This window comes from Melanostigma gelatinosum, assembly GCF_949748355.1.
Source record: "Melanostigma gelatinosum genome assembly, chromosome: 3".
Lineage (NCBI taxonomy): Eukaryota > Metazoa > Chordata > Actinopteri > Perciformes > Zoarcidae > Melanostigma > Melanostigma gelatinosum.
The window spans coordinates 3693999-3766087 of NC_136636.1; the positions used below are offsets into that span (position 1 = coordinate 3693999).

Below are 72089 nucleotides of genomic sequence, written 5' to 3' on the forward strand. Positions count from 1 at the left end.
TTATGCATCTGATCATTTTAGCAGCCTGTTCTGTTGGAGAATGTCCCGCTGATGCTCCGCTGTAGCTTCACGCATCACTAGGTCTGTTTCAATCTGTCAGTTTTGATGCACATTTTCAGTTTGCACACAATAAATACATTTTAAAAAGCCGAAAATGAGTCGGAAAAAAACCTCGCGAGCTTTTAAAGATTCTTTTTTTGGCCTTTCTGCTTTATCTTATAGTGAGAGAGACAGACAGGAAATGCAAAGTGCAATGGAAGCAAATTAAGAAAATGAAATGACGTGACTTCAACATCAACAAAAATAGCAAAACAGTCTCATCGTTTCGCACAGATCTGATCCTCATATGGATCAACGTATACTCATACAAAGATTCTATATTTTGCAAAAAGTCCAGCAACACATGTCAATATCCGCTCGTTACACGACGATGATCTTTTCTAAATAAACTTCACAGGAGACAACGTAGCCATTATGAAGCCTCGCGTTCGGTGAATTTGTCGTCGCCATCTTGGCTTTTTTGCAACCGATGAACGAAAGTTACCATATTTACAATGCGGAGAAGCGATGTAGAGATGCCGTACACCAGCCTGTCAATCACAGTAAGCCCCGCCCTAAAGCTTCCCCTGCTTTATGGTCTGTGTGACTCTAAATGGACCATAATGTACTAAATGAACATCATGCTGTATTGAAGAAGACTTGAAACTAGAGATTGAGACATAAACTCATGTTTACAATGTTTACTGAGGGAATAAATCAAGAGAGAAGTAGAGTCATTGTCTCATAGACTTCTACAGACACTTCCGCATTGGCTTCACTTGGCAGAACCGGAGGGGCCCGATTAGTGTGATTCTAATTAACTCGTCTTTTTACGCGCTCTTCTTCTGCAGCGGTATAACGCTTTGCTGTCTGTTGAATTGGCGCCGCCTGCTGCTTATCTCGATGAACCGGCTCCTCGCACAGCCGTCGTAAATGGAAACAAGCATTCATTCGCAATTTTATGTTGCAGATATTGTTGAAATTGGATTGACATTGGATGGAAACCCACTCACAGTGTATTCACTTGAGGTTAGTAAGAATAGACTGTGGATTTTGTCCTCCATCACTTACAATAGAAGCACTTCAGTAAAAGGTTATTCTTATGACCAGTATGAACAGGAGGAATGATTACATCAAGAGTTTTCACGCTCACAACATCCTGAATTACTGCCCTTTACTCGTCCACAAAGTATAAATCAGATGTTTGATCTCTGCCTTGACTTCACATCAAAGGAAACCTTCAGCGAGTCCGCTTCTTAGTTTTTCTCTCTGGATAAAGGCAGGAAATATGTCCGACATCAGCTGAAGCCAATAAAGAACAAGAACACCAAGGCGCACGCACGCACGCACGCACGCACACACACACACACACACACACACACACACACACACACACACACACACACCACCCGCAGTATGAAGGGAACACACTGTAGTCTTTTGGATGCTCGTCTCCTTTCGCCATATTTGGCAACCTGTTGCTGCCACACACACACTCACACACACACACACACACTCACACACACTCACACACACACTCACACACACACACACACACTCACACACACTCACACACACACACACTCACACACACACACACACACACACACACACTCCCCCGCCGTTCCCTCTCTATGATCGTGACTGAACCCAAGAACCTGACGAACCTCCTCCTCCTCCTCCTCCTCCTCCTCCTCTTTCAGGTTCACTGGATGATCTTCTGGGAATCAAAAGCAGCAACACTTCTTCTGGACAGCTGGTTGGCGGGAGTTTTTTTTTCACTTCGGGCAACGTGACGCAGTGTTCGCGAGGTGTCACTGAGTCACTCCATATCCGTCAGGTTGAATTTCAACTACGTTGTATCTACTTTAAAACAAAAGACAAGCGCAAACATCTTCAAATGTGACTTTTATAAATTCTGGAGGAGCCAAAATGTTTAAATAGGATTCTACATTCCCAGTCCCAGTGCTCCGGGGTTCACTCCCGACCATGTGCTTCAGCAGAGATGGCGCCAACGCCGCCGGTTGGCTGCTGCAGCCGGCTCGGCCCCCCCCCACCACCACGTGCATATCCTCGCTCGAAAGCGCTCGGCCCGCTCCGAGAATAAATGTGTTACTCGGTCATCACCGCGGGGACTCGATCTGTGTAATGCAGCTGAGCGGGTCGGGCCGCTTAAATCCTACACTCGCTCTATTTCAGGCAGCGATGCCTCGTTGGCTGCAGCTCGACACCCAGAACAATATTGGTCAGAGTTCATCACAGGTTTAACACCTGAGCCTGCTCTCCAGATACCCGTCCAGATGACCCCCTTCACCTTTCTGCAGAAGAGAGCTTCACTGGTAACTCACAAATAGCCGTCTCAGCTTTACTTTCAACTACTCATAACTTCAGTTCCAGTTACCAACTTACATGTTCAAAAAGACGAATGAGGCCATCTGTAATCGTGATGCAATGAATCCAGATACTTTTGACTTCAGCTAGCACAGTTGAAGAGGCTTATAAGAACAATTTAACAAGATAAAACAATACAAAATTCATTATTTGGGATTTGGCAAAACAAAAGGAGTTCTACGTCAAATAAATTCGGTTATCAGAGTCGATACCTGAAATTCATAGAACGGCAGTTACGTGATGTAACTCCTGTTCTCTCATTGAGACTGAACGAGCCGTTTGCTTCTACTTCATCATTCTCATGTGCTCTGATTAATGACTGCGAAGCAAACACGCAATGTGACGATTGATTCATCAACGGCGTCCTCACTAATTTAACTTCTCTGTGTGTGGATCCTCCGATTCAGCCCCGAAGGAATCACGTTATATCTCATAAAAAACTGGATTATTTCTCCGCTGTGACATCAGAGTTGCCGAACACGGTTTGGATTTGATTCCACGCTATTTACTGCGTGAAACCACGGAGGCTGTAAACTGAAAAGAAAAAGATGAGCGAAGCAGAGCTGAAGAGGCTCTTTGACTGTTAAGAGTTTACAGAAATGTTAAACTCACATCTGCATCTAAGTCTGATGATGAAATATGGACTGACTGCTCCCTGCTGCTGGAGGCGGCCTTATACAGAGCTCTTTACACACACACACACACACACACACAGCTGACGTGGCATCCAAACAGCACGTGGACTGATGCGTGGAAAGAGAGGGAAAAAACCTCAAGAGCTCTTCAGTTGGAGGGATTTAAAGTTCCGTCTCTCACACACACAATTTTGAAATGTCAGAGGCTCGTTTCATTTTTATTTCCGTGGTTGATTTCAACATAAATTGCTCCAAATGAGAGATGTAGTATATTTCAATATAAGCAAATTACAAAGAGTTTTTTTTGTACCGTGCAAATATTAAAAAGAGAGAAAACAAATTTGGTCAAAATCAAAACGACTGATTGTGGAGAACTCTAGAAAAAGGATATGATTTCAACACACGCAGAGATCAGCCATTAAAAGCAGCAGTTTGCCACAAGGTGCCACACCCGAGTGAACACCCCTCTCTCACTAGAGACCTACGGTGGCCTTCAGGGCTCATTCTTAGCTCGCTACTACAATTCTTAGTTTCATGTGATGATACACCAATGAATGCTTCATTATCTCCATTTCTACCAACAGACCTCCTGAATCCCTCACACCGGCCCGTGACAACTTAAAACGTTCCTGAGAGCTGGATTCTTCTTACAACTGGATTCAAGGTTAGGTTCGAGGAGATACGGTGCCAGGAAATGACACGAGGTAGCCACTGAACAGCATCTAAATGTCGTTTCCTTGCAGACACTTTGAAGCGTTCTTCTTGAGAGCGTGGATTCGGTTGTTGACGTAGGACTTGAGGGCCAACCAGTTTCTGTTCCAGAGGACCTCCGCCTCCAGCCTCAGGCACATGTCGCAGTCACTTTCCCCCGGAACGCGACCCGACGTGATGAAGGACATCATGTGCTTCTCCACAGCAAGGACCTCCTCTTTCTGCCACGGTATCCTGCACGCACGGTGACCTGCACAACAATAAACACAAGTTACATTACACTGATTGACGTGGTCGTTCCCCGTTAGAGTACAAGAAGCACGATGCCCGAGTTACACATGTCCGGATGTCCTTTAAGGCTTCTAAAGTCTAACTTGTATGAAATATTGAAGCCAATCAAAGTCATTGCAACATAATATTATATATAATAAATCTACATAACATGACTCATAAAGAATACAGGCAATGATATAACAAGAAAAAATTATTAAAGCAATCAACCTGCACATACAGTAATGAAGTCTGATATCAAATAAGGAACATTTTCATCAAAACGTCTCTAACGTTTTATTGCAGACGTGGTCTCACTCTGACTATCTGATAAGAAGAAGAAGAAGAAGAAGAAGAAGAAGAAGAAGAAAACAACAACTGTATTCGTATTAATCACACCACAGGAAGCTAGAGATGTCTCGTATAACTTATATTTACCCCGTGAGTCGAACTCAGCCTTCTTGCCTTCGTCCATCTGCACAATCTCTGTGAGTTTAGAAGTGAGGAGAATGACGGTTAGTAAAACATTAATTTGACTCCAACATGCTCTCATAATGAAGCGGGACGAGCACACGAGATGTAAGAACTGTTCACATCAGATGAGCTATTCTTGAAGTTACTACGCACCATTGGGGTCAATGCTGATGTCCTCCAGGCTCTTGCCTTTGTATTCTGCGTGGCGGCCCCGGTCCAGATCCATGAGGGCGTTGCAGATTTTAGCGAGTTGCAGGGTTCCCGCAGAAGTTCTGTAGAACGGCTGGTGCACTCTCACGCCGGGTCAGAGTAAACTGGCCAACTGACCCAGCTCCGCGCTGCCGAGGTTCAGAACCAGAGACAGGGTTCCCACCCGTCTGCGCAGTTTGGCGCAGCTTAAACCGACGGGATTTTTTGCGCCGCAGTCCCTGGCGTAGTTTCGAACGGTATCGGCCCCCCGGTAGCAGCTCAACGCAAACGGCCTCCCAAAAAAGTACATGTTTCCCAGAGGAACGTTGCACGCCTTCCCGTTGCTCACCAGCAGATCCATCGCTGGTTGCATCGTTGGGGTCAGAAGCACGGCGAGTGTTCTTCCCCGTTTCCCTCTCATCTCTACTCGTCTGGTGTTCTGACAGAGCTTCTTCTCGCTGTGCGACAGCGCCGCGTCCACCTGAGGTTCTGGGGACACGTATGCCGAGAGCAGACACTTCCCTTGTTCTTCGTTGGTTGAACAGAGAGACTTGCGTTAAGGTGACCTTTGCCAGCTGCGACCACGCCCGGGTGATGGGCCTCATGTACAGGTCCGCCTGAAGGCGCTGCCGCTGCACGTCCAAATAACAATGGAGACGCTGGACGTCTTGTGTGAATGCGAGCAGCAGAGGGCCGGTGTCCTTGGTCTGCCTGATTGCGGCCGACGCCACTTCGCACCATCTGTTGTCGTACACTTTCGTTTCACTTTCGTTTCACTGTCGAAGCCCGCCAGGTATTTCACCGCTTGCACGACCTGCATGAAATTCGCCGGTGTGATGTGGTCTCTGATGGTCCTCATGGAGGTCTTCCTCAAGCGGATCAGAAGCCGCCCCAGCTCTCTCATTCTGTGACGAACGTATCCCCTTTTGCCGTCCTTAAATTTAAGCCGGTGGTAAAGATCCTCTCCGTACTCCATAATGCAGGCGTCAGTGTGCAGTGCATGATAAGTTGCATCTTGAACAGTGTTTTCACGAACAGCTTTCCAAATTCTTCATTTGATATGCTGTGCGCAAAGTTGCCTCTACTGATCAACTGCTCCAGACACATCTGTCTTTCTTTGGAGCCCTTTGGGAAGGAAAAGGCCTGCGCAACCTCCGGCTCGTTGTGATGAGTCTGCTCCAAATGCCGTGCCATTTCTCCAACGCCTACCTGACAGAACAAACAGTGTTGCTTTGGCTCGCACATGATGGTTGTACAAAGGGAGCCAGCAGCCTCTCCAGCTTCTGTGAGTGGGGAAGACACGCTGTCAGGAAGCTGCTTCAGAGAGCCATTGTTCAGGCATTGGAGCGTGTCCTTCGTCGGGCTGAGGGGCTCCTCGTCTTCGCTCGTGTCTGTACCGTCAGGATCGTCCTCACTGGTATACCGATCATAATCGTCTCCGCTGTTGTACGCCTCAAAAAGCTCAACGGAGTCAGAATCAATCTCTGACTGAAGACTCTGTAAACGTAAATGAAATTACACTTCACACACGATTAGGGTTGGGTACCAAAACTCTGTGCCAATATGGCACCGGTTCCTCTACGACCGGTATCTACGGGACCGAAACGCAACGCAGATTTCGGTGCCTGAGCCGATTGAAATACTTTTTTTTTTACACTACTCTGATGACTCCGTCCTGGCAGTCTCGGTCCTCCGCTCCGCACTCATAGTATTATTACAACCAGACGAGCAGTGCGCGCTTAGAAACAAACCCCTCCATCATTCTGGCGAAGCTTCGGCCATGATTTATAAAAAATAACAAAACGAGATCTGTGCTGGCGCTCATAAGCTCAACAACACAGGCGTGCTAAACTTTCTTCTTCTTCTTTGAGGTGTAGTGGCGGTTGGCAAACGATGAATTGGCGCATTAGCGCCACCAACTGGTAAAATAAAATAAGTCAGGATATGTGATATTTTGCCAGAGGGGGCAAATATGCTCATATTTCTACAAAATAATTGCTGAAGTTTGAAGCTGTAGTGTGTGTACAGAGTGTGTGTGTGTTTTGTATTTATTTTTATTTATTTAAGTACCGGTATACTGTAAACTGTTAACAGTTAACATGTTGTTCATAGTTTGAAGTTAAAAAGTTTCAAGCTGTAGTTTGAAGCCAAATGTTTTGTATTTATTTATAGTAAACTTCAAACACTTAATATATTGTTCAATTTGAAGAGAAAAGTATCGGTTTAGGCACCGGTATCGTACGACACCCATCCCTACACACGATGCAGACTATCAATTCAGAACATGTCAAGCACATGCATCAATATTTCTCTACACGGTGAGTGTTGCTTACCGGCATGTTTTTGGTCCTCGTCTGCCTTGAGAGGGAGTCTTGTTCCTCTTGGTCGACGCTAACCTCAAGAGTCAGAACTCAGAGTCCGAGTCTAGAGTGTCCAAAAGAAATGGAGAGAATTTGCATTTGCCCGGAGTACGAAAACAGGTTGAGATGGGAAAAAGAAGACAAAGCTCAAAGAAGATATTTAACGATTATGCTTTTATTGGAGGAAGGTGTTGTGGTCCATCTGAGCCCTAAAGAATTTAAAGACATTTAAAGATATAATATCGGTGCGATAACAGAACATTTAAACAGCCTTTACTTCAGCGTCCTGGTGAGAAAGTAATTGTACTCCGGTCATGTTTAAATGATCAGAGAGTCATATCAATAGCTTTCATGGTTAATAATACTAACAATACGAAAGAAGGTTTCAACGTTTTGAGTGTTGTACATTAATCAGGCTCACACAAAGGCAACCTCCAAAAAAATGACATCACAAAACGAGATTGTGCTTTAACTTATATAAATGTATATAAATGTCTTACCAATTATTCAAACAGGAAAAGCTTCAAAAGCAACGTATGAACACAGGACTCTAACCCAGACATGCGTACCTTCATCTGATAGGATGATCTCTGAGGAGCCTCCTGTGTTGTTCTAGAGCTCCCGGGGATGGTGGTCTGAGGTCCAGCCTGTAGAAGGAGTTCAACGTCATATTTAATAAGCTGGTCAGCAGTAAACAACCATGAGCTGATACAATAGGCAAAAAGATGAATTTGTGTTTCTGGTCTGATGTACACATGCATACAGTACCAGTAGATTTATCACATGAAATACATCTATGTTCACTACATGTACCGTCTATAAAACTGACTCAACTGACCAACCTTTTTCCTCCAGGGACAGTCCGTTCCTCCGTAGTCATACGTGATCTCTTCTCCGGCGCTGATGTCCTTCAGAGCAAAGAGAAAGAGGCGTGGCTTTCCCTCCGTTACGACCTTCTTTATCTTGCAGTTCGGATGGTAGTGGTCATCGTTGACTAGTCTCCCAAGACTGCCATCTTCCTGCGCTGCATCAACACTTCAAAATGACAACAAATCAAGATTTGTAAACATAAATAGCCGGACTAACATGTGCAACTCAGGCTACATTATTGATGGTTATAGCTACTAACTCCGTTTTAAGTGACTGCTTTGATATCACACACTTTATTTGGGATATGTAAATAGTAAAAGTGTAAATGTCCTTACCACCATGCTCTCTCTCTGCAGTAGAAATCAAACATGAAGACCGTACATCTACTGTGATATATCGATCTCCTCCTCTGGGATTCTTCAAAACTTATCAATCTCCCTCTGTACTCCACTACAAAGTCTCCTTTTAGGAAAGGAGCCTTGGCAAACACACCTCGACCTAGTACACACACACACACACACACATAGACACACTTATACATTTATCATCCCTTGAAGCTGCACGTAGGAACTGTTATTTTCATAACACATCCAATTACTACATTAATAAAATGGTGAAAACCTCTAAAAAGTCAATTTAGTTTGGCTAGTAAGTGTCGACTGAATACAAACGCCCCCATACCTTTGTAAGAGTTGATGTATTTTATTTCCAGTTCTGCCGTCTTGTCGAGGGCCCTGACAGAATGATCTATCGCATCCCATACAGGAGGCTGTCTGAATCTGCTGGCAGCCATCATTAGTCCTGTGATCACACAGAAAGCAAAATAAGATAATCATTTATTCGTCCCGCAGCAAGGACATTTACAGGATGACAGCAGCATAGTAGATAGTGCAAACAAGAGACATAGTAAAACAAGAGCAAAACAAGTATTATAAATAAGTAATGAGACTGTAAAGAATACTGAATTAGTAAAAAAAAAAAAAACCCAATAACTAAAATATTGTGTATATATATATATATATATATATATATATATATATATATATATATATATATATATATATAGACAGAATAATTGTTAGTTAATGTAATCACATATCATTTTATACATTACAAATGATAACGGGTTTAATGCTCAATACATCTGAGCACTAATAAGTGGTCAATCTATCTATTCAAAAGGGTATAATCCACGTACTGACTGGCAACCCAGTTTATTTACACAATAGTTAAAAAATGGTGGACTCGCTCGGCCACGTGCTTAATAAAATGGCCGTCGTCCGTCTCCCACTTTTACTTTTCACCATTAACTTTATATGCACAAAACTCACCAACATGCTCGTTGTTTTCAACAGATAAACCCTCCCTCGAGTCACATTCTTCAAACTGTTGTTTTTGTGTTTTATTGAGATAAATAAATGTAAAAACGATTTGTTAAACCAGGAAGTTGCTGCTGAACAACAAGACTAGCCGACTGGCCACTAGCTTAGTGAGCTAACGCGACCTAGCATAACAGAAATAAATCGTAGTGTATTGCAGTAACTACTTACCTTTTTATCAACACCAGTCTTGTTGCCGTTTGCAGAGACCAAGACGCAGACGTCGAGTGCTTCTTTTACAATGAACTGTTTTACTTTCGCCGTCTGTTGAGTCAAGGAGCGCTTGTTTAGAAGAGTGGGCACGTCCTGCATGCGTTCTTATACAGTTATACCTGTAGGACTTTCTGACCCCGCCAACTGGGCGTGTCAACGTGTAACTATCCAGCCAACCCAATCCGTCCGTTTCTCACAACATTAATATTTATTCACAAATAAGAGACACTTATCAATTTATTTTCTAAATATAGATTACCAATATATCCTTTAACACAGCGGTTCCCAAACTTTTTAGGCCGCGCACCCCATTCTACATCCCGACCGGGTACGCGCACCCCCCCACCCCACCCCCCATTAATACAAATTTTTTTTAAAGCAACAGAGCCTATTTATAGCCGCATAAAAATCGGACTAATGAGAGAACAGTTTGCTCGCGCGTGGCGTTTGTTTACAAGATGTAGTCCGCTGTTAAATGTTGCAGTGTGAACACAAACTGCAACATTGTATCATATTCATCCCTGACTCTGAACAAAGCAAAGGAACTACAGGTGTGAAAACGCCCTGAAACACTGCAACAAAGTTTCAATAACTTTCAGTGACACAAGGCGTCACTTTTAAAGAGCAATCAGGATGCGAGGACACACGCACAGGCTCAGAGGCAGATTATCACATTTAATTTACAATTAACCATAGCGGTTACATTCATCTGAATCAAATTACAATACAGTTACACATCACGATTGTACGTTTTTAATTTTAAATCTTACAAAGGGAATTTTTATAATTCATGTTTTTATTTTGTGAAAAATCCCACTTTTTAAATTCAAATTACATTTTTTTTAAAATATTTAATATTATTACACCATCAGACCGCCATTACACTTTTCCTCTCGCGCACCCCCTAGAGGCAGCTCGAGCACCCCCAATATAAGCACATTGTGCAACACTACAATTATTCTGTCTGTATATATAATATTTTAGTTATTGTGAATTGTTTTTACTTTTTCACTGATTTAATATTCTTTTCTCTTTTATTACTTATTTACTTTTTTATAATACTTGTTTTGATCTTGTTTTTTTACTATGTCTCTTGTTTGCACTATCCACGATACTGCTGTAATCCTGTAAATTTCCCCACTGCGGGACTAATAAAGGATTATTTTATCTTATCTTATTTTATGTGGCTGGCTATGTTTCCGGCGATATCACCACCATGATCTGGGTTTTTGTAATTGTTTTTATGCCGGAGAAAGCGAGTTGGCGATCTACAGAGAGATTTGTTTTTAGCGATGCTAGCTATCCAGGCAAAAACTATCCAGGCAAAAACAAGACGGCAGTCGTTCAGTGCTTTGGCCCCAAAAACCCAGGATCACAGGACTTAATGACTACAGGCGGGCAACAAAGATTATGTCTCATGCGATTGTGTTTATTGTTATGCACCAATCACCGAGCCGAATTCCTTGTGTAACGCACTTTGCAATAAATAGTTCTGATTTCCTGAGATCCATGTAAAAATTCAGGTGAGCACACAACAAACAAAATAGTAGCTGCCCACCTCCACACACACATTTGGGGTTCAATTATACTCATAGATGTACTTTAAGCTCGCTCATGTCAAGTAAGTGAAAACAACTGGACGTGATCATGAGTGGGAAGCCAGTGAGGGATAATGTCCTCGTGACTCTCCCCTGGTAAGGAGTGATGTATCCTTTCGGGCAGCGCTACTGTTTTTACATATAATAAATAGGTGTGTAATATTTTCTCTTTTAAATAGCTTAATCAATTACATTCTTTAAAAAAAACAGATTGAGTGATCATTTTAACACTTTGTTCACTGGACTGATTTCAAGAAACTGTGGTTCATGTCACCAGAGTCAGTCAGAGGAAGCAGATTTCACGCCTCTTACATCTTCATTCATGCTTGTCATTATTTTCTCAAAGTTTAATTAACGTGGCGCTCAGTGAGTTTCCTGTTCTGACCAACACACACACACACACACACACACACACACACACACACACACACACACAGCTCCTGTGCCATTAATTAACACTCTAAATACACGCCTCTGTGTTTGTTGGTGAAGTTCATTATAATTAGTGCCTCATAAAAACGTCCACATCCTCAAACATGATACAAGCTGCCGCGAATGAGTAGGCCAAAGGTCAGAGGAGGGAAGAGGAAACGTTCATTCATAAAAGATACAACAATGTAGATGATAAAGAATGCACTGTTCTATGGTAGTTATGAACCCAGCTCCAGTTTATAGATATAAAAACTTGATTTAAAGAGTAAATCATAAGCATAGCTCACAAACACATCTTTGAAATACCACCTAACACTGAAGTAGATCAGATGAACGTTTCTCGAGATATGTGAAGGAAATACAAAAAGAGAGAGGTTTCTTACTGTATAATTATACATTAATGTGACTTTCCACAGCACTGGCACACTGTAAAAGGTGCTGGTACAAGATGGTAAAGTAAAAGAGGGACAATATGTCAGCATCTCAGCTTTGACACCATTTCGGTTGATTTTGATGGACAGTCAGGCCTGTGGCCAGAGACAAATGTTTAACTGAAGAACAGCAGCCGTGTCGGTTGTAAAGACGTTTTTTTTCAACTTCCTGCTTTCCAGATTCGTAGCTTCCATCTATTATTAAATGCTTATTTAATCCGTCTGTATCGTCATCTGTCTCTGCTTCTTCTTTTCTTTCTCTCGGCCTACGATGACTCTGTGACAGTCTTTCTTTGGCTCGACTCCCTCAGATGCTTCAATAAAGGAAGTATTCAAAGTCAAATACCAGCTAAATATGTCACAGTAACTTGTTATAAATGTGTTCAATTTGTATGGTTTGGCTCTAGGCCAAACCGTAGAAGCAATAACCCCATACAGCTGGGATTGCCTGTCTGCACACGGAGATGTCTGAGAAGGGCGGCTAGCAGCTAACTGTGCTAACAGCTAACGGTGCTAGCAGCTAACGGTGCTAACAGCGTCAGAAACAGCAACAACGGCAACAAACGGCACATGTTGGAGAGGACGGGTCGTAGGTGGATGGAGCTTCAGTGATTCCATTCGTGAGCGCATCAGGTGGTCCATGGGTTTGGGGTGTTGGTTGTTGTTTGGACATGGTTGGTGAAGTAGTAACCTTAACCCGGTTTCAGCTATATGTAGCCTATACAACATGTTTCATTTTTATTTGCTGATTAGACTGAATCAGCACTGAATCAATTTTATTTCTTAGTTTATTTTGAATGTATCGACTGTCTCACTGAGCTTTCTGTTGTTGTTATTATTGTCTTGATTTTGCTGCTTTGTCTGTCAAAGCACTTTGTAAACTGTTTTTAAAGGTGCTATAAATAAAGTTATTATTATTATTATTATTATCAACAGACTAGCTTACAGAAGGATGTTCGAATGCAGAAGTAATTTAACTAGAATGACTCTTTTGTTCAGAAAGAGGTGAAAAGTGACTCGGAGTTTGTGTTTGAGACTTTTCAGGAAACACCCTGATGTGCGACAGGGCACAGATTGAAGAAAAAAAGCATCTGTCAGCAGTCTGACCACAGCCGGGCAGACACTTATTGTATTTAAAGGGTATTGAATGAAGAACTTTGTGAAATGATTTAGATTTGTTTGGTTTTGGAAAAGCCTGAACTTCCCTCCTCAGAGCTGACTCACTGCACTGACTCGTCTGCTGCCTTCAGTTCCTCCAAAAACAAAACAACAAATGAACCGGAGGAATTCAAGAGTCAGGGGTGACTCTCAATTCCTCATCTGTAAATATAAATCAGCTCGCGGTGACATTATGAAGCTCAGACTCAGCGTTTAGAGTAAAGAGCCGTGTGTTTTTATTTGGCTCATTGAAGTATTTCAAAAGTAAACCAGGGATTGTAAACAAAAAAGTCACATGACTGAGAAGGCAGCTGATTACCTGGACAGCTACTGGAGAAAGCTTCCACCATTGCTGAACTCAACTGAAGACGGTGTTGCAGAAGTCTGTACGATAATAAAAAAAAATGCTGCATAAACAGTGAGACGATGTCAGCTTCACAGGGCCTCTATTACTAACAGCGTAACACACCAATGCACATTTTCAATTTGCGGGAGGAAAGTCAGATCATTTCTTCAGTTAAAGTCTAAAAAAGTGCTCACAACTGCATTAACTTGCTATGAAGTACTTGACTGCCTGGAAGGAAACCAACCTCAGGATTTATTGATGTTTACAACACTTTGCCAAACCACCACCATCCATTCAGTTTGAAACATTTCTACTGACTCATCCGCTGTGACTCTATGAGCGTACAGCAACAACCTCAGTGTGAGTCGCTGTGGATCAGAAGCAACCAAAAAAAATGATGGTGGATTATCATTTATTTTTGGTTCATGTTTGATATTTTCCATTTTTCTGCTTCAGACGACACAATGAGTCAAACCCAGCCGCCCGTTCTCTGAGGGAAGTACCGTCATGTCTAAAACTGTCTGCATCTGGTCGGCAGAGGAAGTCAGTACAGGAAGTGAACCGCTGGATCACCGCTGCTCCAAAATCCCTCCAGAACACTCCGGTACACCCTCACGAGTGTCTGAATAATCTTGGGATCAATTATGTTAACCTGTGGTTCCCAAACATTTCCAACAACTCAATGGATGCATCTTGTTAAGTAACACACGGATACTTGGAAATCATTGTGGTTTTAGTTGCTATGACTGAAGTCTTAAACATGGAGAGATATACATTAGTGATTCCCTTGCTGACGTTTAGAATGAATGTGAACAAGACTTGCTCTTTTGACAGAGCGAGAATAGCATTTTTTTGCTTTGTGCTAAGCTAAACTGAAGACATCCTCGACCTCTGTGCTGAATGCACAGAGAAGAAACATATTCATAGAGCTGACAACCTGCTGCACCTGCCCAGATGTCGCCATGTTGAGAGCCTTTGCGAGTCAATCAGACTGCTCCTAATCTGGTACATGTTGCACTTTTAGGGAGAAACTGCAACATAATTCTTTGCACTGGGCACATAATCCCAAATATTGTGTTGGTGTTTCGTGTTAGAGCAGACATTTATTTTCCAATGATACACATATTGTGTTGAAAAGCCACGTTTGCTGCTCAAAACTAGCTTTTATGCATCTTCCTCAAATTTGAGCTGTGGCTCTTCCGTAACTTTCAACCAATACATGTTGGTGGAAACGCTTTACTTTGGCTGTCTCGTAATCTTAAAGTATGTTCTCAGTTTTTGTTCATCTGTAGGTTGGTTAGAGTGTAAAAAGTCACATAAATAAACAGTATTACATGGAGCATGGTCTCCCAATGCTTCTTCAACCCTGCATTCTGGGAATTTCTTTGAAAGCTCAACCTCCAGTACACTGGAATGATTTTCTTACTGGGGTCAGACGAGAAAACCTCCCTGTAAGCACAACTTGTTTTCCCCTCCCCTTACATACAACTGTTCAATAACATCTAAATCACGACATTTAAATCTGTAGTTAGAAGCTGCTTCACACTGAAATATCATCATTTAAATTCCAGAGAAACAACCGTTATCTGCGTCCTGGACGTCCAGAGAATGTCCACTTTTAAACCAATGGGAGCACTTTTTACCTTTTTCTTTTTGTCTAGACGTCTTTGAAGCTTCAAATCACCAAATTGGTGGTTATTTTTGGGCAGTTCACCACCTACTAAACCAGTGAGGGACACGCCCAGAGTTTAGACAGAAGATAGAAGAGAAGATGAGGAGAAACTAACTGCCGGCAGACGAGGAGGGAGATAAGGACGTGTTTTATATCTGAGTAATGAAGCCAGTCACTGTTTAACTTTCATTCTGATTCACAAACCAACACATCTAGTCAACAGAACCACTGACTACGCCTTTTCCCTTTGTCACGTTTAGCCAGTGTGTGTGTGTGAGTGTGTGTGTGAGTGTGTGTGTGAGTGTGTGTGTGTGTGTGTGAGTGAGGGGTCCACTGTGTGTGTAGATCCCAAAGCTAACATCCGTAGCTGGTAGATCCCAGCTGACAGAGCAGCGGCTCGCACTGATGGCATCATAATCCAGAGACAGGAAGTCGGATAAGTGTGTGAATACATCGCCAACACACACGCACACATAGCTGACATAGAGGGGCCCATTAAACCTCAGGGGGTCATAGGTTTGAATGGGCCGATCCAAGTATGACTTACAATACTTACAAGTTACAGTAAGTGGAGATGGTGATGTTATGTTGGCCACACCACAACGGAAAATAACTTTCATTCAAGATGTCAGACCAACCTCCCTGTGAGTCGGCTGATGAAGACAGATGGTGCACAAAGGCATCGGGGGAAGTCGGAGGGCTCAGAAGCTGGAGTTGTTCCACGGTAACGTTGGATCTTATCTCATTTGTTTATGCACTTGTTCCAGTAAGTACGCCAGGGGGATGCTCCCAGTACGGGGAAATTACTGCAGTCTCACCAAACGATGGCAAAAAAAGTAAAAGAAATGCGTATTTTTCAGCATCATAACTCAGTAGTTTATGTATTAAGAATGTTTAGAGGATATTAGTGACTATTGGGAATGACTTTTTTTACTAAATATCTGATGTGTGTTTATGATCTCGTTGAATGTTGCACAACTTTCTGTGTAGCCGTCCGAGCAGCGAATGAGAACGTTGCAGCTTTGGGAGTTAGTATTTGGCAAATTGAGAATGGGAGGACAGAGTGTGCTCAGTTTTCATTTGGGACATCAGCGATCTCACAGTTCAACTGTTCAAATGACAGGATCATCTCAAATTGTAATGTTCAAACCACGAGCTTTCCCCCCTGATCGGTCATCATAACACCTGTGTTCAACAGCAACACCTGTCATGGAGCACATATGATGTGTTCAAGTGATCATTTTTCTGAGAAATTTGGTTTTTAATGGAGATGCGAAGTCCCTCCCCTTGTGGTCGACCACCACAGGACCTTATTTTGGCCACAGTAGTCCTCTGCATGTGTGAATCTGTCTTTTTATTGAAAAAGTTCTGCAAATAGATGAGAGAGATTCGTTGTGAACCATTTGCAGGCAAAAACTCAAGTGTGTGTTCATCAATGTGCTGTGTTTTGCTGCCATGTGGGCTAATAACATAGCACGCCAGCTAGCTTCTGCTTCCTGTGATCACACGAGGAACTTCGCTCTGGTGTCGATCAACAACACCATCAGCTCCTATAAACGTAACGTGTTGAAGATCAGAAGAAATCACACTTAAACTTCACTTTTACAAGCAAACCGTTTTCTTCCATCATCGAGTCTGAACCCTGCAGACAGAAAACTGGCAGAGAAGTTTGTTTTTTCTAACCATCTCACTTCAAACAGCTGACCGCGACACACGACTGCCATTAACACAACCACCAAACACCCTGACACACACACACACACACACACACACACACACACACACACACACACACACACACAGAGAAACTGAGTCTGACCCTCATCAGTCTGCGGTGTAACTGCAATTGTGTACTTGTGAGGTCCAGATGTTTTCAAGAATTTCAGTGGAACATTTCTGATTTCTGATAATGTTTAGCTACGGTTACAGTACAAATCTGTGTCTGTGTGGCGTCACAGCCAAAGTGTGTGTGTGTGTGTGTGGGGGGGGGGATTAAAAGGGAGGTTCCTGTTATGATACTGTCATCCCAGTTCTGTTGCCGTCCAGTTGTGTAATTCCCACCCAAACAAATAATAAATCAGAAGAGAGTTTCTGTGGAAACACATTTACAGTATGTGGTAGTCGACCTCTGCATGTTGAACTAAAGCCAGAATAAAAGTCAGAACCTCAATACTTTATTTTTGGGTCCTGACTGAAAAGTGCTGCAAGCTGCCATTGAATGTCCTTCTTTGATCACATAGTTCCTGTTTCCAGTAAAACGTGACATTTTGTTCAGATGTTTATGTTTCGACATTTGAGAACTTTGGTTTCTTTTATGCAGAAGATATAAAAGAAGTTCGGCATCAAGAAATTGTTATTTTTGGTGTTGGATGTTGAAGTTCATGCATCGCGTTGGCACCAGCAGGTAAAGCGAGACTCCACCACGTCACCTGGATCTTGATCTGTGGTTCCCAACCGTCTCGGCTTGAGGCCCTTCAAATTTGGGGAAACACGTTTTGTTGCTGGTTGTCAGATGAGAGGCTCGATACCACCCTCATGTGTGTGTGCGATGAACATGCAGCATGGTTAGCTTAGCATAAAGACTGGAGAAAGCTAACCGGGGTCTGTCCAAAAGCAACAACATACCAGCGCCTCTGAAGCTCTGAAGCTCAGAAGTGGAGCGTGTGAGAGGAAGTGAGGTCTGGTTCATGCACCTGCAGCTGCTCATCCTCCTGATTGCCTTACAGGTGATCAGGTGGGCGGAGCTCTAACAGCAGTGAAACTGTGAGCACCTGAGACCTGCTGATCAGACTCCATCAGGGCTTCTGCCTCCTCGGCTCTCCCAGTGTGCTGTGGTTTGGTTTCTTCGTCATCTTGCACCACATTCCTCATCAACCAGCTTCACTCATGACCACATCCCATCTCTTCTGTGCAACTTAATTTGATTTGTTCGTGAAGTACTTATAATAGTACTTATAATAGGATGTTTTGTTCTCGTCTGTTAAATTATTTGCAACTATCAGGACATGTAATAGTGAGATCAATGTGCTACGCTGCATGTTGACAGACGTCACAAAATGTAAGTATGAGCTTCAAGGATTTTCAAACTTTAGGAATTTCACCTTGAGACATTATGCTTCAAACTATATACAAAGCAAACCTCAACTCAAAGTCTTCACTTGAACCACGAGCCAAAGTCTAAACCTTGCACCCTCTAAATAAACCCCTCGAACCCCCACCTTCAATCATCACCAAAAACCCACCAACCCGACACTCCAAGTTCAGAAAATAGACCCTTAAAACCCGACCAAACTACAAATTGAACCTAAACAACCACACAACAAATACAGAAACTCTTCTTCTTCTTCTACATTTTGAGTTTTTTCTCTCCTCGTGTTCTCCACCTCCTCCTCCCAGAGCCGGCCCTGATACTGCTCAGCTTCCTGTCTTTGAGATTAAACTCAATCAGGTCACACAAGATTGTATTTCTCATAATTATGTTGTAGGTTACTTCCAAGCTTCCCTAATGAATTTAAGGTGGGAGTAAATTACTTTATCTCTAATCAAATTAGCGAATGTTCCGATCGCCTGAAGTAAGCTAGCACTCTGCTCCAAGTTCCAACGGTTCGTATGACGCCTTACGAAAAAGCCACTCCTCGTGTTTCGTGTTTTCCTACGAATGCAGTCTTTTCAAACTAAACTCCTTCACAGGAAGCTCCTCAGTCCGGTTGACTGATGTAGGTCATACAGAGGCACCAGTATTAAACGGATATTGTTTCATAACCAGTTAGAAAGTTCCTCACAGTAACTTTAAGTAAAATATGTAGATACTGCCTCCAAAACTATGTGAATGTGTGAAGCAAACCTCAGCAAGTCAGATAAACCTGATGATGTCTTTCTGCTCCTGAGGACTTTAAATGTACATGCGATGGATATTAATATGATTCAGAGCCGAACGCACCACGCAGATAATTATGTTTCCAGTATCAAGAGAGAGAGAGAGACTGAGACTCAAGCCGGCTGTAATTGTATTCAGATGTTCTGTGTGTGGGGTACCATGGTTTGAATAGTAAGAACTAGGACAGTTTGAGGAACGCGGTCGCCATCTAGTGGATCAAATATAATATTTAAGAAAAGCAAGTTATAGCATTTAATAGACTCCCAATTAGTTTGATTTAAACAGATTCAGATGTTTGCAGAGATGTCCGAGGTCGGCCATGAGCCACACATGACTTCTGAGGTTCATTATCTTTATATATCTATAAATATGTACATATTAATATATATGCATATAAACATATATTATTTCTCTACTACGCATGTACATCTACTACATTCCTGTTTACATTACAGTTGATACATTTTGAATTTACTGTCCATCCGTCAACCACAAATATGTGTAATTCCATTTCATATATTTCAACTATTTTGTTTTTGAGCAGGTACTAGATCTTAAATATTGCACCTTTTAAATTGTAAAGCCATTAAATGTGAGATTGAATATAAATAACAAAACCAAAGTAAAGACATTCAGACAGGTGTCGCTGGTGTATTCAACATTTATTTTCTGTCATTTTAAAAACGGTTTGAGGACAATCAAAATATAAATACGTTTCTCACACACACACACACACACACACACACACACACACACACACACACACACACACACACACACACACACACACACACACACACACACACACACACACACACACACACACACACACACACACACACACACACACACACACACACGTTTCAAACGGTGCAACAACTCTCCTTCACGATCAAACCTCATCATCCAGATTTCAAAAGCGACTTAAAACACAGAGAGGAAACATTTCATCCTGGAGTTCATCAAAGAGTCTCTTTATGATATTCTTCATGCGACTTTCCGCAGTCACACGCGCTTCACTCCTGCTGTTACACGTTGTCTGTCAACGTAGTGAATCTGGAGAAGAAGTTGTGTTTCGTGTCGACGGAGTGGTTTAAATCTGAAGGTCCGGCTGTCTGAAGTGATAAGACGTATTCGAAAATAAAATGTGCATCTCTACTGGAACAAAGTCCTCCAGCAGGCGGGAAGTGATTTATTCTATGGTTCTAGTTTGTTCTGGTTCTAGTTTGTTCTGGTTCTAGTCTGGTTAGTGACGGACAGAAAGAGAAGATCTCCACCAAACAGGTGGCGAGTTTTAGTACAACTTGTTTGAAGAAGCTCGTCATTTCACCGCCCCAAACTCTGATTTATTTTAATTAGACAGTGAAGAAGTTGTTGCCTTTAATTTGCGGTTTAATTTATGTGTAAAAGCATGAACGATATTTAACACCTTCATGGTGTTGCATTCAAGAACACTGAAACATATGAGAGATGTGAGTAACACAGTAAGCAGACATGGACGTCCTGTAGAGGACGACGGTCCTTCAGCTTCTTTAACAAGTTCAAAGACATTATGATCGACACGAAAACTGACCGACAGTAAACATCTGGAAGTGGTGAAAAAAACAGATCATCTTAAAACAGACTTGTAAGAAGTGTGCAGACGCTCGTGATCGTCGTGGATAGCCAATCGGAGTGGAGCGACATCGAATGAATCAACGACTATCTCGATAATTAACTTTTTCATTCTCTCGTTTCAACTCGAAGAAATTGTTGCCATTTGTACGTTCTCCTGGGTGAAAGTAGTGTGTTTGTTTCTGGCTTGTTATGCTCGTTATTTCACCTCCTAACTTTAAATAACTGTCACTCGCCGTACTCCGCCTCTCGCTCCACGCTTCGCTCGCCGTACTCCGCCTCTCGCTCCGCGCTTCGCTCGCCGTACTCCGTCTCTCGCTCCGCGCTTCGCTCGTCGTACTCCGTCTCTCGCTCTGCGCTTCGCTCGTCGTACTCCGTCTCTCGCTCTGCGCTTCGCTCGCCGTACTCCGTCTCTCGCTCCGCGCTTCGCTCGCCGTACTCCGTCTCTCGCTCCGCGCTTCGCTCGCCGTACTCCGTCTCTCGCTCCGCGCTTCGCTCGCCGTACTCCGTCTCTCGCTCCGCGCTTCGCTCGCCGTACTCCGTCTCTCGCTCCGCGCTTCGCTCGCCGTACTCCGTCTCTCGCTCCGCGCTTCGCTCGCCGTACTCCGTCTCTCGCTCCGCGCTTCGCTCGCCGTACTCCGTCTCTCGCTCCGCGCTTCGCTCGCCGTACTCCGTCTCTCGCTCCGCGCTTCGCTCGCCGTACTCCGTCTCTCGCTCCGCGCTTCGCTCGCCGTACTCCGTCTCTCGCTCCGCGCTTCGCTCGCCGTACTCCGTCTCTCGCTCCGCGCTTCGCTCGCCGTACTCAGTCTCTCGCTCCGCTCGCCGTACTCAGTCTCTCGCTCGCCGTACTCCGTCTCTCGCTCGCCGTACTCCGTCTCTCGCTCTGCGCTTCGCTCGCCGTACTCCGTCTCTCGCTCTGCGCTTCGCTCGCCGTACTCCGTCTCTCGCTCTGCGCTTCGCTCGCCTTACTCCGTCTCTCGCTCTGCGCTTCGCTCGCCGTACTCCGTCTCTCGCTCTGCGCTTCGCTCGCCGTACTCCGTCTCTCGCTCTGCGCTTCGCTCGCTGTACTCAGTCACTTGCTCGTTCCAGCAACTTTCTTAAATGTCGCTGATTTTGAAATCATTGTAAACTGAAGATCTTTGGAATTTTTTCGTCTGTTGGTCGGACAAAACAAGAAGGTGTCTCTGAAGTTTGAGTGTAGCAACATGATGGAGAAAAAGAGCATCACGGTAAATTACTGTTTGTTACAGTTTACGTCTGAAGTTGCTTTTCTTAACATATAGAAATAAAAATGACTGATTTCAGTTAACGCACCGAAAAATGCAAAACCACCAGTGTGGTCTTTTCAGGAACACAAGAGCCCCAAACCTTTTAACCGACAATATCACCACACTGAGAATAAACACAGAGAGGCGAACGTCAACATGTGGGTCTCATCTGGCGGCTCGACACGCGAGTCAGGAATAAAGTGAGAATAAAACAGACGTTTACGTCTTCTCGTGGTCTGGAGCTTCCTGTCAGACCGGTCGTTAAACCTCAGCTTTCAGATGAGGAAAACACTTTTTTTGAAAGATCGTCATCTGAAAGCAACTGGTTACGTTATGACCCATAAACATTCCCAACTCCCACAGACCAAATCAAAACATATATTAAACAGAACAGAGAAACGTATGGCAGTCTAACAGGGCAAATGGTTTCTGTCCCATGGAATGAAAGAAAGGACAGACGGATAGAAGCAGCCTTTTTACAGATTTCACAAAAAAACAACACTTTTAACACTTTGACTCAGTGCTGCGCTCGACGTGGTGGATTCACAGTGTTTAGCTGTTTCCTTCCGTTCTCTGAGGCAGTGGCGGATGGGTCTGTACAATATTTACACTCCTGAATACAAAACAAAAAGAGGTACAAATCATAAAGAGAGTTCATCTTCAAATCGCTGCACGAGTGAACAAAAAACTAAATTAGGAAATAGGATAATTTAGTCAATCAAGGAGGTAAGATCCCCTAAAACAGAGCCTGGGTTAAAGGACTAAACGGCGCAGGTGAGGACGGACGCGGACGAGAGGGCGGTCTGACACTTCTGTTGTTGAAATCACAGGAAGCTACTGTGATTTGTGTAGATGTAGATGTATGACACTGTGGTGGACACACATTGGCCCGGCTCCAGATCTCACACAGACGTGGCTTGCCGGTCAGCCAATCAGAGCTTTGCTCGTCACGACTAAGAACGTGGACGTCGTGTTCCTAGGTCTCAAAATCACAGCGGGATAAAATTGGCACAAAAACAGAGTTTGTTGTGAAATGGACGTGAATTCAAATCAAGATAAATGACGCTTTAACTTCTCCGATCAACCGCTGCCACGGCCTCTTTGTTACCCGAACACGTTGTAATATGGACGTTATTTTTTATATCTGGTGGAAGAGCCTCGCATGAAGGAGACCGTCCTCCATCAGACAGCATCTCTGCTTTTCTGACTACTTATCACATCCTGCTCACGGTGGCTGTGACGTAAAAGAGGACTGACATCGGTTGTTCAAAATGAAAACCCCGGTTGAAGTATTTGTTGAACAGAAAGTCTTTAAGGGAACACGTCACCCACAGTGTTTCAACCGCTCACAACATGAGCACCGGATGATTCTGTTCTCACGGTCACAGGAAGCAGAGAGGAAGAGCTGTTTCTTCTTCTGCTGCAGCTTTCACATCGCTCTTGGCTTTGAACCGGTGTTTATCTGATTGGAATCTTAATTCAAGGATTGCGTATTTAAATGTTTAAACATTGACTTCTCGAAAGAAACAGACACAATGAGTGTGTGTGTGTGAGTGTAGACGGTGATCTTCTGTATTTTTCTGCTTTGTCAACAAATCCCATGAAAAGACGAGAGCCAACACCGACGCCATAGTCGGCCCCGGCTCTCTGTTCCTGCTGAAGGCTGATCTTAACCACTCAAACAGGAATAAATGGTGCATTTGTTGGGGACTATTTTCAGCGGCGGATTAATCCACGTGTGGTGCTCTAGTGAGCGGCAGCAGGACGGTGTGTGTGTGTGTGTGTGTGAGAGCGATCGAGTCAGAATAAACTACAGTGTGTGTTCACAATGAAGGAAAGTGTCCCCAGTGCAACAGTGAGACTCATCGTGTGTTTTTAATATGTTTTTGGACGACAATGGTGCGCTATGACACAGAGGAATAAGATATGTGGATACAAAGACAAGTTAGCAGGATAAGTTGTTGCTGGTTTTGCTTACTTCATGGGATTTGTTGACAATAAAAAGTATAAAATATGACAACTTATCCCTAAAGGCGTCTCCATATATTTGTTGTATTGAGAGATCTTTGCCTGTCTGTGATTCTGCTTAAAAGAAATGTTCGCGCAAACCAGGTTGTATGATTTTGGGTGACGTGTTCCATTGAAGTCTGATCTTCGCCCCTCTGGATCCTCTAACGGACATTCAGTGTGGCGGCGGTCGTTAAACAGGAAGTGAGGGAAGGAGGTTTCCTCCTTTCCCCACCGAGGCGCTTCTGGAGGCAGACGAAGCGTCGTCGTCGTCGTCCTCCTCCTCTCTGATTCTGAACCCGTCGGCATCGAAATTAAACAGCGGAGAGCGAAAAAAAAAGTCCCACAAGTTCCTCTCCAGTGCTTTAGAACCTCTCTGTGTTCCGTCACTCCATCTGACAGAAGACAGAAAGACAAACTGCTTCTCTCTCCGTCTGTCTGTCTGTCCCTCTTCTGTCCATTTTGCACCGTGGAGGCCGGCGGGGGGGGGGGGGGGGGGGGGGGGGGGGGGGCGTTAGGATGCCTTGCCCAACTCTATCTTCTTCTGGATGACCCGAGCCGAGTGGTAGATGAGCGAGTCGATCAGACCGGCCACTGCAGGAGAAGGAGAGTCCGATTTAATCCGCTGCATTTACATTTCGACTCGCTCTCACGCGTCGTTAGTCTGCGGTACGTTATGATGTCACACGGACGCACTGACCTGTAAACACGCCTCCAATGATGGCACAAACTCCCGTTAAGAAGTGTGTGAATGATCTGAACAGAACGAGAGAGAAGATGCATTGAGTAAGAACATTTAAAGAACAATTGTACTTTTATTGCCATGAATGTGCATCCTCCGGACAGATTGGTAATTCAAATTTAGCTGTTAAATCTTGTCATTAATGTCACTTAAACCTATTTCCCCTTTAAAAAGGCAGATTGCAGCTCAAGCGAGGACACTTTGTTGTTCTGATCTTAACTTTCTCCGACTAGTTTTGGTACGGTGGGCTCAAACCAGCGAGCCACGTCTGATTCAACTAGCGCTCCCAACGTCAGATAACTGTGTGGCTGAGCAGCGTAAACGCGATGAATGTGTGTAGTGTAATGTGTGTAACTGAGCGTGTGTTTCATGTAAATAGTAAAAGAGTGTAATTAAAGCCCCCCCATGAACACCATGCAAGGCAACGTGTCCTGCAGCCATACGTTCTACATTGAAGTCCTGTTTTCAGAGATCCATAAAGGGAAATCTGTCATTTTAACAGCGTCAGAGTGAATAAAATGATGAAATGTTGTGTTCACAAACAGCAACCGACAAATGTTCCTCATTGTGCCTTTAAAAGTGCCTCTTTAATACCGTTGTTTTATCGATTCATTCAGTCTCTGGTTGGTCCCAAATCTTGACTAAAGCCATATGAATCAGACACTGAGTGAATTATTCGTTTTCAACTGGTTGAATGGAAAAAATATTGAATGAAAAATGTCTTGAATCATTTCAAACACTTTCCCAAAATAACGTAATCTCAAACTCAGATCATGACTGTAGGTTTTTTCTCTCTTCTCATATGTTGCGTCAACGGAAGTCTTCACGGTGGTCTAACGGACCGCAGCTCCTGTGGTGTCCTACCTGTGCTTCTCTGTGAATTTAACCATCATGGGCGACAGCTCGTATAAAACAAACACGCCCGGCAGGCCCTGGTCTCCTATCAGCCCGTTGGCCACTTTCTCGTGTCTGGTGACGGAGAACTGGTTCGTTTTTACCACCTGCAGAAATAAAGAGACAACAAAACAGGTTAGATTCAGCCTGTTGCAGCTCTCAGGTAAACATTAGATTAGATGGGGTGAGACAACTTAAAGTAAAGTCTCATGATGAAAAGAAAAGGATTGAACAGCACCAAGCGTTCATAAAACGATTAAACGCAACACTTCCTTCTAAATGAGTCACTTTAACATTTCGGAGTGACATGAAAGAGGACATTTAAAGATTAGCTCACCTCTCCATCAGTTTTCACGTAGATGGTGGGAACAATCTTCACAAAATACTGGTACATCATTGATGCTGTGGGAAGAGAAAGGAAGCCCTTGTTAAAACTCAAATACATGTTTTGGGGTTTGGGTTTTAGTTTGTTTTTATTATTATTTTTTAGACGATGATATTTCTACTAAGTAACATTTTGAATTCAGGACTTTTACTTGTAATGAAGTAACTTTATTCTATAAGACACCACTGGAGACTCTTGAACTGATTACATAATTAAAATCGAAATAAAATCGAAATAACAGCATTACTAAAATGCATTAGCATTACTAAAACTAAACACTGTGTGGCGGTGTTTGTTTTTCTCATGTTTCTCCTCCAGGCTCATTCCTCCTCTTTATCCTCCATCTTTCTCTCCTTCCGGTTATGGAGTTCTGCTAGAAAGACATTTAAACGCAGCTGAGCTCTACAACTACGAGAATCCTCCAAATTAAGAACCATAATAAACCGAACTTATTTTAAAACACACACTTCAAGGTAAGGTCGTATTTACAGAATGCGTTGATCCAAAATAAACCGTTTTGTCGGTGAAAACGTGCCGTGTTTATGTGTCAAGGCCACAGGTTTAACGTTCCATAGCGTTAGCGTGTCATCTAGCATGCTAAGCTAGCACGTCAGTTAGCATGCTAAGCTAGCACAACAAACGTATCTGGTGCATTTTACAGAATTATTAACGAATGCGGTATTGTATAGTTACCGTGTAAAAACTACAGTGACGCAAATGGCTGGGTTATTTTTTCTTACACAGCTGTGCTAGCTAACATTAGCCCAGCTCGCTCCCGTTAGCCTGGCTCACTGGCCAATGCAATAAGAGCGATTAACCTAAAATCACAGATTTAGCAACACAACTTAATAATTAACCAGGAGCTTAACTACCACATGTTTTTAGTTCGTGGTTAGTGTAGATTACCAGCTTAGTAACCACTAAATGGACTACAGCGACAGGTTAAGTTCGTATAATAAATGACTAGTAGCACGCTAGATACAAAGGTCAAATGTCCGACTTGTTGTCCGTCCCGTGAAGCAACATTACTAAGAGTCAGCTGCTATCTTCTAGTGATGAAGCTCCAGCATGAATAATGTAATCAAGGGTCTGGGCGTTTCTTCTACACATGTTTTAGTAATAGTCACATTGGTCTTGCTCAGCAACCTTCAGACCTGTTCAGTATTTTAGTTCCTGATACAGATCAGAACTGTGTCTCACTTCCTGTCTATCTCATCTCTATTTATTCTTCCTCTCCTGTTCCAGATGCCCGTGGCTGTAGGTCCATACGGACAGACCCAGCCCAGCTGTTTTGACCGGGTCAAGATGGGCTTCATGATGGGGTTTGCAGTGGGGATGGCTGCTGGCGCCATGTTCGGCACCTTCTCCTGTCTCAGGTGAGTCTGCACCCAAAATATTCTGCTTTTATAGGAACAGTAACTGCACATGTGGCGAGATTGAGAATATGGACCTGGTTTCGTTTTCTTTCCCTGGTTTTAAAAACTGAGCCAATCAGAGCTTTGTAGGCTGAATATTGACGTGAAACAAAATGGCTAACATGTTCAGTCGACACTAAACTAAAACTGTCTCCTCTGCCTCAAGGGTCGGCATGCGCGGCAGGGAGCTGATGGGAGGAGTGGGGAAGACCATGATGCAGAGCGGCGGGACGTTCGGCACCTTCATGTCCATCGGGATGGGCATCCGCTGCTGAGGACGAGGAGGGACGACCTCCTGCTCACAGTCACTCGGCTATGAGTCTTTTCCAGTAACTACAGCCGTCTGTCCGCTCGACGCAGTCACGCTCTCAACCCGCCGGCTAGTTTTGTCAATAAATGTTCACATTCGTCAAAATGGTTTTCAGAGTGGATGTGTTACTTTGTGATGTCGCCAGAGTTTCTCTGCTTAGTTAGTAATTCTACAGGAGAACATCGGTCTCTTACGATGCAGCTTCTCTCCGATTTTGAAGTTGGTGCAAAACGCAGCGATAGAAAGAATCTAAGGGTCTGACAAGAAAAACCTCAAGTTTAGTCCAAATGTAGGAAACTGGAGTTAAACCAGAAGAAGGGTGATTGTCACATCTCTTCCATTTGGGTTAAATTCAGTGTTTCAGTCATTTTCAGGATCGGGTGCAAATGTGCTTTTATTATTATGGACGCTGTTATAAAACTTGTTATCGATGCACAGTAGTTGGGGAAAATGTACACATTTTGTACACATTTTGGGTACTGTCCACGCAGATGAAGAAATCTACCTCAAATTACATCCTCTGCTTTGAAAAATTCGACGAAGCACCGACGTTATAAAGTTCAGATTCAGTGGAATGAGGCATTATTTTTTTAAAGAACTCATTTAGTTTGAACACTGAACTTTGGTGCTACACTGCAGCTTATTTCACTTTGTATAGAAAACATTTCGACGGTGACCGACCTTGTGGCGCCGTGACGTCCGTCTCGTCCAGAGGGTTCACGATGCCGGGGTAATCTTTACCGAACGACAGGTGTTTTATCAGATGGGTCATGTTTATCTGCAGGACGACGGACAAGAGGGGTACACTTCAACTCTTCATAGCAGTTAGCATCAAGTAAACTCTTTATATTGTATTATCTGACAGTCAACTTTCTAAACTGTAATGTACCAAATAATATTTAAACAAGCAAAGAAAATACACACATTTGTTACAACATAAGTTTTAGAAACTGAAACTAGCATCAGTAGAAACACTTACGTTGTCTAAGCCGAAACTCTGCAGGTCGTGAACTGCAAACACACAGAAAACATTTCACATCACTTCACGTGTTGATTCCAGAAGCTTTAAAACACATTTAGTAAAGGAACGGGAGGGAGTGTGTCTGAAGCTACAGATCTGTCAGAAATGTGAGTTGTTGATCAGTTTGTGGTTGATTATTGCCCATTGATTCAGGTCATGTGCAGATGACAGTCACAAACGCACACGTTCATGTCGGTGTTAGTCGCCGCATGTCACGTCTGAGGTGCTTTTCATTATGCGAACGTGTCTCCTCGCTTCCTTCCTCCCGGCAAGGATGGAGGAGACGTTCTCATGTGGAGGTGCGGCTTTTATATACGTCACGCCAATCGGTAAAAGACTTCCACGTAGGATGCACCCGTGTTTCCTCGCCACCACGATCTCAGAGCAACGTGGACGCCAGGAAGCAACGCGTAGCATTCTGAAAAGCACCCGCTGGTCTCCGCTGGCTGAGCTCTGACCTCCCTTACATGTGGTTTGCATTCATAAACAGTGTTTTGAGGCAGTTTTGGACTTAAATTGTTACGACTTATCACGCTGAGACTGATGTGACGTTAGACCGTACAGTCATATGGGTTAGCGTGCCCTTCCACAGGTCTGCTAAGGAGGATTTAACACTCAATATTAGAGCAGCTTCAGTCTAATATTTTTTTTCAAAGGGGAAACAAACTGGATTCTCAAAATCGACGATCATCGTGTACTTAAATTCTATCTTTGTAAAAAGTTGTCATTTACTAAATAATTGTATACTAGCAGTACGTTGTGTTCATGTGTCATAAACAGGTAACTGTACAGGAATGAGCCGTCAGTGACGTTTCTAGGTATTTATAAGATTTAAGAGAAAACTGCAAAGAAAGATGGACTTACTTTCCACAGCGTGCACTGCAGAAAGAAGAGAGAAGAGTCACTAGAATGATGCAGGTAGACAACAAACCACGTGATGTTAATGTGTATGAGGGGCTGCACAACTCTGACAAAACATGATTCTTAATATTTCATATTTTTACAAATGAAATATTAAAACGAGCAGTGGCGCATGAGGACCCATCTTTTTAAAACTTACCTCAGGCTTTCGTGCTCACCATGTGGTTGGTTTCAAAGTATTAAAAGTTGATTTACAAGCTGGAGATTTTACACAACGCCAGATATTACAGTGCAGAGGATTATGTTTCATTCTGTGGCAAAGAGAGGGAGCTTTTGAAAATATGTATCGCCTGTCAGGGTGGTCGTGCAGCCCCCAAACACATGACACTTTAAGGTCAGTCCAGAGACGATGGAGGGAGTTTGGGACCAGAATGAGGCGGATTTATTTCAGCCGGAGTCTCGTTTACTGTCAGATCCTTCAGCGAGAGTGATTCTTGTCTCTTGTTTCGGCTGCTACGCGTTCAAATATAAGACCGGAAGAAATCAATGTAACACGTTCAACCACATTCATTTAGAGAGCAGAGGACGACATGTTCAGGGAAGAAAAATAACAGCTCAGACTTCAGACACCTGCACGGCTTTAATCAACCTGCCAGATTGATGTTTAACGACCTGAAGACTTATCAAACTCAGTGGCCAACTTCTCCTCTGTAGTGGCCAACTGCAGGTTAGTTCAAATTAGAAGCAGCGTGTAAATTGTGGCTCTTTTCCTGCCGAAGGGGCCGCGAGAGAAGATTCATTTGAGCATTTGTTAGTTTTCTTGCTCTGGTTTAATGTGCAGATGAGAGGAACTTTAGCAAGCAGGTGAGACGGGACGGTCAAGTCAAGATAATAACAATGAAGAACAAAACTAAAACACAATGAAGGCAAACGTCGGCAACAGCAGTCAAAGGAAAGGAAGCGAAGAGGAGACGTGCAGAGGAAAGGAAAGTGTTCGCTGATGTATCCGGTGATAATGTTCTTGGCTTTATCGAAATGAAATGGTGCCGGTGAGAGCGGCTGCGTTTGGTTTGTTAGCTTCTGTTTGGTTTCGGGTGTTGAGTCAAAGAAATCCTTAATGAGGCTTCTTCACTCAAACAGATCTGGACAGAAACACTGACATCTCATTAAAATGGTCAAATTATAATTATTATTAACACTCTATAACACTTGCATTAGCCTTGAAGAGCGTTTATCAGTCAAACTCTACTGCGCTGTGGAAACAGAGGAACGATGTCATCGAGTGACGGAGGTCACAGGCACGTTTTTTAAAAGTTAAAAAGTTATTTTTAAATCAAACTACGCCGACTCTCTGATAAAGACTGAGATGTGGTTTAAACCTAAAATAAACTTCAGCTAAGAGAGATATATATATATACATATATATACATACACATACATACATATACATATATATATATATATATATATATATATATATATAAACTTCATTATTCATAGCGTCAACAGAAGTGAACCGTCTGTGAGCTGCTGCCTGTGGAACAGAACTGCAGCGCTGCACCAACATCTTTATGATCAAACTACGATCATCACACTGAAACGTGTTCAGACAGGAATCACGCTGACTCAGCATGGAATCAGACCTGATTGTGTTTAACACCCCGAGTTGTGATTCATGAATGATTTGTGAATGAGTGTGTGGATGATGAATGGATGAGAGAACTAAAGATAAAAGCACTTAGTAGTCAAACGTTTCTGAGCACCCTTTATTATGCATTCTTATTTCAGCATTTTGGAGTTTAAGCGATGCACTCGATGTCTGTAAGTGCTCCGATTGATCGGCTGATATTTGTCCTAAATAGTTTGATCGGCGGTCTCTGTAAGCGCTCTAGAAGGCTTCAAACAGACCCTGTAATCGACTGCTTCATGGATCGGTCCTGATATCCAATGTCATCCCCAGCATGACATATGTTTACTTAACAAATGAAACTGTGACTTGAATGCGACTAGCCTGGACTACTGGACCTGACCTCAGGCCCGGCTTCTTGTGTGTGGAGCATCTTCACCAGTAAACAGATGCCGACAAAGACTAAAATCTTTTTAGTTTGTGATTTACTGCAGTCTTAAATCCAAGCAGGTCTCTAAAGTCTGTGTGTCTTTAAAGGTAGTTTTAAAAAGGTGTAAACTTCACCGTGCATATGTTCGGAACAAAGTGCTGCAGTTTGACCATAGAATAGATATCTGGATGTGATCTGACACCGGGTGTTCAGAAGCCTTTGGCTGGTTCTGGGTGTGCGTGCAGAGGACGAGGTCTCACCGTGGACATGAGACTGCTGGAAACTTTTTCCCGGAGCGAAGTGGAAATTTCCGGCCACCTGAGAAAACAAAGAGGAGGAGAAGGTAAATAAAACATAATCAACACAGTATAAAAAGGGCCAAACAAGATAAAGTCACATGAGAAGGTTGTTCTGTTATAAAACCTTTGGTCACGATCATCTATTGTCATTCTGAAACACAAGCTTCCCTCTGACCTCCTCCTCCGTCTGTCATCACACGAACGGTGAACAGGTGTTTGTATCATTGTCAACTGAGTTCTTCTTGTTCCTGAATTTTTATATTTCCACTTGTTAAACTTCCACATTTTCTTCTGAACATTTCTCCCAAACCTCCCGGACGTCCTGCAGAGAACAAGAAGATGAGATGAGTCGTTCACCTTGTTGACCTCCAGGAAGCCGTAGACCTGGCAGCCTTCGTTCTTCTGCTCCTGCATCTTCTGGGAGAAGCCCTCCCTCTTGCACTGCTCGATGGTGTCGGCGTTCTTGAACGCCCAGCCTCGCCGCCGGTACGCCTCCCGCACGTCGTCACAGGTGTTACAGCATCTGCACACAAACGCATAATAAAAGGAGAAACAAATAAAGATTTTTTTCACACATTCGTGTGTCTTTTCTTTCCAACACAACACATTTTTCATCGTCTTACTTGAGGTCTTCGGTCTCGGCTCCGTAGCAGCTCTCACATCTGTTTGGGTCCAGTGAACTGGGGTCAAACACTTCACCGTCGTCCGCCATACCGAGGTCTACGCACGACAACGCAAAACCAGCATTTAGTTTAACTTAAAGACACTTAAACTGTATTACAATCGTTGTTCCCATACATGGAATTTGACTCCCAGAAATGAGTCAGAACTTTTGCACATGTGGTTCCCTGGACGGGTTTTTGATGTTCGATGTTTGAAATCAGGTCTGTGGTTAACACAAGCTGAAGAGATTCTCTTGTGAATTCTGAAGCGTTTACACGTCGTTATAAAGTCTGAATGGGACTACAACACTCGGACGAATCCGCCTTCACAGCTCGTTGTGTTCATACTCGCCCTCATGCGGCCGTGGTTTACGTTAGCTTTTTACTTCTGGTAATTGCGTTCACGCTTCAAAAATCATAAAAGCGTTGATCACTTGTGAAATAGATCTTGCTGAACAAAGCGTGTCAGTATCACAAACGTCTGTTTGCCACAGAGCTTATTTTCTGCACTAACCCCAGAATGCAACACAAGAATCTTTTTGGCTGTTTGTTGAGGGAGCCAGTGAGACGCTAACTTCCTGGTTGGCCCACAAAACTACATCATCCCTGCAGCGCTCTATTCAGCAGCACTGAGCTGCTGCGAAGCGCCTTTGTGTCTCGTAATAGAGTTTAAGTTGAACCCTTCAGTCTAAAACAAAACAAAACGTCTTATTGTCTTACTTCAGCAGCATTCCAGTGTCATCTGTTAAAGTGCTGCGCTGTCAAATCAAACATATGCAGCTCAACTTTCCAGCTCCACCACCTCGCTGTGTGCAGCTTCTAGGGTTCCGTCAACTCCGCTGTTTACCAAAGGAAGAGGAGCAAACACTCACGCCAGCCTTCCTAAATCCTACTTCTACGACTCACATGTACCTGTAGCCACCTGACCACATCAGCGCACCACCTGTCGACCCTCGATGAGAGTCCGGAGCTCAAATGTCGGAGTAAAGTCAAAGTGTACCGTGTTTGTCTGCCTCGAGGGTCACAGCTTTCAGGTCCGTGTCCAGCCGCTGTTTGAACAGATTGTGCTCCACGTCCAGCTGCTGCTCGCCGGCCACGTCCATCGCATCTATACTGAGATCTGAAGGGTTACAGAACGGGAGAGGGTTGCTTGTGAGCGGCATGTATTTGTCGTTAGCGTGCAGCCGAAGCGGCGAGGTCAACAGCGGTGCAACTTACAGGCGCAGGGCATGTGAGGGAAAATCACGTCGATGTTGATTTTCAGTTTGTCGCCTCGCGACGTGTCGACGTAAAGCTCGGGGTGAACCTGCAGCGAACACACGATGTTATTCAGTCGCAACACAAACATGTCGATGCTGATGCATGGTCTAAATCTATACATTTTAACGGGATTTTCCTCCCAAAAAACAAGGTAAATACACTCATACTGACCTTACTATATAGATAAACAACATTTCACTCCATGAAACAAAAAATGTCAACTGACATCAGCTTATCTCTGTTGAAGTCTGATTTAAAAGATGTGCAGTGTACGACTCTCTTACACAGTTAGAAATGATAAATGGGTCATAGAAAATGATATAACAATAAAAACTACCACAGTTAACAAGGCAGCAGTGACTTAGCATTTATATTTTAGGATAATGTAACGTTGCATAAGAGTTTTGACCACTTAAGTTGTGCATGTGCTACCCTGTGACATAACCGACAGCAGCCTGTTCAAAGCACTTTGGTCCATAAAGAACCATTTGAACATCAATATGATCGTGGACATATTTCAGCCCTTTCAGGTGGTAAAGTGATCAGTTCGGGGGAGCTCTGGTGGATCGTCTATCTGCTGTGAATGTCAATAACTTCTAATAATGTAATCGCCCAACGTGACCTCACTGTAATCTGGATAACCACACACGGGTTATTGTGTCACGTTGAATTCCACCCAGAGAATCCTTCCCAGTAAAGGACGTGTGTGTGTGTGTGTGTGTGTGTAGTAATCATGTGCTGTGTGATGAACTCACCTCTTTCGTGAGATAGTACTGTAGCTCAGAGATGAACAGGATCAACATGATGACTCCGCTGATGACCGTCACTGCACAGACACAAAGAGGAAGTGTGTGTGTTTGTGTCACAGTTGAGACGAGTTGTTTTACAGCAAGGTGGTTAAAACATGCACCACCACTGGCATCAGCCTACACAGGAAGTATGCGGAATAAATGCCTGAAAGTAAGTTGATATCACATTTTAAATACATCTTCAGTCTATATTTGCGTTTCTTATCATTAGCCTAGTTGATATGTGGCTCTAATATATTGAATTAAAACAGTTTAATGCGTCTATTCTGGATAAAATATAACGTTATGACTAACATAGTATTATTAATAATACATTTTATTTGTATGGCGCTTTAAAAAAGGTACTCAAAGACACTTGACATGGTAAAAACAGAAACAGAATTAATTAAAATAAAAAACCAAACCGATGACATCATAACAGTAAGAAACAACGCGCGTGTTTAAAATATCTTTATGATTTTTTTGCAGGAGGAATGATTGAGTTAGCCTTGTTGTTAGCCGCAGCAGCAGCTAACATGCCGCTCTGACAGATTCAATTCATCGAATTAAAAGAGGTTTGAAGCGGCTCACCTGTCGCTCCTCCCCACGTCTTCACTCGGAAATCCTCCAGAGTTTTGGGATAAGCGTCAAACTGTTTCAGCTTATTTAACGCGTCCATTTTTCTAAGCGACAGAACCACCGCTGAGCACAAACGTTGCCGACAGATTCCTGCAACACACACACACGTCAGTCTTCTGCTTTCACTTCCGGGTCACTCACGTGGCACGGTTCAGCCAATCAGAGCCGGCCGCGTGATTTAGAACTTTCTTTTGTTTTTTGACGAAATAACGAATTTAAATACACTTCAAAAATAACAAAAGGAGAAACAAAACCTCGTCAAAATCTGATTACATTAAACAGCTTGTATTGAAGTGGATGAAGCAGTACTTTGATATTGTACTTTAATACCACACACTGGAAATACTTTGTTACAACATGCATTCAAAGTAGAAAAGTATTACCATCAAAATATACCAAAAAAGTACCAAAAGTAAAAGTATTCACCGTGAAGAATTGCATGGAAGATTATAAATGAATAAGGAATTTTATTCTGAAATGGGCCATTCGACATAATGAGTACTTTTACTTTTTGGTGAAGTATATTTTTATGCTAATACGTTTCTGCTTTTACTTCAGCAAAACTTTTAATGCAGGACTTTTACTTGTAACAGAGTATTTTTAAAATGTAATATTGCTACTTTTACCTGAGTAAAATATCTGAATACTAAACTTAACTTAAAAAAATAAAAGTGGAGTTCAATATTTGCCTCTGAAATGTAGAGTAGAAGTGTAAAGTAGCAGAAAATGGAAATACTATTATAATACCATGCCTGTACAGACATGTCTTTTTCAAACCTTATTTGATTAAAAACAATCAATAAATACAAATAAAAAAGTGAACTTAAACTATACATTATATTGAGTGCCTGCTTCTCTGAAACTGTTTGTATTTTAAGAACACTCAGAGATCTGACCAGTAAACGAGTACAGTATGTGAATAACTAAAAACTATCCATAGTGAAGTAATGCAAAGGACAGACATGAGATTCAAATACTTTAATTAATTAGACTTTGTACAGGTTAGAGAACAGAAACTTGTTCACATATTCAGACACTTAACATTACAAACGGATCCCGAGCAGACCTCATAACAAACGTCCTCAATACGGTTGATATAGAAACCTATTTCTGTGCAAACATTAAATCCTGTGTTGGGATTTTAAGCAACCTGTGACTTTAATTTGTCAGCATTTGTTTTCCACAGTTGTGACATTTGGGAGGAAGGAAGAATAAAGACAGAAGCTGGTAGAAAGTGATGAATAACAGTTCAGAGTTCATCAGCGTCACTCCTCCTCTTCCTCCGCCTCAAGCTGCCGACGAGAGGCGAGCTCCAGCTCACCCCGACCTTCGCTCGCCTTCACTCGACCTCTGACCCCGAGGTCAGCCACGGCCGTCTGAACCAGCTGCAGACGGGTTTCTCTGAGGGAACGTCTCAGCTTGGCCCGCCGGTTCTGAAACCAGATCTGAGAGAGAGAGTGGAAAATGAACGTGGCTCAGATCGCAGGAGAAGAAGCTTTAAGGACGTTTCATGCGGCCATTTTTTCTCACCTGCTTCTTAAATATGAGATACAAAAATAAAGGGACAATCCCGAGTGTGAGCGCATAAAGTTAAAGTGTGACAAGCTGCAACAATTGATCGTGCGAGAGACACAAACATGAATCTCATTGTGTTACTGGTTTTAGAGTACTGTCCTCTGTACCTTTTTTACACCCGTTTACTTGCATTAGAGCATTATTAAAGCTACTATGAGGAACTTTAAATTTGTGTTGATTCTGGCGCCCCCTGTGGACTAAAGTGGTAGTGTTTCTGAGCACCAGACTCCCTTTAGGAAACCTCTCATTTTACTGCAGCAGGGTCTGACAGTCTGCCCCTCTCAGTCCTGGTTCTGGTTCTCCCGTGCCCCCCTTCCCTCCAGCGGGTCCAGCTATACGTCCTGGGTCTCCAGCAGCGTGGTGTCGGTGTTTGCTCCCAGAGAGGAGAAGCTCTGCTCCTGGAGGAGGAGGAGGAGGAGGAGGAGGAGGAGGAGGAGGAGGAGGAGGAGGAGGAGGAGGAGGAGACGCTGCTGCTGCCGGCAACTGAGCTCTTCTCCTCCCTCCGGAGCTCCGACTGCAGATCAAGGACGGTCGAGGCCCCGCTGGAGTCTGAGATGAAGGAGTTTCTGGTGAACCTGCATGAGTTCATCTGGTTTCACCAGAATCCGACCCGGTGGCTCCGATGACGAGCATCAAGAATAACTCTATAGAAACAGACCATCTTCTCTCCGAGGGTCTCGTTTACTGATGGAGGTCTGATAGATGCATTAGTATTAAACTGAGACTGTTTCATAACCAGATACAAGTTCCTCACAGTAACTTTAAATGCTTGAAAAGGAAAGACTAATTCATTTGCTCAATTTAAATATTTAATGGTAATTCATTAAGCTTGTCGACACTAATTACACTTTTAATCAAGCCATGACGTGTAACACGGCCTCGGTGAGGTTCTCTTTTAAACACCAGACATGCGTCCTGGTAGTAAAGTACGTTTATGTAGCATTACGCCTGGGAATCCTCAAAATACTCTGTTGGATTCAAACAGTTTGTGATGACTTTGCACTGTGGGCTGTGTGAGGTTTAAGAAGCAGTAGAGCGCTGTCTTCCTTCCTGGGTTGAGTTCTCATCGAGTGCTGTATGAACCTGTATTCTGTCCTCGTCCAGGTCCAGCCTCCCTGCCAGCTGCTCCCTCAGCTGGATACCTGGATAACAGTTCACCTGAAACACCGTCTCCAGTACATTCACCTGCACAGCAGAGAGATCAACAGACGGTCCTCAACTCCATAACGGACCTCAGTGTTGAATGAGGATCTATTTGTTCGGCTGATTGATTGATTGATTGATTGACTGATTGATTAATTGATTGATTGATTGATTACCTGGCTGTTGGTGAAGGCGGTGCGCGGTCTGCGTCCGATGTACCAGTTTGATGTCGGCCTGGGAGAGTCCAGCTGATGATGATGATGATGATGATGATGTTGTTGTTGAGAACACGTACCGTTTCCTCTGTGCTTCTTCTCGGCTCCGATCTCTGGATATAAACAAAATTAAAATACATTTTAACGGGTTGATATTTGCCTTGACCACCTAACAGTGAGCCATTTATTATGTATTCACGAAATATAAATGAGAATTGCCATGACCCATTCAGCGCAACTTCTCCAGTTATTCGTTTTTTTGTTTTGTTTTGTTTTTTGTGTTTGTTTGTTTGTTCTATTTGTCTCAGCCCTGTAAAGCGTCTTTGGGTATCTTGAAAAGCGTGATAGAAAATTGATTTATTATTATTATAATTAACATTTTACATGATTTCTTTGTAATGATTACGTGCTTCATGAAACACTGATATTTAGTTTCATTTCGGTTACAGTTCAGTTACGTTTCAGGGACAATGAGACAATACTGTGATCCATCATAGAGAAAGTAGAGGCTCAATGAGAAAGGTGTTAAGAGTCTGTCGTCCCAGAACAGCGTCTGGAAATAATTATCTCTTTAAAGCACTTTGTAAACTCTGTTTATGAAGGTGCTATATAAATAAACGTATTGTTATTATCATTGTTATTATTATTTCAGAGAGGCTGCAGGGGAGCTACACATTTTCAACGGCCACGGGTTGAATTGGTTTGTCCAAAAACAAAATGTCAATTGAAATATTTTCAGGCAAAGGGAAATATTGGAAAACTGAAAATGACTGAATAAATATCTGCGATTTTAGGGAAACGAAGGAAAATATAAATAAGGATACAGAACTCAGAAGTCATATAATTACACAAATGAAACAAGGATCACGTGTTTGTATTTATAGAAAAGCAACTTTTACTCTGTTAAGATTTTCTACGAGCCTCTTTTTAAATTAAGTGTAGAAAGTAGATTTTTACCGTTATAATCATTTACAGGATATTGTGGTGCACTGTGTCATTTCTTTTTATGTCAAACCAAATGGTGTTGAGCTTTATATACCTCAACTTAAATATTATAAATGTGTGAGCCAAGACAAAATGGAACTAATGGGTCAATTCAATATTTCTACAATTGTATAACTAAGCAACACATTAAAATACACAATAATATCAGATTGGTGCTTCATAAATAAGAAAGAAACTTCAGTCCAAACTCTGTGCTCCTCACCTGCCCAGGGTCGGTGGAGCTTCCGGCAGTTTCCAGGTCTTTCCGGCTCCAAACCCAGAATCCGATCGATGGAGAAAGCCGGCCTGCTGTCTGCCGTCACGGAGGCCAGAGCGGACGCCATAATGATGGATCTGACTAACGGATCAACGAACAGCCCCGAGAGCAGAGAGCCTCCCAGCGCGCTAACAAAACTACTGGCAACAACCAAAAGAAAACTAAATAGTTCCATAAATCGAGTTCCTTTCAGTGTAAAAGCTGGATGATGCTTTGAGTTCTGCACTGTGGACCTGTGCTCTCCAATCAACTGAGCAGGCTGAATGGATGTTTGTAAGTCTGAGCTACATGTGAAGCAGCAGGAAGACAAACCGCTGACTGCTGGTTTGAATGGGAGTGGAGGATTTACACTGGCCACCAATTAGAATTAAGTGGTTTTTCCATGTGAATGAGGTTCCCTGAGGTTCCATACAGCGGCTAATCTCTGCTGTGTGTGTGTGTGGGTGTCACTGAGAAACAGCGTATTTACATTTTTAGTTTACTTCATTCAACACCTTTGCAAAATTAGCAAACTTTGCAGGACACAAACAACCCATCTTGTGTGCGTTTGTTTGTGTTTTCCCTCATGTGAATCAATGTCGAGTGTGTTTGTGAGATTACGGTAAGAAGCCTGTTTTTAAAAACTCACACAAACACAAAGACTAATTCCACCCTTTTCTTCTGAATTACCAAAGTAGAAAATCTGTTTAGTTTTCACGGGAAAATAATACATCAGTCCTTCTGTTACAAGTCTGTGACGGAGCTTTAATCTAATAATAATAATAATAATGATAATGAGGGCAATAATAATGATCCGGGGAGATCCAGTAATGCCATTAGCCTAATCTGTGTGTGTTGTGATGCAGAAGAAGCTCGTAGCGACTGAATGCAGGTTGGAGCAGCGGGGAGGAAAACCTTTTCACAACCAGATTAGCTCCTGAGGAAGGCCCGAAGCAGCTTTAAACCAACCGCACACTTGTTTATTTATCTCACAATGAACAGCGGGATGAATGTAAGGATGTGATGATTCCAGGCAGGGGGGAGGGGGGGGGGGGCTTCAGTGTGATGACCTGTGGAATGGGGACACCGGGGATGTGTCCGTCTGTATTTTAGATCTCTTTTAAGACAAAATGTGGGGAGGAACACAAGAGAATGTTCAGCTGGAACAAGCGGTTCAGTTTGTGTGGCGCAAATATCCTCCGCTTCGAGAAACGTTGACTGAGTTGTGACACCTCGTTTTACTTCAGGATAAATGATCAGCTTAACAAGCAGTTTCTCTTTATTAAATTGGTTGAATGTATTGCGAATGTTACGAGACGAGGGCCGTTATGTGTCAGACTTTGTGGAAAACAATCAGCTGATTTGTGACCGAATAATTTTTCTGTACTTTGTGAAATACAGACGGGAAGCAGAGGGATCGGATTCATTTCTAACACTTTCAAAGGGATTAGCAACGTTCCGCTCTGGAAGTGAACAAATAAGCTCATAAGAAAGATTGTTCATTCACCAGTTTATTAAATATTTACATGACAAAGCGTAGAAGCAGATTCAACGAGTCAGACAGGACGACAAGGGCTGAATAAAAAATAAAAGTTTGTGTGTAACGTCCGCTAGAAAGAGAAGAACACCACACGGAACATTTCCTTTATGATAATTTATTTTTGTACAGTAAAACAGAGGTTCAGAGGCTGCATTGCATCCACCGAGTGGCTTTATGGAGAGGACAGGGGAGGATGTTACAAACTTTGAGATGCAGCCATTTTCTCTGCGTGATGATTTAGCATCTTACAAAGACGGGCAGTCAAAGCAACTCAGTCGGTTTGTGACAACGCGTCCGATACGAGATGTCAAGACCTCAACTGCTGCCAGATAAAACAAACAAAACTTTTGTGGAGGGTGCGTTCAAGAACGCCACAACTCTGACACAAACTTGCACCACAGTATTCCAGATGCAGGAACAATCTGTGACACTATTGGTTCTACCGCACCCAACAACTAAAAACAAGCTTTCTTTAGACATAAACATATATTCTCATTTCTCTACCTCCTCTTAGAAAGGCATGCGTGTGTTCGTCGGTTGTTCTGGTTTTTTGTCCGTATGATAGTTACGAGGCGAGCGTTGTGGGGTCGTTGAACGCGGCCCTCTCTGGTAGGTGTTAGGCCCGGGTAAGGGGGGAGTTTGATCTCCGTTTACTTGGGAGGCCTGTAGGCGATCTTCCTGCTCTTCAGCACGGACCACCTGTGCCTCTTCATGTAGTAGAGCAGAGGGACGACGATGCTGGAGCCCATCAGCAGCTGGGAGGAGAACGAGGGCGGAGAGGTTAAGCCACACATTGAGCTCCATGTTAACCCGTTTCCACTTGTTCAGAACACGCGCTATAGATTCATTCAACACTGGACATGTGCGTACGTAGAGAAGTCTTGTTGAATAAATAAATCATGTAGCCGTCTGTGGGTATCCGGGCTCTACGATAGAGAAACTATCTGTATAAACATGTGTATGTAAACCATAGACTGTCTGTGGTACAAACAATAACGTCGCTACCGTCTTTAGGACTAGATGACGTGATTTTGCTACAATGTTAGCATAGCATAGCCCTGCACTGATCGATCTGAATGCCAGTAAAAAAATAAAATAAAAAAAGCATTTTAAAAGTCTCAAATTACATCAAATCTATTTTATTCAAGCACATTTTTTTATACAGCAGCTTGCGCATTTAGCATTTGACAACTTTGAGGAGTTTATACATGTTTTTCTAGAAAAAGCCTTTTTCATTTAACAAAAGAAGCCACAAAGTATTGAAATAAAAGCAATGTTTTGGCGTGTGTACCCAGCTAGTATCGGTACATTTCAATTTCAGATGCAGTCCGGGGGGTGTGTGTGTGTGTGTGTGTGTGTGTGTGTGTGTGTGTGTGTGTGTGTGTCGTACCTTCAGTCCCATGCGTTTACGTTGGTCGTGCTCTGGCTCGGCGGCCCACCTTAAGAACGTACACACGTCTTTAGCAACCTGGCTCATGGTGGCAGGGGTTCCTGTGGAATCAGAGAGTATCTTAACGTAATGCTCTCTTAGGGGTGGATGAAATAGTTAAATCTAGTTTTACTACAAACAAATTGATTGTGATGTATTAATTCTGTAATTATTTAAATACAATGGAAACTCTTTTTTTATCTAGTCCATTTAATACTTTAAAAAAAGAATGTATTTAGTGAAGCAAGCCCATCTTTTAATATATTTTTATTATATAAAAAATAGTTTCTTCCATCTTTGACAAACTGAAAACATAAGCTTCATATATCTATATAGATATGACAAAGACATGCATTTCCTGGGATACGGGAAGCGCTCCCTCAAAATATATTGATGTCGATGCATTTTCAGTTCTGACATCATCATTGTGCGACAGGTCTGAGCACACATACACACTGCATCTTCACGTACCGTCGTCATACTCCAGCACCTCGTTGTAGATGGGCGGGGCCATGCCGATGGCCTGGCCAGCGAAGTACGGGTTGTAGTAGAGACCTTCTCTCACCTCCACTCCTGCCGGGGGTTCGCAGTATCCCGTCAGCAGGCTGAACACGTAGTCCTCTCCTCCGTGTCTGAGGGGAGCAGCGGGACAAGTGACCACGAGGATATGTGGATTTTTCCGGGCTGATTTCATGGCTTTCAGACTAAACCGTGCAGGTTTTCTGTCTTTTGGTTGTTACCTGGCGTTGACGATGTAGCTGAGATCTGGAGGCAGGGCTCCGTTGTTGGCGTTGCGGGCCGCCTCAGGGTTGGAGTAGGGCTTTGGGAAGTAGTCCGACTGCTTTCCTGGCCGGGTGAACATCTCTCCAGTCTCATCGGGACCGTCCACTACCTCCACCTGAACACAAGGAACCTTTTAAGTATGGCTGAAAACCCGAGAATATAACCGCAGATTACCAAAAATAACCAAAACAACATTTATCAAAAACGTGTAAACTGTAAAATACTGAGAGTGATGTGGGATCAATTTAAAACCGCACCACCATAAACTCACACACACAGCCTCACCTCCTCGGCGATGGCCTTAACCTCGGCCTCTGTGTGCGACACTCCCACCAGGTTTCTGAAGGCCAGGTACTCCATACTGTGGCAGGCTGCACACACCTGCATATACACCTGGTAGCCACGACGAATACTGCAGAAAGAGCGAGACAGGAAGACAAAGTCAGACTATAAAAAGGGCCAAAACGAATGCAGACACTGGAGGACGCGTGTGTGTCCATCCATCCTACCTAGCGTGGTCCAGAGAGGACAGAGGTCCAGCGTGGCTCCAGGGGTAATTGGGGGGGTGGAGCTCCAGGTCGGTGGCTTTGACGGACTGGTGCAGCATCAGGGCGAGCCCCGCTGCCCCAGCTGTGACCACGCCCATCGTGGTCAGGGTAACCTTCTTGCTCCGCGGCAAACTGGCGAAGGACATTTTGGCCTACGAGAAACAAAGACCACAAGAGTCCAGTTAAGTCATCTACTTACAAATCATCCAAGTGCAATAATGTACACGTGATTATTCAAAACAGCCAATGACTTTATATTCTGTTATAAGACTGACTGACACCATGAATGAAACGAATGATTAATCTGTTAGTTCTTAGAGTCATTTTGATAGAAAATGGAAAGAATTCACTGGTTCTTGCAAACCAGACGTGAGTATTGCTGTGTTGTTGGACAAAACACCTGAAACAATCAAAGCCATATAACAGTAACCAAACAATTCTTTGTACTCAGTGTTTATCTGATACTTTAAAGAATTTGAATTGAATTTTAAAGTCTTAGCAAATAGGACTGCAACTAACGTCTGTCAAGTAATTTCCTGATAAAAAATGTTTGTCTATAAAATATCGAAATAAAATTGAAAATCCCAATTTATGGAAGGTCAGCGACACATCTGCACCTTGCTGGTTTTGTCCCACCAACAGTGTAAAGCCAACGACAGTCTGATTACATCACCAGAGACAAAGAAAAGCAGCAAACCCTCACATCTCAGAGGTTGGAGTAACGAGGAATTGCTCGGCATTTTTACTTGAAATATGATTCAAAGATGATCAAAACAGATGCTTATTAACTACCGTCTAATCGATCCAGCTCTAGTCACAATATTGATACTATTTTGAAGTGCAGTTCATCCTAATGCCCTTGCTTATAGCACGTACGCTGGTCGTACTTATGAAACTGCCCTTCACTTCTGTAACCAGGCATCACATGACAGCACCCCTGTATCAGGACACACACACACAAACACACACCTCCAGCCTAAAACCAAGCTACACAGGAGAGGCGCATATTTACAAATTTGGGACTTGAAATGGTGAAGTGGTATCCGTCAGTAGACAAGTGACACACCATTTAAAAGTCCCAAATATTGGAACACATAGTGGACAAGTAGTTTATCTATCCACCTACCTACCCATCTGTCTGTCTGTCTACCTATCTGTCTATCCATATCTATCTATTTGTCCATCACACCAATAAACGGCTAAAGACTGCTTTGATTATCGGAAGTCCTTTCAGTCCTTGAAATGCTAACTCGTTAGTTTGCCGGTCAGCCGTTGCAGTTTATGCCGAAAACATCTTTACAACGTGAAACATGTCAATATCAAAACAGTTAAACACTAACAACACACACCGTGGCATGCAGATCCGTATCCCTGTACCTTATGGTACAAGTTTAATTTGAGCCAACTTTTTAAATTTTGCCGGGTAGTTTGACACGACTTCATGATCTAACGTTAGCTAGCGTTAGCTAACCGGTCATCTTGCTCCGTGTAGCTACCAACGTTTTCTAGATCTTCTGCCTTTGTTGTCGCAGTAATTGACGCCATGTCAATCTCTATGCTTACAGAGTGATAACATATAAGCGCAGCTGGTGTCACGGTTGTTGCTGAGAGCCTAGAAATGTGTGAGAACACGAGTGACCTTGTCTCAACCAGGCTAACATGTAGCTACTTAGCTAATAGTAGGACACCTCACAGCAGCACATTTATAATAAATATATTGTTCTAAACACATTCCGTCCTGGGTGCTAAACATAATACTCCATCTATCGACCTACCACGGGGGTCTTGATAGTTTTCGATGTGAGGAGGAGACACACTCTCCCACTCCCCGATAGCACCGAGACTCGTAGCGCCGCCATCTTCTTCTCTGCGGTTCTGAGCTGACAAAAAAGCGTCGCGCACTGACGCGAAGACAAGAAACAATACGTCTTCCGGTCTGAACCTTCAAAATAAATGCAGGCTGCGTGAAGTCATCTGTTATCACGTAGCTCTCAACTGTCAGAATAAAAACATTGAGAGCCACAACTTCCATTATGTATGAAAAAACTAAAATAATGAATGGAATTAAATAATATACACATACATATACTCATAGGCAATTACCAATATTTGCATACATGTAGAGAAAACATGTCTTGCTGGTTACTATTGAAGGGTTGGAGTCGCACAACTACAACTCAGAGCAGTACACAATATGTATAATGTTACGTGATATCTGGGGGGTGACCCCTCACGATTTTTTGATTCGATAATAAAAAATTGAAAAATTAATAATTATTAATTTTTTTTTAATTTTTTTTTTTTTATTATTTCTATTTGGGTTATTAGAACTATATTCCTTATGTAAACCTTTTCAATTCATCTGGAAATAATTAGTAATAAGCAAATAGGAGGCCTTTTATGTGAAACGCATAAAAGAGTGAGCCGACGGAGCTCCGTATCGATCATTGATGCACAGATCGACAGGGGGTCAGCTGGTGATACATCATCCCTTGCGATGCACCAGAGGGACCCAGACTCCACGTGACGCGTGCCCGGTGGACCTGGGACCTCCCTGTGTGAACCCCTTATTGCCGTGAGAGGCGGCGAGAAGGGGGGGTGGGTTTTAATCCGTTCCCTATATGATCTTCACATCTGACCTGGCGGGAGAATGGGGATGAGAGAATTCTCCCCAATCCTCCCTGGTTTTGCCTCGAGTACTGCTGTACCCTAAGATTGATCTTTACCGGGTTATAATATTGTACCGAATATTCTTTAATTATCTGACCACCAGCCTGGTCCAAAGCTGGATTTCTGTCTAATCTGACGTGACCCGCAGCCACTCATATAGACAGGGTAGTCTGTCGCTCTCACGATTATTTGGTTTTATAAAAGTCCAGTATTTATTCTGTCTCTTTTATTTATTTTGGTTTTTAGATTTTTCTTAATCCTTTCGTAATTGATAAGATCCGGCTTGAGAACCCAAACAGATATAAAGCTCTTTCAAACGCAAGCTGGTCTCTCCCGGAGGACTTCTCTTAGTTTAAAGCGAAAATAATTCGAATAAGTTATTAGGATGTTTGGCGCATGTCAGGAATGCTTATCAGTAGTGTGCCGTGCTGGAGGTCGCTCCAACTTACCTCAGGGGCTGGGGGATGTCCGGTGAGGTGTGACCACCTCTTTTATGGCTTCTCTGGAAATTTGAAGAAATGGAGTCGGGCTAAAAGTACCAATTCGTTTTTATTTATTTGTATTCAAATCAAAGTATAATCTCTTGGTCCAAAATACAGAGAAAAAGTGTTAACTAAAAATATACGAAAAAATCACCTAAGTATTAAAACCCCTTCAAAGCAGTCTACAGACAGAGTCTAATCCTTCTGAGAAAAGATTTCAGCATTAACCAACCGTACCCTCTGGTTTCCCCCACACTTCTGCCTTGCTGTTACAAACGACTCTTATTTATACCAATACGGGCTGGTTCGCTCGCTTCAGGCGCATTCTTCCCATCTACATCAATCACTTCTTCCAACAGAATTTCCAACATCATTTGATTGATTAAGGCAAAGAACCCGTGCATCAGCGTATTTTTCAGAAAGCCGGGTCTCTCTGTGTGTCGCTAAGAGCTCCCCTGCAGACTTACTGCCGCCACTGTCAAGGGCACGTTATTTATGCTCCCCCTCAGGCTAATCTTTTGATCTGACCGCCACATAGGTTTTCCTTGAAACCGCTGACTTGGCCCTTATGACTTCGTCCGGGGATTTCCCTTCCTTTCTTCTCTAGACTAATGATTAACGAGGTCTCTTCCTCAAACTCCCCCCAGGCCTCTTATGGCCTTGTGTGTGCAATTTGGCCCCCACCTTCTCATGGCCGCTTCTTTGTGTAATACTGCTGCATCAGCCCTTGGCCTTCCCTTGAACTGAGGAGCCCGCCAGAGAGAGGGTGGGGGTGTGTGTGTGTGTGTGTGTGTGTGTGTATGTGTGTATGTGTTCCCTCCGTACCCTTCAGGGCCACGGAAGGTTTCTTGGCAACAGACGCAGGTCTGTCTAACCGGTTCAAACTTAGTGCGACTTGTTATATCTCCTGATAACCAGGGCTAAACTGTTTAGAGGCATCGCGATTTCGCATAATCTCCCCCGTGTTCAACACCCTCTCTTGCGAATCGCGACTTGTCTCTACCTTCGTTCTTGTATCACCCAAAATGTAGTTACCATGATTAGTTGAGGTAAAAACCTTTGACCATGTCCATCTCAGTGAATGGAAGATCCCACCCCCTTTTTTTTTTTTTTTTATGGGGGCCAATTCGCAGCTCTCCTCACTCCCTCTCTCGAATCGCCCCTGATACATGAAAAATAGAACATCTTATACGCTCACACAAGTTATGTCAGACCTCTGTGGTATCGTAAAAATGCACAAACGCAGGTATTCCCAGAACAACAAGGGGAGTCTGAATCATATCGAAACTCAACACATGAACTGATATTATAGAAATAAAGACAGGCAAATGAAAATGAATCCTATCTGAAAACATAGTTTAAAAGAAGAAAAAAAAAAATAACGCTAAAAAGTAAAACACTCATCAACCCCAAAAACAAACTCTACTTCTCACAGATATCATTACAGTACAGGCTACAAAATGTGGATTATATCATATGTTTTTGAACTAGAGTAAGGACCATTAGTCCTCTCTGAAAACCTAGTTTAAAAGAAGAAAAAATAATCAACGCTAAAACAAAAAAATGCACCCACTCATTCCCCCTCCAAGATATACGAGTACACAATACACCCCGTTGAATATATCAGAAAATACAATGACTAAATACTACATGTCTCAGGAACAACCCAAATACTCCCCATTTTAAGGACGTATCCTCATCATAGGAAATACCCGAATATCATCATATCAAGGGACATTTATAGATTGCATATTATCACATACCTGGGTTTTTTTTTTTTTTTTTTCTTCTTTTTTTTTTTTTTTTTTGGGGCGTAAAGCCCATAGTCAGTGTCTCTTAAGAGCCGCAGTCCCAGTGTTCAGTAACTCAGTAGTTCACGTTCCATCCGCCACGTGGCTCGGCACGCCCTCTGGTCCCAGAGGAGATATTCTTCCACACATTGTCCAGCAGAATCAACGCATGCCACCCTCGCCCAGTATCCAATACTATGTAGATAAATCCAGACTGCACACCGGGCCATGTGTGCCCGGGCTGGTACCCGATCATGAGGAAGGTGGTTCAGTAATATGCTCCGCTCCAGCATCCATGGTGCTCTCGCCACGCCTCTGAACGACCAGTCCCATGTTTCTGAATTGGAATACATATTGGGGCCCATTTCAGCATAGGTCAGGTCCCACCAGGTATATGGATGACTGATCTCGGGCAATGTTGCCCCACGTTGGGCGCCATGTTACGTGATATCTGGGGGGTGACCCCTCACGATTTTTTGATTCGATAATAAAAAATTGAAAAATTAATAATTATTAATTTTTTTTTAATTTTTTTTTTTTTATTATTTCTATTTGGGTTATTAGAACTATATTCCTTATGTAAACCTTTTCAATTCATCTGGAAATAATTAGTAATAAGCAAATAGGAGGCCTTTTATGTGAAACGCATAAAAGAGTGAGCCGACGGAGCTCCGTATCGATCATTGATGCACAGATCGACAGGGGGTCAGCTGGTGATACATCATCCCTTGCGATGCACCAGAGGGACCCAGACTCCACGTGACGCGTGCCCGGTGGACCTGGGACCTCCCTGTGTGAACCCCTTATTGCCGTGAGAGGCGGCGAGAAGGGGGGGTGGGTTTTAATCCGTTCCCTATATGATCTTCACATCTGACCTGGCGGGAGAATGGGGATGAGAGAATTCTCCCCAATCCTCCCTGGTTTTGCCTCGAGTACTGCTGTACCCTAAGATTGATCTTTACCGGGTTATAATATTGTACCGAATATTCTTTAATTATCTGACCACCAGCCTGGTCCAAAGCTGGATTTCTGTCTAATCTGACGTGACCCGCAGCCACTCATATAGACAGGGTAGTCTGTCGCTCTCACGATTATTTGGTTTTATAAAAGTCCAGTATTTATTCTGTCTCTTTTATTTATTTTGGTTTTTAGATTTTTCTTAATCCTTTCGTAATTGATAAGATCCGGCTTGAGAACCCAAACAGATATAAAGCTCTTTCAAACGCAAGCTGGTCTCTCCCGGAGGACTTCTCTTAGTTTAAAGCGAAAATAATTCGAATAAGTTATTAGGATGTTTGGCGCATGTCAGGAATGCTTATCAGTAGTGTGCCGTGCTGGAGGTCGCTCCAACTTACCTCAGGGGCTGGGGGATGTCCGGTGAGGTGTGACCACCTCTTTTATGGCTTCTCTGGAAATTTGAAGAAATGGAGTCGGGCTAAAAGTACCAATTCGTTTTTATTTATTTGTATTCAAATCAAAGTATAATCTCTTGGTCCAAAATACAGAGAAAAAGTGTTAACTAAAAATATACGAAAAAATCACCTAAGTATTAAAACCCCTTCAAAGCAGTCTACAGACAGAGTCTAATCCTTCTGAGAAAAGATTTCAGCATTAACCAACCGTACCCTCTGGTTTCCCCCACACTTCTGCCTTGCTGTTACAAACGACTCTTATTTATACCAATACGGGCTGGTTCGCTCGCTTCAGGCGCATTCTTCCCATCTACATCAATCACTTCTTCCAACAGAATTTCCAACATCATTTGATTGATTAAGGCAAAGAACCCGTGCATCAGCGTATTTTTCAGAAAGCCGGGTCTCTCTGTGTGTCGCTAAGAGCTCCCCTGCAGACTTACTGCCGCCACTGTCAAGGGCACGTTATTTATGCTCCCCCTCAGGCTAATCTTTTGATCTGACCGCCACATAGGTTTTCCTTGAAACCGCTGACTTGGCCCTTATGACTTCGTCCGGGGATTTCCCTTCCTTTCTTCTCTAGACTAATGATTAACGAGGTCTCTTCCTCAAACTCCCCCCAGGCCTCTTATGGCCTTGTGTGTGCAATTTGGCCCCCACCTTCTCATGGCCGCTTCTTTGTGTAATACTGCTGCATCAGCCCTTGGCCTTCCCTTGAACTGAGGAGCCCGCCAGAGAGAGGGTGGGGGTGTGTGTGTGTGTGTGTGTGTGTGTGTATGTGTGTATGTGTTCCCTCCGTACCCTTCAGGGCCACGGAAGGTTTCTTGGCAACAGACGCAGGTCTGTCTAACCGGTTCAAACTTAGTGCGACTTGTTATATCTCCTGATAACCAGGGCTAAACTGTTTAGAGGCATCGCGATTTCGCATAATCTCCCCCGTGTTCAACAATAACATAAGAGCCCCATAATGCTTATGGAAAACCTTAAAAGGATAAACTAATCATACAGGTGTGTGAGACTGTAACTAAACTAACATGATCTTAGTGATGACAGCAACCATTTAAAATATCCCCTTTGAGTTTATTTAAGTGGTTTATTGTTCAAACCGAGGGCATATGAGGATAAGAATAGTAGTGCATGATTCTGCCCCCAGTGACCCCAAATAACCTTTGATGGAGAAACTTCATTGAACCATGACAACATGCCCCGTTCACAGTAGAATCAACACGTGGCACTGTTTTCTTTTTTATTTATTGTTCGTTGTGACTGAAAACAAGTAAACATTTCGATGACATATTTGACTTATCTTTACTTGAGGGTAGATAAAAAAACAACTGAATCATAGCCCTTTAATAAATAGTTCACATTCTTTGTTGTCATATCCATATCAGTTACAGTGGAGCACAATTTAATTCTTGGATCTCAGACTCCCTCGAACAGTGCTCATACAAATAGGCCTTGTATTTAAAGTTATGTGAATAAAATATTTTTAGAATCTAAAACAGAATAGAGCTGCAGCTAAAATATAGGAATAAACTATAATACTTAATGAAATATAATGCTGCAGGTAAAAGTCAAATGTATATGTACATACAGTATATATGTAACGGGCAACACAAAGAACACAAAGAAGCAATTTCATACATGTTACTTGGGAAGATACTCACTTTATATCTCTGATTTAGACTGGAGAGCCCTCACATTAGCTCATGGAATGTATTTTGGCATGTTGTCCCCCTTCTCTTCCATGTTGAGAGCGAGCCTTTGGATGGTAAGAACAGGAGGAATAATGACAGCAAGCACAGAATGTTTAAAAACGTACACATGGGCACATGCCTATTGTTTTAAGACAGACTTGAAATATTATGGACCTGTCCTTTAACAGCTTTATTGCAGCATCATAAACCAAAACAGCACAACAAACGAACAGATGAAGTGGTTGTACTTGTGTCCTCCAGAAGATGGAGGCACAGCGTCAAAAAATGAAACAAACAGGGACATAAACTGAAGCCTAATGTCACTCCTTAAAAACTGCTGTGGGGGTTAAACCTCACTCACACATACAAACGGTTACACATAACGTTTAAAAGTTTGGCGTCACCTGCCAAAAAAATCATGATTCATATGAGTCAGTTGGCTGAGATGACTGCTCTATATATATTTTTAAATGGTCTTTCTTTGCACGATTGCACAATAATGCATCCTATAACAAGCTGGAATATGTACAGGTGTGTTTAAAGGTCTGTGTAGGATTAAAACTTCTCTGAAAACGAAAGGCCTTATCTCGGCAGTTGTTGTGAGAGTGACATAAGTCATATAGAGAATAGTGTGTTGGGCTAACGCGAATGGAATATCAGCTGAACATACTACGGACTGATGAATCACAGTTTAAACCTCTTCAATCCAACCACTGAGTAGACTGCAGAGGTTCCAAAGAAAATCCTGGAGATCCTTTGGTTGCCGGCATCTAGTGGACACTACTGGTACTGCACCTCAAAGGAGATCAAAACATAAAGAAAAGGTGTTACTGCGACCAAAACTTTGAATCTCACCATGTATATTTATATACATACACACACACAGATATATATATATACACACACTGAACAACAACTGAAAAGCAGGATGTTGATGTTTGTATTAACGTGGGTAATGTGTGCGTGTAAAAGATGGAATAATCACCTGAATCAGGTATTTTAACATGTAAATGGTGCAAACATACTTTATTAAGTAAAACCTATAACTTTCCAGACAAATGAATCGATAAGTGGACCTCCATCAGAGACACGAGATGGAGACGGAAGATATAATCTAAATAATAAAAAGGAGAAACATCTAGCCTGAAATATTAAGATACATAAACACACCCAGCTTGTTTGAATGAGCTGAAGTTGATTGTGAGTGGAGCTGCAGATGGATGTTTGGTGTTTTGACAGCAGGTGGGTAATAAACTATTCATCAGCCCCAGCAGTGTCTGTCATCGCCTGACATGTTAACTTGACAGGAGGCCGTCTCTCTGCGTGCTGTGCATGCGACGCGCTCCAAATGCACAGCGAGATAATAACCGCTACGGCAGGGGCGTTTCTAGGATTCAAAGAAAGGGGGGGCTTAGCCCCACGGGGAGTGGTATGTTTGCTCGCATCATTGTTTCAGACAGTTCATAGATTGGTTCAATCAGAAAGAGTGTGATTTTGCTCTGTCGTTTTGCTTGCATTCAGCATATGATAACACAAGAGACAGAATTTCAGGGTCATAGTGAAATTTGACAACACAAATATGAACTTTTCTCAAATAAAGAGAGAGAAATAATTTTCCCGCTTGTAAAGGAAAGACGGATAAGCTAAAACACTCCCAAAATCCTAATTCTTAAAGGGACCGCACACAATGGCTGGAGAATGGACCTGACAGTGTCAACTTTATATCGTTAAGTATGATGATAGGCTGTTGGATTGTAATTTGAAGGCGGAGAAAACTTCAGCCCCCCTAAAATAGGCCTAACGACGCCCCTGCGCTACGGCTTGATATTAGACTCAAACCAAGAGCTCATCAGAAATTACACACGAGCACCAATTAGGAAGCTAGGGCCTCACTTTGTTCACTGTAATGTCGGAAAACCACAAGAAACTTTCTCAAAACCGCAGCCGTTTGGATAACGTAAGTTTTACATGCAGCTAATGCTAACGTGTGTAGGATACCATGAAAAGTTATTCCGGTGTTTAACAACTTGGGTCTTATTTTCGTAGTTTCTTTCCATCTTTCCTGTCAATAATAATAACAAAGTGGCATCACCACAAGAAGTGTGATTGGTGACAGACCAACATATTCTAAGTGCGTCAAACTGAAGCCTCTAGCGGGAGTTGTGTCAGGGATGGCTTGTCCTCCTTACAGTTTTCAAAATAAACGTCTGTCCTCACAGGAAGTTTAGACAACAAAACCACTCAGTTAGGTTCAGGAAAAGAGCGTGGTTGACGTTATCTTGACGAAAGACTCGTGATTAGCGCCTCACGTGACGGCGGTTGGTTCGTTAAAACTCAACATTACTGTTGATTGAGAGCAGTTGAACTCGTGGATTCTGTTCAGCTGTGGACCCGAGAGGCCGAGGTTGAGCTTTTCAATCAGCATTAACATTGTTTTGTCTGTTTGTGCTGATCAGCAAAGAGTTGAGATCTTGGTAATTAAAACAAGACCAGATTAGCATGCGCACACTGACAGCTGAAGTAATTCATCTACTTGGTTTTATGTTACGCGTCAGGAGACAAAAGTTTGGCTTTTTAATCAGCATGAAAAGCTTGTTCTGTCACAACTTTGCATGTTTTCACGGCGTTGTCGCTGAATGCATTGATTATAATGGAGTCATAAAGACAGATCTTTATTTAAATGTATTATTTTAATGTGGAACAGATCAACCTTCACACGCTGGTGAGCAGATCTGACATCTGAAGTTATTGTCTCAGATCTTTTTAATGGCTGCCGTGGAAGCATGCTGTGTAATTACAGACACGTTAGCTGTCATGACGATTACGGGCCGTACATCAGTCTCTGCGCGAGCGTGTGTTGTTGAGACGTGTGTATTTTGAAGTGCACGTGGCTGCGACATTGAGTGTGGATTGTTGTGCAGAGAATAGTGTATGTGTGTGTGTGTGTGTGTGTGTGTCGGTGCTCGTCACTCGTGTCGTGTCACACGTTTAAATCACAGTGAGCGGCTCTTTGACAGCCTCTGCGTATCTGCGTTACGACTCTGTGACATTGATTATACCGGCGTGTGTGCAGATAAACAGGCTGCAGGTGTGGCTGCGCTCGAGCAGGCGGATGATTGAACTTCTGTGCAAGCTTCTTTTTAAAAGAGGCAATAATTGATCCTTCTTTGACGTTAAGACACTATGGATGTCACAAAGCGATAATAAAAAAAGTAACAGGGTAATGCTGCGTTCACACCGGACGCTTCGATTTTTTGACGCGCGTCGAGATTACATACAAAGTCTCTGCACAGACGCGATGAGACTGGCGCGCCGCGATTTTGCGATGGCGCGGCGCGTTGGACGCGTTTTTGCATTGGACGCCGCAAAATCGCCAACGCGCGAGTTGAAATTTTTCAACTTCTGCGAAATATTCGCGTGACGCTGTGGCGCGATAGCCTATCAGCGTTGAGTTGTTCCCCCTGTCATCACTGGCTTCCTGCCGCTGTTGAATCAGGAAATAAATCCTGTAGTTCACCCAGAGCTCTACGATACCTCATATCAACAGTCTCATCGCGTCTGTGCAGAGACTTTGTATGTAATCTTGACGCGCGTCAAAAAATCAACGCGACCGGTGTGAACGCAGCATTAGGATGCAAATGCACATGAAGCAGACGGACAGGATCAGTTCAGTGATTCATTTAAAAGGTTAGCAGGTAAAGCGGCAGAGCCTGTTGTTAGCCATACAATATGCTTTTGTGTTTGCTTCTGGAGATTGATAAATGTTGTTCATGTCAGACTGACTTTTCATCCGGACTGTAATATCGCCCTCTGGATCCTGCGAGCACCAAATGTACTGTGCTCCTCCGAGGCCGTTGCATCCTCAGTGATGTCCTGTTTGAAGTTGCCCTGTGTTGTTTTTGGCCCTGTTATTTGGATCAAAGACGGAGATCACCAAGCAGCATTAGCGCACCATTATTGTGATGCATTAGATCTTTTGCGACATTTCCTTCCCCCATCTTTGTTTGTTCACTCGTAGGCTCTTTTCAAGTTTCTCTCTCTTCACTGAGCCACATCTCCTCACCTCTGCTCAGCCAAGCAAAACAACAGGGTTTTCTGCTCGGAGGCTTAAAAAAAAGTATGATTATTTGTTCAGGAAGCTTTTTAAATCATTACCGATTGTTTTATTGTGAAACCGGATGTGAGTTGTGGATTTAAAGGCGCGGTTGGTAATATTTAAAAAAAACAATTTCGATATTTTTGTCAAAAATATATATTTTTGATGAAATTCTCTTTACATCCTGACAGCTCTGGCAAAAAAACCTAACAAATTGTGTTTGATCCTGTTCATCCCCTTTCCAGAGAATTCATAAAACTGCTCCCTGGAAGATACCAAACACTTCTTAAACACTGACACCATGTCTGCTGTCTGAGCTGTGCACGTTGAGCTATTTATTGTCGGTATTGTGACTTACTCGGATAATGTTTAACCAACCTCTCCAGCCAAAGATGAGTGTTTCTAAACTTTGGAGGCTACAGAGGGTAAAAAGGAAGGTTGTAAGAGTGGAATCAGATTCCCACAAAAACCCATCATTGTATTGATGTGAAAGACCACACACACACACACACACACACACACACAGACACACCGGTAACCTTGCATGACTCTCCACAAAATCACAAGACCTTGATTGTCGCGCAGCACACCAGATCAATACATTTATTAATGAGCGCTGACGACGGCGGTCTGCTCGCTGCGCCGCATCCTTGAGACTCATAAGCAGGTCATTATACGTGACCTCGATGGATTCTTAGTTCAGACGAGCAGAGCGAGCATTAAGAGCCGTCTGCTCCACCTCCCACGACATCGCTGAATAATTAAATCCAAGCTATCCAAGATGAACATTGTGTGGATTGAGGGCGGTGGGGAAGGGTCAGCGTGCTTTTTCAACACGGAGCATGTTTTATTCATGAAGGTGTGCACTTCCGGTGCTGAAGGACTTTTATGTTCTGTCTATTAAAGCCAATAGTTGTCTAATCATACCATCATACCATGGGATTGTTTTTCAAGCCAATCAGAGGTGTTTATTTGTTTATTCGGTAATTACCCACCGTTAAAAGCATTTTATTCATAATAAGAAAGATTATTGTTGCATTGTAAAACCATGGAAGCCCAATTCCGCCAAGAAAAAAACAAACAAAAATACTTTCGGTCGGTCAAGATTTTTACCCATAATTTAATATCTCCTAATTTTGACTCACCATGAGAATATATCATGGTTTCCAAACACAAACACAAGTAAACAAGTAGCGCTACACATCTTGCAACCTCACAAACTTGCCCTCATTTTCTCACTATCATGTGACACGTGATCAAACAGACTTCAGAAGCATAACAAAATGCCTCTGAACCTGAAGTTGATACTCAATCCAAGATGCAGGTACAGTCACGGCGGGATGGAAGGCAACATCCTCACTGGAATAAAGGCCGCGTAAAAAATAAGTAAAAAGAAAAAAACGAGTGAAAATTCACTTCGTAAGATTATTTGAGTGGTAATATTCATGGCCTAACTTGAAATGAGCTACATTTCACTATAGGAAGTGTCATAATGAGCATATAATGCTGAAAAGTAGTATTTATTTGCTTAAGATATTTAAAACTGAAATGTCACTTGTTAGGTGATGTGTCTTATGTTAAGTGTGATAATATGTATTTTGGATATAGATGAAGGGATGGGGGTAGGTGGATGGGGGGGATGGGCGGAAGGGATGGGGAGGATAAAGATGGTCGTGGACTGATGGGCGATGGACCACTGTCGTCTGGTGGTCCTAGGGGGAGTAGAGACTCAAGACAGTCTCTTTGTGGGCTCCGATGTTGCAGAGTGCCCGAGAGTTATCTTCCAGAGCAAAGGTGATGTCGAGCAGATCAGTTGTGCTGAAATACTTTTGTGCGGAGGAAATGAGATGATGTGTTTGTGGCGTGGTCTTTGTTCCTCGCTATATACCTTCATTTGATGTTTGTTCTGGTATCCGATGCCGTCTTGTCTTTTCAGTCCACTTCAAAACTATCTGAAAATACTTTCACTTTTAGACTTCTTTTTCTTCTTCCAGGAGTCACTGTGTTCCCCGTCCTCTTGCAGCTCTTCCCCCCCAGTAGATGCCCTGACTTATCGTCTCTCAGTGTCTGTGTCTGTTCTTGCAGAACAACAATCTGCATTTCTTCTTTCGTCTCAGCTCAGGTGAGTCATCTAAAGGGGTGGAGCTTTGTCCGTCCCTTTTGTTCCAGGGTGGAGTTACTCCTAGTTTGTTGTTGAATGTTGCATGAATGTTCTCAATTAACTGTATATAGCTATCTGTCCATGCTGTTTGCATTTTTTAAATATCAAGCAACAGTCATAGTCTATCAGAAGGGCTCATCTTCTGGGGGACATGAATGTGCTCAACAAATCACATGCCTTTCTGTCATCTCTGTTTTGAGATATCATGCCCATGACTCACGTCTTGGATGGACTGAGTGGCAAGCACTACCTTTTCTTTTCACTTACAATCCACACAGGTATGAAAACTGCTCTGTACCTTTACTGTAACTGGTTATTAAGGACAAAGAGTTCAGTACAAATATGAGTTTAATGACAATTTATTTCTGCAAACGAACGAATCCTCTTTAGTTGAATTGAAAACGTTACAGTCTCTCAGCCAGCTGCTCCGTCTGCTGGTTGCAGCCGGGCGAGGCGACACCATCATCATCAGCACAACCTATTGATCCGTGTGCGTTATCATTTGTCAGGACGCCGGCATGCATTGATAAGGCTTCAGGATTGGCTGCAGTAGCTGCTGGCTATCGAGCCGCCCTTCTTTCTAATTGAATACACACACTCTTGGGTATTGATAACGGGGAGCTATAATTTGATACAACAGTGGCGGGTATCGATCTGCGAATCTGATGATGTTATCAAGCGGCGGGGAGTATTGATAAATGTGATGGGGGGAGGGGAGTATTGATAAGTAGTCAGCAAGGTCAACAAGCTGAGGTCAACTACGAGGAGATGGCAGTCATGTGTGTGTGTGTGTTTAAAAAAGTTTGTCCTTCATGTCCAGGTTCTGTATGATACATAATATTCTCTCTGTGACAAACCAGTCGCTAATAAAGGCCGAATAAAACTTATAGCACAATGCACATTTCCACAGCACTAATTAACCCTTTGCTAAGTCCCGCCCTTGAATGCAGCCGGGCTAGCATAGCTTCAGCCAGCGCTATCGCAGTCTATTGGTTGAGCTGCTCCATCTTACTTGTATTAACCTCCTCTGTTGGAGTACACACTGCAGAGGAATGGTTTTCTGTTCTGAGACGGAAGTTATATATCTTAAATGTGTGAAATCATTGTTCCATTAGCAACCAGGATGCAAATCTTGATACCTTTATTGTTAATGCTAGCTGATGTTTGGTGAGCTAGCTCTGAGCTTTTTACCCTCCGAGAAGTATTATAACTAACGAGAGCTTGCATGCTCCCAGCTTCTTAGCGGGTTAGCCGTTAGCTCGCCAGCGAGAGTTCATTAACTAGCTCTGTGCAGAGAAATACTTGCAAAGACAGTTGAATACAATGTGCCACTTTCTGGTGGTGACCAGGCCTACTTTAGCACACTTCCTGCTGATTGTTCACATTAAAAGCATATCAGGGACGGGAAAGTCGACGCCCTTTGAGTTGCTGGAATGTGAAATATCTGTGCAGGAGTATAGTTAAATATATAAAAAGCTGAAAACAATGTCTGACTGGAAGCTACTGGAAAGAATGTCGGGTCTTGTTGCAATCATCATCGACTGTTCTCAGTCCCACATGGTGAATTATAAACGATGAAGCAGGAAGTCCGTAATGTCTCCCAGGAGACGTCTCCATGACATTAGATGGGAGCTGTATGACCAAAATGTGTCTGGTGAAAGAAAAATGGAGACAGATCAAGAGAGCATGAGGTGAGAGAGTGAGAGAGTGGGAGAGATCTTAGCTAATTACTCAGAGATACATGCTGAGAGAAGCATTTCTGCAGAGAAAAGTGTGTGTGTGTGTGTGTGTGTGTGTTACCAAGATGTGCCATTTATCATAAAAGTTTTCCGGTTCCTTATCGTCTTTATATTTTATCTTTGTACTGCAGCTGAAGACTGGCAGTCACATGATATATCAAATTGATCCTAACTGCTTCAAAGCTTCAGTTCTCTTAAGATTTAAACCACATTCACACCAAATGCAAGACATCAGTCATGTTCAGATTGACATAAACACTGAGTGAAAAACAGCCCGGCCCGCTCGCTCATTCATTTCAATGAGAACATTCATTCCCGGTGCAGAGGGCTCTGCCAAAAACGCAAGGTCGTCGGGTAAAACTCGTGTGTTACTATTCATAAAGATTACCCTGCCAATCACTACATGCAGACATTTAAAAAATAAAAAATTCTTCTGGTGAAATATTCAGAAACAGTTTTATTCTCTCACCAAGAAGTTCCATCAAGCCCTCCGTAGATTATTAATCAATCATATCTTTAAAGACTTTAATAGTATAGCAAAATGTGGTGTGAGGTTTCTTCAAAAGCCCAAGAAAATAACACAAATATATTTCATTATGAATAAATATAATGATGTTGGCAATTTTAACATTCATCAATATAAAGTTCGATAGAGTTTTCCTCCTGGAGTAACCTCACAGCATAATGACAGCAGGAGATTTGAAGGACTGCCTCTGGAGCCTACAGTTCACTGCAGCAAAGACAAAAGACCCAGACAGTCAAAAAATGCATCTCTCAGAGTCAATATTATCCGTGAGATGGACGATGAAAAGCGTAATGTCGTCACTGCCCCAATGCCTGCTGTGCTGAGCTCACTGTATCAACAAATATCAGCTGTACATATTCTGTATTCTCATTGCAGTCTGCGTGAAGTATCAAACTCACAACACTCTGTTGGACAAGCCAGAAGATAAAACAACCCCTCAACCGGCCTCCACCCCCCAAAAAGAAACACAAGAATTGATCCCACCAGCTGCTTCCATCTTTCTGAAACTTCAACCCCAAGACGAGAAGCATCGATGCATTTTAAAGGAGAACACATTGGTTGTATGGACTCATAGCTCTATTTGCAGTCTACCGGAGGATCAAATCAATGCGAACGCCTGTTCAGAAAACACTGACGCACCCTTGGAAGCTTGAATGTGCCGAGCAAATATCACGGCAACTGCCTACTAAGATGATGTTGCATGCGATTGGCTTCTAAACCCGCCCTGTTACAAATGAACACGGTCTCATAACATCCGCAGGCAAACACGCACCGAAGCTACGGTCTGACGCTGGCACACACTGTAAATGTCACACAGTCCTGGAGGTAGATTTTAAACTGTTTAACGTTGAAGTACTTCCATTTATTTGGCTGGCAGGTGTTTCGGTAACAAATAAAAGCGAAGATTGAGGACGAAGGCACAAGCCTTTGTCAGAGTCGGACTTTAAAGTGCAAACATATCAGGCTTTTTCTTGGCGGAAGATCGGGTTAATTAGAATCGGTACAAAATATTTGTTTGTTTAGTTTTTGCTAGCACTACACGTTATTCAGGATCACCAACGTTACAATCAGTGACGCCAGGTGACCCAAAAGAGAGCCAGACAAAGGTCAGGTGCTACAAAGTGCTTTGCACGCCACATCTTGAACCCCAGGAGGGAAGGTTGGAAAGGAGTTGGGAAAATATGCATTTCTGTTAACGGGAGTCAATAGTAGTTGCTGCTTTGACTTGCAGTTTGCACTGCAGTTTCCTAAAAGTGCCAGGCACTGCAGGTTTTAGCAAACAACACTCAAGCAGGAGTAACACCGTTGGGGACTATTTTCAGCGGTGGATTAATCCACATTTCAATCCAGCCGCCAGGAAAAAGGTTGGCTTCCCACATTTCTAGAAACCACGGGATCCGTTGAACGTTGACTATCTGAACCGGAAAAACTTTCTTACATAACGTTACGTAAATCGTTATGCACCTGTGTTTGTTTGACCCAGCCTCCACCCCTAATGCCCACTGTTACTGGACTTTCTCGGTTGCCATATTCGTTATTATACGACATAACTTTCAACATACATTACGTCACTTTCTCTGACGTCCACATTCATCTTATCCGTGGTTTGCATGAAACGTACAGTGCCAACATTTTCCTCCTGCACATTTGGTGCTCGACTGAGTATTTGTGGCAGCAGGGCGGTTTATGTGGGGTTGAGTCGGAATGAACTACAGCGTTTGTGTTCGTGGTGATGAAGGAAAATGACACCCAGTGCAGCAGTGTGACTCACTGATCGTTGAACAAGAATGGAGCTCTATGGCACAGAGGCGTTGGATACACAGACAATACTTGTTAGTAGATCAATTCATCAATAACACAAAATATAAAATATCACCATGACTTAGCCTTTGACTATGTGTAGCTACTCGAGTCCACATGGAAGAACTTTGAGTGTCGCTGGAGGTAATTTACGAATTTCCACCAAGAGTTAAAGAGCCCCTCCGGCCATGATTCAAGATATGGAAATGTAAACAGAGAAACTTTCCCCCATCAGACAAATGCAAAAACAGTCTTCTGTGTCAAACTCTGCTCGTACATCACTCTGCACAGTGAAGGTCAAACATCCAAGTGGAGTCATGTAAAAAAACACATTTTTTTGAGAAGAAACTTTGGCTTAAATGTAAATATTTCACTTTTTTCCCCTCAGCAATGCAGCAGTTTTATTTGCCGGTTTGTAATGACCATCACAGCCTCTAGGTCTCGGATAAGGATTTCTACTTTTTGCTCTCTCTCTCCCTCCCTCCAGCACACCCTGTATGCAGATAAATGCAGTCATTTCCATCCCTGACTGCTCAGCCCAATCATTTTCTTCTCTCAGTCCTTTATGTTGAGCAGGGCCTGTTACACCGTGAGAATAAATGACATCTTTGGGCCCGGCGGCACCTCTCAGGATGAAGCAACGAGCAGCAGTCGGCTCTGTGTGAAACCAGACGGATCGAGCGGGTCAATCAGTCAATCAATTCACGCATCGATCTGTTGGTTTCTGAGAACTGTGGCTGTCGAGGAAGAGACAACGCATAACATTACCCTATTACATACGTTGAGAGGAAACATAAATTATGATGCAAATACTAAAAGAACACATTGTGGAGTGAGTGTGAGAGCGAGAGAAGAGACAAAGAGAGATCATTTCCCTTCCAGTACACGCCAGAGCTGCTGTGGAGACATTAAAGTGTGCGTGCATGTGTGCGACAGACTACCTGGAAGCTCTTAGGGAGCGAGGTGAAATAAACTCTGCAGCAAGCAAAGAAAAGATGTGCAGCGAGAAAGGATTGGACAGACGGACAAAGAGACACACGGACAGAGAGAGGCGGTGAGAGACAAGGTGTGGTGACAAGGTGAACAGAGGACGGCAGACAAGCTGCCACTGCCATTTACGTCTAAGAGAGCCGCGTGGCCTTTCCACAAAAGCTTACACACACACACGCACGCACGCACGCACGCACGCACGCACGCAGGCACGCACGCACGCACGCACTGGTTATTTTAGGATATTTCTGCCACATCTTTGACATTTCACTTGTAACATCTACAATGTCTCTCCTGTGTGAATGTACGGTGTGTTTGGTTATGTCGTAAATAGAAATAATATTCATGGTACCGCTGTTAAACTGTCTGGCTTGAGAAACATAGTGGGGTTACAACATCAGATGCCTTCAAGCAGAACTGTGGCGGGTTTTGAATTATAAACTGCAGCTGGTTATATTTCTAATGTGGGTCAAAAGCAAACCAGTGGGGTGAATATCAAGGCACAAAGTGAGCATATTGGTGGATAAAAAACAAGATGGTAGAATAAGCAAGTCTTTGCAGCTTGGGATGCTCGTGTATAATGCCATGAAGCTTATCTTGACGTAGTACGTTTAATTATTAAAGGTAAGGGGAGCACATGACACTCTTTGTCAGCGCCACTCTGCTTCAGGCTCCTACAGTTTCACATATTTGCGGTCGGCGCTCCACAGAACAGCTGGAGATTAAACTCATTATTTAGCCCCCCTAATATCAGAAGACACGCAGTCCACATCATAACTTCTTAGAAAACAACATGCACAACAATGAGGAATCTCAAGAGCATGCAGGGACCCCCCCCCAGATGTCAGGTGTTGACAATAGACTGTATGAAATATGGACGTAGTCTCCGTGATGTCACCCAGAGGTTCATGAAGAGCCGTTGTGAAGCTCAGTCGTCCGTGGAGCTGAGGCAACCAGGTGACATGGCACGACATCGACATGTATAGAAGTCTATGAGAAAGTGACTCTACTTCTCTCTTGATTTATTCCCTCAGTAAACATTGTAAACATGAGTTTATGGTCTCAATCTCTAGTTTCAAGTCTCCTTCAACACAGCATGATGTTCATTTAGTACATTATGGTCCATTCAGAGTCAAATAAATGAACATAAAACGGATTATGCTTTAGGGCGGGCTACCTGTAATTGACAGGTTGCTGCCGCTACCACAGCTGTGGTGTCTCTATATCAATCCTCCGCAGTCCAAAGATGGTAACTTCTGTTAAACGGTTGCAGAAAGTCAAGACGGTGACGGCAATTCACCGAACTCGAGGCTTCAAAACATCAGTCCACGAACCAAATGGGTGACGTCACGATGACTACTTCCACTTCTTATATACAGACTATGCTTCCCACACAGAACATACTTTTATGATAAGGCTACAACAATCATGATCATATTGTGATGATCACACCATGAAAATATTATGCTTTTTTTCATAAAGCTGAAATATGAAATAGCTGATTTCACCTTCTGCTCTGTCTCTGAAGATAACATGTTCTAAATCAAATATCGTACAAAAACAAAGCAAATCATTTTGGAGACAATAGAAAAAACATTAATTCCAGTTTTTTTTCAATTGCTAATACATGTTTTTGAAAGCAGGCCTCTCGGTGCTACGTTGGCTTCCATCTGAAGTTATTAACTGAGGTTCAGGAATGAGACCGTGGTTCTCTCCTCCACTAATTGGATCACCTGTATCTCGTTAATTCCACCACCTGTGCCTCATTAACTCAATCACCCGTGCAGACGTGTGTCTCACCCTTTTCTCTCACACTCGTCTCAGTTCTACTCCCTCCCATCTCAGCAGGCTCGCACCGTGCCTCACAACAAGGCTGTTAAAAGCATCTTGCCGTTCGACGGGGACACCTGCGGCTTATATACCAGTGCGGCGTATCTATGTACAGCTTCTTTTTTATTTAAAAAATGTGCAGGTGCGGCCTATATACAGGTGCACTCTATAGTCCGGAAAGTACGGTAAATCAGCTGTTCGTCTAGTTTGTCTGTTAAGGTCCAAAGATGCCAAGAGGCTGTGATTAAATATGTAGATGTTCCACACACACACACACACACACACACACACACACACACACACACACACACACACACACACACACACACAGTGGAATTGTCCCCATTTTGTCCCCCAGAAATAGGCGAGTTCTCACAACGTGAAGTAAAAAAAACGTGTGTAATCAAACTTACATCCACCCAAGACAGATTAAACACAAACACTCAGTGTTTAAGAACAAAGCAACGTCGTCTCACTCTCTTAATTCGGCTCTTGATCACTCATTTGTTTGTGTCTCTTTGAGTGATTGCTGTCGATGCTTCGACTGTTTTTCATTCTCTTCACTCAGAGCTGAAGCAGAGAAAACTCGAATCTCACGCTCGCACGCATCGTCTCTTATTGAAGCAACACATTTGTTTTCCTCCTCCACTTCCTCGTCTGCGAGGCTCTTCGCAGATCATCACATTCAACACTTCCGACCACACAAGAGTGTTGGGATTTAGATTTGAGAAAAAGGCTGGTCTTCATTCGGAACAATTCAACATCTTTACCCTGTTGCACTGCGTGTGTGTGTGTGTGTGTTCATGTAATGTATTTGTACTGTGCAATTCCATCAGTGTATGGATTTAGCTGGTACCACTCAGAATGGCAGCTGTCAGGTCGGTGCATAAAAAGTTTAATTTAAATAATTGAACAGACAGCTCTGTTCCTTTCTCCGGACTGATTGGCTGATGAAGCCATTCTGTGGTCTGTCAACTGTGAATATCAGACTGAAGTTTGACATAATGACCCACTATTCACTGAGCACAAAGCTGTTGATTGCCGGTTGGAGGCTTTATCTTTCGACACGAAACGCTGATTTCAATGATTACAGGCTTACAAAGAAGGAGAAAAACAATGACGGCTAGCATCCATGTCAGAGCTATGCAGTTTTGTGAGATTCAGGACATTTTGATGAAGGAAAGTAAAAGGCATGGTTCACACTTCTTACAAATATGGATATTGTGCATTGAGGCAGAATTAGCAGAGACAGATAAAAGCCATGGATAGATACTTGAGGTAACTGAGATTTTATGTTTGTGATTCGTGTGACCGCACACCAGTCCGCCTTCGGTTGGATTCACAGAACTCACTCCTAAAAATTCCATATTTGTAGTACAAAATGTTTTTTGCCGAATCGGGTTGTGAAAAGATGGAGCCTATTGATCAGTTAAATGTTCTTCATTCTAATCCGCCATTGGCCAAAACACGAAACATCCTTTGTCGGAGCTTCATTTTATGAGCCACCGCAGATAGATCTTCATCATCTATCAGCATGATCGAAATATTGACAGATGACACGTTTAAATCAACATTTAAGGCAACAGATCCCACAAATGAATTAAAGTCCAGAACAATCTTGTTTTGCTGGCTCGTCAGAATTACAGATGGAGGTAATGCATGTGCAGACGGATATTCACCCCTCAGGAACCGTTCAGCCCAAACACTTTGCAAAGCAACAATTGACGTCTGTGGTTCGATGTTCTTAATTCACAGCAAACTGAAGAGTCAGCGGCTCAAGCGTCTGCATTCCACCACCACCACGGTTATTAGATCACGTGTTCTGTTCCATGCAACATTTATGAAATCTTATTTTACATCATTAAGTTGTTGTACCGTAGTCTGATTTTTCTTTATTTGGAAACCAGCCAGTGCACCACAAGTCAATATTTATATTTTGTGCTGGTAAGCAGATATTGTACTGCATGCTCCAAGCTGAATAAGCCGCAGTGTTTGAAGTCACACTTTTAAATATAAATGCCCGTTTTTAAGATACACAAGTCACAGTCATGCTTCTGCTCTAATGAGCAATGTCTTCCCCATCAAACATCATTACATGTCAGTTTTCTCTCTTGCCAACATTAAAGTTAATAACCTTTTCAGCATCAGAGCTCTTGTTTGGTTGTTGTCCTTCATTAATCAGCCTCTATGGGGTTTGAGACTCATGCGTACTGTAGTGTTAGTAGTATTTCGGACACTCTAATATGTCAATGTGATTTGTTATGAACATAAATGAAGAAGAATCTCTGTTGGAGTCCCAGTTACATAACTATATATATTTTCCTAGTTTTCCTAATCCTGTGTCCTTTTATTAATTGTTTATTTATCGCTTGTTATATGCAGAATACATGTTAAATATCAGTATTTTTACATCAAATCCCTGTCTTTTCTCTTCTGTAACACGATTTAAAATGGGCGTACAAAAGAATCATCCAATTAAATGAGACGGCGTCACATAAAACCACATTTGTGGATCATAGTAGCCCATGGAGAGATGGGAGGAGATGTTTGTTTGGATATTAGTGGTCAAAAATGTTGTTTTCATTTCCAAAACGATGTTGCTGAGGTCTAATTCTTTAAAAGCCAGCCCTGTGTCACTGCATTACATGCAGATCGAGGGAGGCCGTTAATCTGCTTGTGTACGCTGCCAGTGACACAGAGCCGGTTGAAAATCAGCAAAGTTTCTCTTGTTTTTCTTGCCCACTTATTAGCAGCCCAATCAAATGCAAAGGATTTACTTTTACTCCCTCTTGTAACTGTAAACCGCACAAATATTCCGTTTCACTGAGACTTCAAGGGACATTAAAGTTCAGCAAAGTAAACTTTTTAAATGGAACTGAGAATCCAAATGTGCTGATTGTTGTTTGAAGCTCTCACATTGACGTCACTCTTTAATCTCAATCCAATTAGGTCTGATAGAGAGGACGAGATAGATATTCTGACTGGGTGTTTTCCTCATTTGTTTGGAGTAGTGAAGCCACACACACACACACACACAAACACATGGAACTGTCAATGCTTCCCGTCTCTCGCCGACACACACAAACACACACATATGCACACACTAGCAAGTGTGTCTGTCACACAGTAACACGCAAACATAATTCACCTGCTTCCTTCATTAATCCTACCATCAGGACACACACACACACACACACACACACACACACACACACACACACACACACACACACACACACACACACACACACACACACACACACACACACCGTCGATGTCAGTGTTGTGTGTTGGCTGAATTGAAGTCTGAGGATGTTAAACGGTCCAGAGGGACCACTCCATTACACTGTCTGCTAGCAATTAGCACCAGTGCTAATGACAGTACAGTGACTAATGGTGCGCATACACACACACCCACACACACACACACACACACACACACATCAGCATCCGTGCTAACGACAGCAAAACGATGGAGGGTGCACACACCTGCAAACTACTTCGTTATTCCCTCTGCTAGCAATTAGCGGAGGCAGTGATGACAGTAAACACACACACAGTCCCGCTCAGAACTTTAAAGCTGAACACACAGTCACTAAAAGTGCGCGGGTCGATGAGCAGAGCGAGGCTCCAAACACTGACTCAACAGCAGGTTCAATTCCCTCCTGGCTGCCGTGCTAAAGCGGCTTTCTGTTATTTGACTCACAAAACAGATGCACTTTTACTTCTGAATGAGCGTGCGCTGACTTTGAAAGACATCTAAATCACAATTACAGGTATAATATTGTTGTAGAGTTCAAATAGTTCAACATTGTTTGGGGAAAAAAAAGCTTATTTGCTTCATTTGAGTTCATCAATCATGCCTGTGTGTTGAATAGAGAGCGGGAACAAGGAGGTGGTTAGCCTAGCTTAGCTTAAAGACTGGAAGTAGGAGGAACCCGCAAGTCCAAATTAAAAACTACACCAAACTAATTCACTTTTGGGTGACAGAGCTGGCTTTCAGCCTTTGTCATTTAGAAAACATGCATTTACATAGCAACACACGTAAGATGTCAGTCGTGCACAAGGGATGAAATAACAGTATAATACATAAAAGTACAGTGTCAGACGTCACATCTCGTTTCATCTTCCAGGATTATTTACTCGTCCAGGAGACACAGAGCAACACTGTGAGCACGTTTGCATCCACCTGATGAATGTAAGTCTACTGTTCACTACGAGCTAAGTGAGGCTAAAACGCTCAGTCCATCTGCAGAGTTGGTGAGAATCTGCGGGTTCATCGCGACGAGCTTCGCATTACACGTAGTCCTTGATTCATTGATGTGACAGAAATATTGATGAGCGATGCTTTACGGCTTTAAACTGCACTTCTCTGTGTGTGTGTGTGTGTGTGTGTGTGTGTGTCTGCAGTCATAACCAATGTTCCCTCTAATTTTTCATGTGTCTGGGCATACACACAAGCTCCCTGAGCACACTGAGGACCACTGTGAGCAACATCAGATGTGCACGCTGTGGCCACACACCAGTATCACACCTGTTCAAAACCTTGGATCATAGCAAGTTACATGGCTTATTAAAATAATCAAATTACAGCAGCAATTTTCACTAGTTTACTTTTAATATAAGTGATTTGACAAACTTTAAAGGAAAAAGACAAAAATCTTGTTGTTCATGAGATGTGTAGTATGTTTTATGTGAGAGTCCTGCTTGGCCATGGGAAGAGTCCTGCTTTGGCCATGGGAAGAGTCTTGCTTTGGCCTGTGTGAGGTCCTGTTGTGGAAGAAATGATACATATACACCTTTCAGACATAACATTTTGTTCACATTAAAACATTCACATTTTGCACAATGACGTGTGCTGTAGCTTGTGATACAGTGTAAATTCCTGTAACTCTGTCTGTAAAATATGTAATTACTCAGTTTTTTATTATCATTTCTACTACCCATAAATTATCTAGTAGTAACATAATTTAATGATTAATATCCATAAGTAAAAAATCTTAATAAATGTCACTAGAATATGCACAAATCTGACTTAAATTTTACCTTATTTTTCACGTCTGTCCTTCTCACTTCTCCAATGGTTGTACACTTTGTCCAGGTTGATGGCTTCGTCTGCTTCTTGCTTTGACTTTATGCGCATCAGCTGGTCCAAATGTGCCACTTCAAGAAAATCTCACCCAGTTTCACCGCTTGTTCTTCTATTTGAACATACTCCGACAGCCATTCCATCTTAAAAGAACCACATTTCTTTTTTCCAATGGCTTGGTGAGTGGATGTGTCGCTGCCCGTTCGTTTCGCCATGATAAGGGGTTAGCATTTGCGTCTCGTAACTCCGCGCACTGTTGATAGCTAGCTAACCTGCACGGCGCGAATGGGCAGGGCAATGTGTCAATGCTATGATTGGCTGCGTAGCGTAAGTGAACCGAATCGTATCATTGGCTGGACACCTGTCACTCACTGAGTTACGTCGCAAAATAGTACAGAAAACAAAATTATTATTATTATTATTATTATTATTATCATTGGTTTAATTGATTAGATAAGATTAGGACTAATATTAGATATTAATTAATACGTTTATGTTGAATTTTATTTTATGCGCTGCATATATTTTCTTGTGCGCTGAGAATGTGCGAGCAGTGCGCGATTGCTCAAGCGCGCAGCTTAGAGGGAACATTGGTCATAACTCTTAACTCCTCATACATGGTGTAGGCTGTAAAGACTCCAACATCTGCACATTAAAAGGAGCAATCCCGCATTGACTGTCCCAAGACACACACACACACACACACACACACACACACACACACACACACACACACACACACACACACACACACACATGCACAGATAGTACACACAAACAAGAAATGTCATGTATGCAGACACACAAGCAGATCACTGCTTGTTGATTGAGACGGGACCACGGAGACTTCTTCTCAGCGAAGGTTAACAAACTCGATGGCAAATAGAGTGATCACTGTGTGTGTGCGTGTGCACTCCATCACATTGACTCTAATTGCAAGGAGACAGTGTAATGGAGTTCTTGTATGTGTAAGATGTATTGCCACCACTCTCTCTTTCATCAATGTTTATATGTGTGTGTGTGTGTGATTCCTCTTAGCATTTCAATTACTGGAGAGGTGAATCACTGCATGTAAACACATCTAGGGACATTTTCAAAGTGATACTCTGCCTCATATCTATCTTGTTAGTATGAAACACCTGGATACTGTCAAGAGTCGTAGTACAATGAGAGTATGATAGTGACCCCGTAGAGGTGGGTGAAATTAAACATATGTATTTGTTGCTGTGAATGCAACATAAAAAGTACTATGGAGCCTGATCGTCCCTCGCGTACGGTATCGTTTTATTCTTCTGCAGCGTAATCACATTTTTGAGGGGCTTGGGATGCTCTCTGCAGTGATCGGGTTCAGGTGTGGCCAATGTGGTACAGACCGGATAAGTCTGAGTATGTTAAATTGTTTAGAGCAATCAAGACAATGTCTGAGCATTCATACTGATTTACAGCATTGCTTTCACAGACCGTATACAATTTCCAAGGAAACTACCTTGATGGAGCCAATAAAAGCCTTATAAATCTCTATTATCTTGCAAAACTATATCATTTCATGGTCTATTAGGTCACATTGGACACCTCTGTGAACCTGATTCACTCTGAAAAACAGAGTGAAAGTCAAAGAAACTTGCACTTTTATGCTGTACAGTCACATATGTATCTAAATATGGCAACCACTCTTCTACTGGTCAATGGCTACTGTGACAAACCTCAGTGCTACACATCTGTTCTCACGTCCCCTATAATCAAATTGTACACATCAGACGAGGCAGATGTATCTCCGCTTTGACTAAATGCTTGGTGGTAAACTTCTCCTGAGGTTTGTTTGGAAGCGCAGCATCAGTCATCGAATGAGTGAGCTGGGATCGAGCAAAAATCATATCGGCTCGTGGATGGAGCTTTTTTCAGAAAACACAAAATCAAACGGCCGAACACTCTCGAGTCTTGACATGGGCCATTATATTACAGCGGTAGAATCGCATGATCTGTTCATCTGAGGATGGAGGCGATTTTACCAGAGGTGGCCAGCGTCATAAGGAGATGATTTAGGCAACAAAATCATTTTTGTCAAAA

At 42.8% G+C, this 72089-nt stretch overlaps 4 protein-coding genes across 6 annotated transcripts; 1 reads left to right on the forward strand and 3 right to left on the reverse strand.

Moving 5' to 3' along the window:
- Positions 1 to 15747: 15747 nt before the first annotated feature.
- Positions 15748 to 27790, forward strand: romo1 (reactive oxygen species modulator 1). 2 transcript variants are annotated; one of them, XM_079265828.1, is made up of 3 exons: positions 15748 to 15892; positions 27201 to 27331; positions 27537 to 27790. In XM_079265828.1, the coding sequence occupies exons 1-3, from the start codon at positions 15794 to 15796 to the stop codon at positions 27643 to 27645; spliced, it is 339 nt and encodes a 112-aa protein (XP_079121954.1). In that variant the 5' UTR covers positions 15748 to 15793; the 3' UTR covers positions 27646 to 27790. The 2 variants fall into 2 exon arrangements, with proteins under 2 accessions (XP_079121954.1, XP_079121955.1); XM_079265829.1 differs by lacking the exon at positions 15748 to 15892 and adding an exon at positions 26299 to 26428.
- Positions 24443 to 35354, reverse strand: ergic3 (ERGIC and golgi 3). 2 transcript variants are annotated; one of them, XM_079265821.1, is made up of 14 exons: positions 35220 to 35354; positions 34596 to 34666; positions 33799 to 33886; positions 33581 to 33700; positions 32542 to 32638; positions 32276 to 32441; positions 31880 to 31937; positions 29566 to 29580; positions 28660 to 28691; positions 28362 to 28458; positions 25908 to 25972; positions 25541 to 25677; positions 24635 to 24690; positions 24443 to 24528 (listed from the first exon to the last, which is right to left on the reverse strand). In XM_079265821.1, the coding sequence occupies exons 1-14, from the start codon at positions 35305 to 35307 to the stop codon at positions 24449 to 24451; spliced, it is 1170 nt and encodes a 389-aa protein (XP_079121947.1). In that variant the 5' UTR covers positions 35308 to 35354; the 3' UTR covers positions 24443 to 24448. The 2 variants fall into 2 exon arrangements, with proteins under 2 accessions (XP_079121947.1, XP_079121948.1); XM_079265822.1 differs by lacking the exon at positions 29566 to 29580.
- A 1178-nt stretch (positions 35355 to 36532) lies between these two features.
- Positions 36533 to 39528, reverse strand: LOC306775555 (homeobox expressed in ES cells 1-like; the record flags this gene model as incomplete). Its single annotated transcript, XM_079266007.1, has 4 exons — positions 36533 to 36712; positions 37926 to 38027; positions 38162 to 38313; positions 39408 to 39528. 4 exons carry the CDS (start codon positions 39526 to 39528, stop codon positions 36533 to 36535), a joined length of 555 nt encoding a protein of 184 aa, XP_079122133.1.
- A 1405-nt stretch (positions 39529 to 40933) lies between these two features.
- On the reverse strand, positions 40934 to 45646 carry cyc1 (cytochrome c-1). The gene is made up of 7 exons (XM_079265478.1): positions 45516 to 45646; positions 43702 to 43892; positions 43478 to 43604; positions 43150 to 43307; positions 42881 to 43041; positions 42371 to 42471; positions 40934 to 41735 (listed from the first exon to the last, which is right to left on the reverse strand). Exons 1-7 carry the CDS (start codon positions 45597 to 45599, stop codon positions 41631 to 41633), a joined length of 927 nt encoding a protein of 308 aa, XP_079121604.1. The 5' UTR covers positions 45600 to 45646; the 3' UTR covers positions 40934 to 41630.
- Between the last annotated feature and the right edge of the window lie 26443 nt (positions 45647 to 72089).

Bases quoted from the DNA above. Each gene is read 5' to 3' on its own strand.
- ergic3 (XM_079265821.1), bottom strand. From the start codon at position 35,307: ATGGACGCGTTAAATAAGCTGAAACAGTTTGACGCTTATCCCAAAACT. The intron at 31,938-32,275 runs GTGAACGACTCA...TTGTTTTCTCAG, and splicing joins GCTTCCTGGAGGTCAACAAG to GTGGCCGGAAATTTCCACTT. The intron at 25,973-28,361 runs GTCGGTCACCGT...CTCTTCCCACAG, and splicing joins GGACGTCACGGCGCCACAAG to CATCAATGATGTACCAGTAT.
- romo1 (XM_079265828.1), top strand. From the start codon at position 15,794: ATGTCAGACCAACCTCCCTGTGAGTCGGCTGATGAAGACAGATGGTGC. The intron at 15,893-27,200 runs GTAACGTTGGAT...CTCCTGTTCCAG, and splicing joins GAAGCTGGAGTTGTTCCACG to ATGCCCGTGGCTGTAGGTCC. The intron at 27,332-27,536 runs GTGAGTCTGCAC...CTCTGCCTCAAG, and splicing joins GGCACCTTCTCCTGTCTCAG to GGTCGGCATGCGCGGCAGGG.
- cyc1 (XM_079265478.1), bottom strand. From the start codon at position 45,599: ATGGCGGCGCTACGAGTCTCGGTGCTATCGGGGAGTGGGAGAGTGTGT. The intron at 43,893-45,515 runs GTAGGTCGATAG...TGTTTCTCGTAG, and splicing joins AAACTATCAAGACCCCCGTG to GCCAAAATGTCCTTCGCCAG. The intron at 42,472-42,880 runs GTACGTGAAGAT...CTGATTCCACAG, and splicing joins GGTGCTGGAGTATGACGACG to GAACCCCTGCCACCATGAGC.